This window comes from Armigeres subalbatus, unplaced genomic scaffold (genome assembly GCF_024139115.2).
Source record: "Armigeres subalbatus isolate Guangzhou_Male unplaced genomic scaffold, GZ_Asu_2 Contig722, whole genome shotgun sequence".
Classification (NCBI taxonomy): Eukaryota; Metazoa; Arthropoda; class Insecta; order Diptera; family Culicidae; genus Armigeres; species Armigeres subalbatus.
In genome coordinates, this window is record NW_026943504.1 from 16,533 (window position 1) to 88,621 (window position 72,089).

The 72,089-nt window shown below is 41.5% G+C and overlaps 2 protein-coding genes across 2 annotated transcripts; both read right to left on the reverse strand.

Annotated features, from left to right (window-relative positions):
• Nucleotides 1-10,340: 10,340 nt before the first annotated feature.
• On the reverse strand, nucleotides 10,341-49,500 carry LOC134204582 (uncharacterized). Its single transcript, XM_062679388.1, has 3 exons — nucleotides 49,338-49,500; nucleotides 48,583-49,195; nucleotides 10,341-10,404 (listed from the first exon to the last, which is right to left on the reverse strand). The coding sequence occupies exons 1-3, from the start codon at nucleotides 49,498-49,500 to the stop codon at nucleotides 10,341-10,343; spliced, it is 840 nt and encodes a 279-aa protein (XP_062535372.1).
• A 7,529-nt stretch (nucleotides 49,501-57,029) lies between these two features.
• Nucleotides 57,030-61,274, reverse strand: LOC134204581 (uncharacterized). The gene is made up of 2 exons (XM_062679387.1): nucleotides 61,073-61,274; nucleotides 57,030-57,682 (listed from the first exon to the last, which is right to left on the reverse strand). The coding sequence occupies exons 1-2, from the start codon at nucleotides 61,272-61,274 to the stop codon at nucleotides 57,030-57,032; spliced, it is 855 nt and encodes a 284-aa protein (XP_062535371.1).
• Between the last annotated feature and the right edge of the window lie 10,815 nt (nucleotides 61,275-72,089).

Here is a 72,089-nt window from a genome sequence, read left to right on the forward strand (position 1 = left end):
TAACCTGCCATGAATAGGGCACTGCATGGGAAAATCTCTTTCTCTTTTGTTCTTCATAATTGTTGACGTTTAGTGGCCTTGTTGTTTTCTAATTTTTTTTTGAAGCAGTGCCTTATAGGGAAAATTTGTTCAAAGCCCTACCCAACACCAGGACTAGGCTAGTGCGTTGTGAGCGGCACACGGTCGTTTTGAAAGGGCCTGAATACCCTCACAGGACGCACCCTCTCACTCTAGCTGATATCAGAAGGACAACAGTGAGCAGGCTACCAGCTAAGTACACAACCTTTAACGAGCAGTCAATTGTCATCGGAAGATCCGTGAAAGCGTGTGCATTGCAGCCAGAGCTATGTTAGGCGCTCTTTCCAGAATGTCAAATCACCATTGCGTAGCCCCATTGTGCATTGTATGTGGCTCATAAGTGCTTCGACTATGCGTCTGATTTGGGAATCTCAGGCTCATGTAGCAGCCGCTAAGGGGACGTACACATATAACGTAACAACCTTTTAGGGGGGGGGGATAAAAATAGATAAAATCATTTGTATGAAAATTATATTTCATGGGATGGTAAAAAACCCAGAAAAATAGCATATGTAATAAGGCCGACGGAGGTCCTTCGTAGCTTAGTTGGTTAAAAGCACCTGTTTAGCGTGCTAAGGGTCATGAGTTCGAGTCCCAAGTGGTAACCTCCAATACTTTTTTCGAATCAAAGTCATCCACATAATGTACATATCCACAAAGGAGTTTATCAGATCGTTTTTGAATTGATTGATGACGTGACACTTCTAGCCCAAAGGCGCTCTAATATGCGAAGTAAGCTCAATGACCTTTCCTAACGCTCTTCATTGGCAAATTTTCATCAACGTTAGCAACACTAAATCATTGGATAATAACATAGCGATCCCCAAACCAAAAGGTGTCAGACGGCGATACCAAGATCGACATGGGTGTACGAATCTAGAAGACAGGGGCTGCCTTTGCCAGTTTACGAAATATCTGGAACAGGCCTGGACTGCACACGCAAAACGAGCTTTTTTTAATTCGTCAGATATAATCACTGGACGACAAAATAAAAAAAAAAATTGTATTCCCTATGCTCATGTGTTGAATTTGTAGCTCTCGATCTTTAAAGTCGACTGCTTACTGGCGTTCGTTGTTTAATTGGGAAAATTCTGAGATTATTTGGTTAAAAGTAGGAAAGGGATCATCGTTTTAACGGCGTTGAAGTCACTTGCATGTACGCATGATTGCATGTTCAGATAAGTTAAAATACTAAGTTATTTTGATAATCTATTTAATTACGATATCTGAATGTTCCCATGAGTGTCTTTCAGGCAAAAATGGGCCCCCCAGGAGAACGATAGGTAGGGATTTTGAAATCTGTTCAGCAGCATATAACAATAAAAGCATATGGAGACGCATGGTACATTTGTGCGATGATTCGTCTTGTGACTAAACTTTTTAGGCAAATTTCATCACATCCGGTTTATTAAACAAATGAACAAGTGTGCATGCATTTGTATGAACTTGTATTATAAGAAGTAAACTCTGATTCGGTAAATGTTCTTTATTAACATGTAGGATACTGCGATCAAGGAATCATTAGCATCATGATTTCAAGCAGCAGGTTTCAGGGCGTCTTGTAAGCGATTTTCACAATTCTTGAACGGTTGTCTTATCCACCTTATCTAGTTTCATATGAATAAAATGAATGAATTTGAATTTGCTCCACCAAATTTTCCTTCTCGTCGCTTCTCCAGATAAATTTTACAAGCTTACTTACTTGATGGGCTACAGCTCTTCGATGAACCTTCGCCGAATGGAGTATCCTTCTCCATTGGACTCGATCCTGGGCCAATCGCTTCCAGTCGCCCTGAGCATTGAGCGACATCATGTCCTCTTCAACTGCAAAAAGCCATCGTGTACACGGCCTTCCACGAAGCCTGCGGCCTCTTCCGGGTTCTCTACTAAATATTATCTTCGCTTGACGTTCTTCCGGCATACGAACAACGTGACCAGCCCACCGTAGTCTGCCGTGTTGTATAAGCTTAATAATATCCAGCCCTTTATACACCTGGTACAATTCGTGATTCATGCGACACCGCCAGATACCGTTCTCCTGTTTACCGCCGAGTATTGTCCACAGCATCTTACGCTCAAACACTCCGAAAGCTCTCCGATCAGCCTCCTTTAACGTCCATATCTCATGGTCGTATAAAGCCACCGGAAGAATCAGAGTAGTATACAGCGCGAGTTCCATCCAGGAAAAATATTGCCCAGGTCAGGTTATGGTCACTAGGATGATCTAGAGCATCCAAACTATCCTTGAGTTCTAATTTTGATGTTCTAAGGAATCAACACAATTTTTTACCACATTCTGATTAAATAATTGAAATTGAAATGCTTTATGATAATATCCCGCACCTGTCCTGCAGTATAACAGATATTTTCAATACCTATGATACTCCAAACAGTTCTTGAACTCAGATCTTAATATTCAAATCGGTCAACAAAAAGATCTACGATGTCCCCACTATTTTTATGAGTTGAGACAGCTCCACGGTTCTTCATTACACCATTACAGACACACCACAGAATTCGTTCGGCATCTACGGCACTCCAAACTATCCTTGAGTACAGATCCTAATATTCAAGTCGATCAACATGCAGATCTTCGATGTCCCCACTAGTTTTATGAGTTGGAATAGCTCCAGGATACCTCGTAACATAATTACAGACACATCACAGAATTCGTTCGACATCTACGACACTCCAAACTATCCTTGAGTACAGATCCTAATGTTCAAATCGATCAACATGAAGATCTTCGATGTCCCCACTAGTTTTATGAGTTGGAATAGCTCCAGGATACATCGTAACACCATAACAGACACACCACAGAATTAGTTCGACACCTACGACACTCCAAACTATCCTTGAGTACAGATCCTAATATTCAAATCGATCGACATGCAGATCTTCGATGTCCCCACTAGTTTTATGAGTTGGAATAGCTTCAGGATACCTCGTAACATAGTTACAGACACACCGCATAATTCGTTCGATATCTACGACACTCCAAACTTTCCTTGAGTACAGATCTTAATATTCAAATCGATCAACATGCAGATCTTCGATGTCCCACTAGTTGTATGAGGTGGAATAGCTCCGCGATACCTCGTTACACCATTACAGACACACCACAGAATTCCTTTGACATCTACGACACGCTAAACTCTCCTTGAGTACAGATCCTAATATCGATCGATATGAAGATCTTCGATGTCCCACTAGTTTTATGAGTTGGAATAGCTCCGCGATACCTCGTAACACCATTACAGGCACACCAGAGTTCGTTCGACATCTACGGCACTCCAAACTTTCCTTGAGTACAGGTCCTAATATTCAAATCGATCAACATGCAGGTCTTCGATGTCCCCACTAGTTTTATGAGTTGGAATAGCTCCAGGATACCTCGTAACATCATTACAGACACACCACAGAATTCCTTCGACATCTACGACACTACAAACTATCCTTGAGTACAGATCCTAATGTTCAAATCGATCAACATCCAGCTCTTCGATGTCCCCACTAGTTTTATGAGTTGGAATAGCTCCGCGATACCTCGTAACACCATAACAGACACTCCACAGAATTCGTTCGACACCTACGACACTCCAAACTATCCTTGAGTACAGATCCTAATATTCAAATCGATCAACAAGCAGATCTTCGATGTCCTCACTAGTTTTATGAGGTGGAATAGCTCCAGGATACATCGTAACATCATTACAGACACACCACAGAATTCGTTAGATATCTACGACACTCCAAACTCTCCTTGAGATCAGATCTTAATATTCAAATCGATCAACATAGAGATCCTCGATGTCCCCACTAGTTTTATGAGGTGGAATAGCTCCGCGATACCTCGTAACACCATTACAGGCACACCAGAGTTCGTTCGACATCTATGGCACTCCAAACTATCCTTGAGTACAGGTCTTAATATTCAAATCGATCAACATGCAGGTCTTCGATGTCCCCACTAGTTTTATGAGTTGGAATAGCTCCGCGATACCTCGTAACACCATAACAGACACTCCACAGAATTCGTTCGACACCTACGACACTCCAAACTATCCTTGAGTACAGATCCTAATATTCAAATCGATCAACATGCAGATCTTCGATGTCCCCACTAGTTTTGTGAGTTGGAATAGCTCCAGGATACCTCGTAACACCATTACATACTCCACAGAATTCGTTCGACACTTACGACACTCCAAACTATCCTTGAGTACAGATCCTAATATTCAAATCGATCAACAAGCAGATCTTCGATGTCCTCACTAGTTTTATGAGTTGGAATAGCTCCAGGATACATCGTAACATCATTACAGACACACCACAGAATTAGTTCGACATCTACGACACTCCAAACTATCCTTGAGTACAGATCCTAATGTTCAAATCGATCAACATCCAGCTCTTCGATGTCCCCACTAGTTTTATGAGTTGGAATAGCTCCGCGATACCTCGTAACACCATAACAGACACTCCACAGAATTCGTTCGACACCTACGACACTCCAAACTATCCTTGAGTACAGATCCTAATATTCAAATCGATCAACATGCAGATCTTCGATGTCCCCACTAGTTTTGTGAGTTGGAATAGCTCCAGGATACCTCGTAACACCATTACATACTCCACAGAATTCGTTCGACACTTACGACACTCCAAACTATCCTTGAGTACAGATCCTAATATTCAAATCGATCAACAAGCAGATCTTCGATGTCCCCACTAGTTTTATGAGTTGAAATAGCTCCAGGATACATCGTAACATCATTACAGACATACCACAGAATTCGTTAGATATCTACGACACTCCAAACTTTCCTTGAGATCAGGTCTTAATATTCAAATCGATCAACATAGAGATCCTCGATGTCCCCACTAGTTTTATGAGGTGGAATAGCTCCGATCGGGTACCCGACACCAACATCCCGCTTCTGTTAACGTTCTTCTCGTCTGTCACTCTCTGACACTCCACATCGAACCAACCCGTCCTGGGTTGCCTCTGTGCAGTGCCTTCCACTTCTCGTGCTGTTGTGCTCACCGCTCCATGGATCGACTCCCATAGATCGTTGATGTTGTCGCTAACGTTGATTGCACTTATCCGTTCGAGCCATCGAGCTTCTGGCGGTACTCAGCCGATGCTCCTTCCGCCGACAATCGCTGGATATTAGGGTGGTTCAAAAAATCGATTTTGCTCCACAGTGCTCATCTGATTCTTTACCATGTTCTGAGTGTCCTCTGAAAATTTGAGCTCATTTGGATTAAAACTGATTTAGCACAAACCGTTTCAAGTTTGCATGCAAATTAGTATGGGGAAATTTGTTTTTCATCATACTGGTAATGACGTTTCCCCATTAAGCGCAGGTTAAAAAAAAAACCTACATAGCTAAAAGGAATACTCAACAGCTTTCAACCAACGAAAATCGCATGTTGATTTATCACCCCAATAATTAGTAATCGATTTTAAGACTGGTTGCGAATCTTTAGTCATGATCGTTAAACTTCTTTGAGGGCATCACTGAAATGTGCAGTGCAACATAGTAGCCAAGGTGAATACAAACAGGTGTAGCAATATGCCAATTTCATGATTCAGCCATCTTGGATTTTTGTATGCGGCAGCCACCGAGTTTGTTTATGTTTTGCACTGAAAATGAATTTTTCACCCCCGCGCTAGTCTCTCCCATCTACTGTCGAAGTAAGTGAACCCTGATATAAGAACCCTGATAGTAGCCTGAATTTGTGTGTGCTATCTTTCGCGCCACGAGCAGCAATGTTGCCTGTTGATGAGTTATGCAATTAGCTCCAGAAAACTACGGTATAGATTAAATTCTATTACTAATTATTGGGGCGATTAATCAACATGCGATTTTCGTTGGGTGAAAGCAGTTGAGTATTCCTTTTAGCTATGTAGGTTTTCTTTTAATATGCGCTTGATGGGGAAGCGTCATTAACAGTATAATGGAAAAATAAATTTCCCCATACTAAAAGATTGCATGCTTGAAACGGCTTGTGCTAAATCAGTTTTAATCCAAATGAGCTCAAATTTTCAGAGGACACTCAGAACATGGTAAAGAATCAGATGAGAACTGTGGAGCAAAATCGATTTTTTGAACCACCCTACTGGATATTGTAACGCATCGTTCGCTGTGATCTTTCGTTCGCTACAGTTGACAACCGTGATCGAATTTTACTGACAACGAGGTAGTGATCAGAGTCAATGTTCGGCCCTCTGAATGTCCGCACATCGATAACATCCGAGAAATGGCGCCCATCCACCAGAACATGGTCTATATGATTGCAAGTTTCACCATTTGGGTGTCTCCAGGTGTGCTTTCTTCCAGCTGTTCTTCCGTGCAAAGTAGGTACTACTGATGGCCATCCCTCTGGCAGCAGCAAAATTTACTAGCCGTAGGCCGTTGTCATTGGTAGCGGAGTGAAGGCTCTCCCTACCGATTATGGGACGGAAAAAGTCCTCTCTACCGACCTGAGCGTTAGCGTCTCCGATAACAATTTTCACGTCATGCTTTGGGCACTCTCCATAGGCTTTATCAATACATTCATAAAACGTGTCCTTCACGTCGTCGGATTTATCGTTTGTCGGTGCGTAAACGTTGATTAGGCTGTAATTGAAGAATTTGCCCCGTATCCTCATCACACAGATTCGTTCGCTAATGGATTTCCACCGCATCACTCGCTTCATCTGCTTGCCCATCACTGCGAAACCAACTCCATGCTCTGCTTTTTCACCGCCGATGTGATAGATGTTATACTTGAATGCAGTGCTGGTCGTGGGGTCCACGGCTCGGAACTCACGTTCTCCGGATCTGGGCCATCGGACTTCTTAAATAGCAGCCACGTTTACTCCAACCTTCTGCAGTTCGCGAGCCAGAAGGCTCACTCGTCCAGGCTCGTTTAGCGTCCTCACATTCCAGGTACCGAGTTTCCAATCATAGTCCTTATTTCGTTGCCGGGTCGGTTGCCAAAAATGAGGTTATCTTTTTCTTCTATCTCCATTTCTCGTGGTATTTGAGAGGCTTCAGTAAGCTACCTTACCGGGGTCGCGTTCCTACATCGCGATTATGGGGCTTCCACCTTAGGTATAGCTGACGCGATACAGCATTTCGTTAATCAGCCGCTGGGTACCAGGCAGACGCTCTTTGAGCCGCACCTCCTGGTGAACAAACGCTCGATGCGTACTTCTTCTCACTCTAGCTGATGTCAGAAAGACAACAGTGCCCAGGCTGCACTACCAGCTAAGTACACATTCCTTAGCTGGCGGTCTTATGTCATCGGACGACCCGTGGTAGCGTGAGATAGGGACTTGTGGGCGCTCCTTCCTTGATGTCAACCCACCATTTTACAGCACACAAATTTGACAAGCATATTCATAAAAATTTAAGTAAAGAGTCATTAATAAAATTTAAAAAAAAATTGAGCCTCGACGGGATTCGAACCCAAAACAATTTTTAAACGCTAAGAGCGCCCACTATTACCATGCCACCGCAAGAACTAATTGGAAGTAAAGAGAAAAATTGCTGTATTGAACCTTTTACTTGTCGGTGCGCATCGTCAGATTCAATCAGTTTGGAGAGGCAAAGTAAACAGCATTTGATTTTCGCGAAATATGGGAACAGGGATAACAATTTTTCGCACCTTGTAGACCAATTGATCTAAATTTTGAGAATAATTTGGGGAACCTAGAACATCTGCATCAAACTAATCTGGACTGCACATAATACGCAAGGGCTCTAGGGACTTGTGTGAACATGCTGGGTTGGTTCCGACTGGATACCAAGCGTAGTTGACCTTGTAGATTAATTGATGTAAAACACTAAATAATTTGTGGAACCTAGAACATTAGTATCAAACTGATTTGGACTGCACATAATACGTAAGGGCTTAAGGGCCTTCAGGGACATACTGGATTGATTTCTGTTATGAAGTTCTTCTGGATTGGTAAATTTTACTCAAACTGAATTTTGTAAATCGAAATTTTCTACATTTTAAATAACAACATCTGCACTGCAGCTGATCTGGCAAAAAAAATGAGGATCCCTAGACACATAACAAACTAACAAACTGCAGGAAACTAAATGAGGTGGATTAGACAACCGTGAAAGAATTGTGAAAATCGCTTAGAAAACGCCTAGGAAACCTGCTGTTTGAAATCATGAATCTAATGGTTTCGCAGTATTCTACATGTTAATCAAGAACATGTACAATATGCAGGTTTCTCATAATACAAGTTCCATATAAATGCAGGCACACTTGTTCATTTATTGATTTAAAATGAAAGTTTCCGCTAAAAATCGTGCACGTAAAAGGAACGTCATTTTCTTACTTGCTCGATGGCTACTGGAAACTATTACAAATCGCGCTTGTTTTGACCGGAGCAAAGCGCAATACTTGCGCATGAGCCACCGAACACAAAATGGATATTTTTGGCCGATCATCATTAAATTTTCAGAGAAAAAGAAATGAAAGTTAGTTTTCGCATCATTCATTTAATTTATATCGTCTTTATATCCAAGTCCACGAAGAGCATTAACCCCAGCCATATGGTTCAATGTGACCTCCAGACCAACAGTTTTTTTAGCATATGAACCCATGCTTTCTTCATTTCTTAGGCATTCTGGTAGATTTTGCAGGTGTTCCATATTTTTTCCTGCATTAAGTATCTTTCTATTGGGCTGTGGAGCTGCGGAGTGGTTGGGGTGTTAAGATGTTTCGACAAGAATTCCACATTATTCGCATTATACCACTTTAGCACGTACTTCGTAGTGTAGGCAGAGGTATAATGCCAAATCCGATCAGATGATCGTCGTTCCGTCGAAAATTTTCAAGAGAGGGGGAGGACGATTTTGGAGACACTCTTCCAATTACACCTGTCCATTCATGGTGCTTTCGGTAACGAAAGGTGTATCCTGCTTTCCGTAAGTACATATCGCTTGATAAAACTACAAAATTTAGAAAAACAAACAAATTTTTTGACAACAAATTTTGCCCAATTTTTGCTCATGGCAAAAACCATATGTACACATTTCGATATTGACTCTGATTATGGATGCTACCAAATTGAGACGAGCCAGCCTTTGGCTGAAAGTCTTGCTAATAAAGACTATTAAAAAAATGCTGCCAAACTACAAGTTTGACATTGCTCAGATTTGTCGTATTTATCAAGTGTCAACAATTATTCAAGGTGGCCCACAACCGAAGACATTACCCTACCATTAGACCTGCAGAGGCATTTGTCATATAAACGTATGTGTGTCAATTTGGATATGCGATAACTGTTGTTGGTGTTCCGTATCTGTATGTTCCAGAACATTTTAAGCTGGACTGTCTGTGGCAAGTGCTTTGAATATTCTATAATTTTAGCACTACCCTGGAATAAGGTGTTGTGTGGCGTCCTTCAGAATGACAAGAAGTTGAAAATACTGAAATCGTAAGCAATATTAAAGGGATTCAAGTTAGTCTTAATTGCAAATTAACGAGAGGCGTAAATCATAAAGTGGGGGTGATTTTTGTTCATAAGGTTTTCATCATGAATCGTTTAAAAATATAAAGGACAATGCCATTAATAAGCTTTAGATGAAACTGTGGAAAACTTGTATAATGTTTGCCATAAATAGAAAATTAATATTACAATATTAAAAAAGTTTAATACTATTCGAAAGTGTTTTTAGTCTCAGTTTGATGTAATCTAATCTTATTAGAAACAGTGGATCAAATTTGCACGAAATAAAAAAAAATCTAGCATGCCCCCAGTAATCATCACTGAGAATTATCCAAAGCAAATGAACAGCCATTGAATGAAGCCACACTTAAATTCACTTCATTCTACCCATAATTAACCCTCCGGCTGTCGCGTTGTTGGAATAATTTCATGATATTTGCCACTGTCTGAAAAGTTTCGTTCCTCCAATCTCTCCACGTCCGTCGACTTTCCTCATGGGACAGCCGAGTTAGCGCTTCCATACCGTAAAACATAGAAAACCTATCGGGGAAAACTGTGAAATGAATGCAAATTCAATTCTCAACCCACTTTCCCGCCCGGACTAACTGTGGCTCAAATTCCACCAACAGACCTGCGCTGCCTCCCATGTCCATTCTCAGCCACACCACAGGCACACATACGTTACGTACTTATGGCCACAAATTCAGAGCAAGAGAAAAAATATTTTCCACATTTACCCGTTAGCTAAGCACAACTCCGAAATTGAACCATTTATGCCAACTACCCCGGCCAAGCAGCGCTACTCTTCTAGAGAGGCACTCTGTTGCTCGCGAAAGTACGTCCCTGCGGGTCGAGTGGTGGTGCTGCAAAAAAAAACGAAATGAATCAAACATGAAAAACACTTAATTGCTGCTGTGCTTTTTCCACACGTGTGTTGTCTGTCTCGGACGAGGTGGCGCGATAGTGTAGCCTGAAACAGAAGAATGTTCATCCCTCCCGCACAACGAGCTATGGGATGGGTAGCCGAATTCGACCATCAGTATCCAGTGGACGCCAAATTTTGCCTTTCGGAAATATGTTTTCGAGAACTAGTTTTAATTTACATGTTTGAATATTCACGTGGCCGAATGGTGCTTCCCAGAGAGGCTTTAATTTATGTCACTCGAGTTGAATAAAATCGACACTTTATCAGCACTGGTATGTTTGGGGCTTGTGAAATATTCTTATTTTAATTATCACTGAAAGGCGATCAGATTTTTGTCTATATAGTTAAATCAATATAGAGCGCTCAAATGATTTGAAAATTAAACAATCCGATCTGTGTAAAAAATGCTTTTTTTATTTGCTTTTTAAGTCTACGGTATTATGGCTCAACTGTATTTTGCTATACTGCTGATACATATTTTATCTCACCTTATCATTTTTTATGACCAAGCGTGATGTAAAAATGAAAGACGATTCCTTTCCCGAATCGTGCTTTCCAGAACCACTTCTAGTTACATCTTTCCTGGCATCAGACTCATAATGTGGATCTGACAATCAAATTCCTCGTACAACGAAACGACAAATAACAAACTTCTGATTGGCTCAGCACAAACAAGTACTGGAAATGATTTTGACCGGTAACGTTTCCCAATGAACTTTTTATGGTGCAAAATTATGTATCCAACCTGAAGCTGTAGTGATATATGTTTACTCTCTCAGAATAATCAGGACTGTCAATATACCTCAATTGAATACAATGTTGTCGGATACAGTCGTTGAAATCATAAATTTAAAGTTACACGTTGATTGCATAACTCGTTAACAAGGATGTATCAATTTGGGCCACTAATGAGCACAAGGGATGCAACAGCTAGTCTCGAATATCTCCAATATATAGGTAACAACCCAAATAGAATTTGACCCCGGGGTAGCCGATGGAGAAAAAATAAAAGGCTCGAAATTGATTGAATAGCTAGAAATTGAAATTGCACATGTTTGGCTGACAAGCCGAATACTCATTTGGACTATCGAAAAAAAAAAAAAAATGGAAAAGAAAACCGGATATTTATTTCACTTATAGGGCCAGGATAGAGCACACACCCGGTGCGGGTTATCTCCGATCTGTTTGACCATCACAGTATGGGTTGGTGCAGAGGAAACTCATCAATCTTTAGAAGTCGATTTTGTGCTATTTTCATCACTTGGGTGGTGCTTCTCTCCGACGGTAGCAAAGTGTAAATGATGGTAGCTCCTTGGAGAGCCGAGCGGCGTATAGCTGCATATATGTCTTAAGTTTATTTTTGTGTTCACTACAAATACGATTTTTATCGAAGTCTATGATGTCAAAAAAATTTATGCTAGTCAACATAGAACGAATTTGCGTCTGTGCGTGTGTGCAATATTTGTTAAATTCAAATAACACAAATGTTTATATCGCGAGGAATGCTTTCAAGAAACTTTAAATACGACTAGGGAGAATAACTTTGTAGTCGAAGGTAACGATGAGGTAGTCCGTAGAGGTATTGAAGAGCCTGGAAGACATTTCACAAATAGGTGGATCAATCTGGGTTTCTAATCTTGAATATGTTTAACCGGAAAGTGTAACAGTTTTATGCTATCCATTGTCGTCATTTACTATTGGATTTTTACTTCATGGATAACGATATCCATTGCATACCGGTGGGAATCTAACGCACACCTTCCAGTACGCTAGACGGGTGTTCTACAACTACGACATTCTTGCCTATTGTCGTCAGTGAAGTTTATGGTCATCACATCATCTAGAGTATCAATTTGAGAGGCTCAAAGGAATACTTAAGTAGTATTTATATTGGTTTACTTAACATAGGCAACCACCCAAACTTTATGATATTTTATGTGCTGCTTATTGGAGATTTTAACACAATTCCCCTCGCGGGATGAGAGGACATCTAAACATCTGGAGTATGTTGGATAGCATTGTTTGTTACACTGGCGGTTCCCTCGATGAAAGTAGAGCAAATGCAGGCGTCTATTCACATGAGCTGAAATTGGAACAGTTTTACTCACTGGGTAGACACTGCACTTCCTTTTAAGCGGAAATATTTGCCATTATGTGTGGAGTGCAATTCGCATTGCAGCAGCATGGTATTGGCAAAGCAATATACTTCTGTTTAGATAACCAAGCAGCTATCAATGTTGAAATTAGTAATCGCATGGCGAACTCAAACTTAATTCGGTTAATACTTTACAGCTTATATTGGTACCTGGCCATTCTTCCATGGCTGTAAACGAATTGTCAGACGGCATTGGAGCATCACATGACTTTGTTAGATCTGAGCCTACTATTCAAGTATCACAGTGTTGGCTACCACTCAGCACAAACGGCTCTAAGATGGTTTGGATCCATGTCGTCAAACAAAATTGTATATCCGAGAGTCATTTCCGATAGTATCAAGCAGGTATCAAGCTATGTAACTAATCTGTGTAAACAAAATTGCATTGTCTAAGTCAAGGTTTTAGCAGGTCACTTCGATTCAACAATGAAATTGTGAAATTGACTTCAGAAACCTGAACCTTCAGAGTATTATGTTGTTTATAATTCGTTGTGGTAAGGATATTTAAGTTCTTGTGCGTTGTATGCCCTCTTCAAGGACCCCTTTCCTTAACTTCCCCTTTTCCTTAAATCTACATTCATTTCCTTTTTGTTCCCTTCCTTTTCGTTTAGGTGTTTGATGAAAAAGGCTATGAAAGCAATGACACAATTCTCCCAAATTGAGGTGAACGTGCTCTTTGAGCCGACGTTTTGATTCCTGAATTATGTTCAACGGTACTGTTCAAGCGCGAACTACCCGGTTATCGAAGGTCTTTCTATGCTGAGTTATAAACACATGCGGGAGTACTGATCAGGGGCTTGGATCGCCACAAGCCCTTTGTATCCAGGAGATTAGCATTTATTCTTAAAGATTAGACCACCTTGGCTCTTCGATCCTTTAACTAGGGTCCGAATGATGCACTGCACAAAAGCAACAGAGATCCCACTTCGAGGGAAGTAATGAATTAGCTCTAACCTTTGTTCTAAAACACCGAAAACGATAATGTGACCAGATATAGTTTGTGCCAGCGCGGGACAATTTTTTAATTCCTTATTTTTATTTATTTATATCCTTATATTTATTTTATTCAAAAATGTGCTTGAGTCAAAACATTAAAATTTGATAAACCCCTCTGGGATTTGCTTGCCCCTGGATCAATCACACTATCATACCTCTATTGTGAATTAATCTGTTCAACTTTTTACAACGGTGCGAGTTCCTGATAATTAAACTTATTTGTATTGGTTACATGATTCATTTAGCTAACATTCAAAGTGATCGTATTATTCGTTTTATGAAATTAGGCAGAGCACTCAAATTTGCTTAAAATGCCTACATCTTAATCAGGTTTTTTATTATTCCCCGCAAACTAACAGACGATTTATCATAATTTTTTCCATAAGCTTGAAACAAAACAGATGTCAAAACATCGGAAAAAGGAAGAGAAGTCCGAGGGAAACAGCAAAAAGCACGTGGCAGACTTGCCAGTTTTGACAGATTTTACTATGAAGATGGGTGTGAAGGTGAAAACGGCGATTTCAACGATCGTTCAAGGAGCGACTATTTCGAACGTTGGGTCCAATAGGGAAATCCACGTACAATAATTAAACTTCTCAGAAGGCATCGGTGAAACGTGTAATTCAACAAAGTAGCCCGAATTTGTCATGAATGATTGGTAATGTGAACATTCATCAATAATGTATCGTTTAGAGAAAAAGCGTGGTTGGGCTGAAGTTTGACGATCCATACAGAACTTCTAGATGTTTCATACAAAAAGAGTAACGCAGGGGAGAGAGCGGGGTATAAAATGCATTTTTTGGGTTGCGTAATTAATGGTTTTTCCTAAGGTGCGTTCAATGAAGACTCAGAAATGTGGATTTTAGCTATGTGGGTTCTCTTTCGCCGGCGCTAGGAGGGAGGCCGTTTAGTCAGTGTAATGAAAGGTTTAGTTTCATAGAAACTTGCAACTGCTTGTACTCTTCCAATTTTTGTTCAAATCTGCTCGGATTTTCGAAGAAGACACGCGGAGCACACGCGGAGGAATCAGGTGGGCGTGGTGAAACGGGGTCGTTTTTTGAAACACCCTTCTAATAATCTTTGTTTTCATGAATACGACACCAATACTACTGCAGTATATGGAGTTTTTATTTTACCAATACTTCCAGAGTTTTGTTTTGGGTACTCAATCCACCTTCACCTTAAAGTGAAGTTTTTACTGAAATAGTAACAACATACGAACACGATGTGAGTTGAAATTGTTGATTTGAGGGATCCTACATCCAGAGATCTTGAGCCAATCGAGCATTGAGAACTGTCAGAATCTGAGCCAAAGGAGCATTGATATTTTTTTTTTAATTATTTCTAGTTGTTGACTGTAGTGTTGATTTTCGAGATTTTTCGGCTATGCAGCCTGATTTATTAGAACATATTTTTAAATTTTGTCCAGTGTTTCGTCATCGGGTTCGATGTCTTCTTCCAAGTGAAAAAAATTAATCGCTTTTTGTTAAGTATGATAGGCGTTCCGTTACAAAGAGCAAACATTTTTTTCCCTGAAGAAGACATCGAACCCGATGCCGAAACGTTGGACAAAATTTAAAAATTTGTTCTAATAAATCAGACTGTATAGCCGAAAAATCTCGAAAATATATTATTTCTTTGAAATTTGAAATGATTTCAGTTCTTCACATTGAAAGCATTGTTATTGTTGCAGATTGAGTAAAATATTCCTTGATAGCACGTTCAAACCTTCCATTTCACTTATTACAGCTCTTTTAGTAGGTATCAAATTAAACATCTTTCCTCGTTCTCGTGTCCTTGAGGATTTGACTAGGATCCCTAGAATGTACCAAAGCAGGACGCGAAACGCAGGACGTCTGGTCACCTTAGAAAACGATAAAGTCTCTATCCAGCATCTTGGACTTGTGGTATTTCACACACGACGCTGCAAAGCGGGTAGAAATAAGGAAAGACCGAGATCGACCGTATCTCCTTCTTACTCAACACTTCACAGGCGGTGATAATTTTCAATATGCGCTCTTCTCAGCGCTCTCGCATGAAAATAATACCCATTGAAGTATAGTTCAACAAATGGGGTAGTGGAATGGAAAATATTTTATACATAATATTGTTTGGTCATTATCAGGTCCGGCTTCAACATTCCGGCCACCTTGGAACACGTAGGGGGTCCAATAAAACAGGTAGATCAAACGACTTGGCTTGAAAGGAATGGAGCTACAATTACTTGCGTTAAGCGCAAGTGCGCTTCGGGCAAGTTCTCCCATACTGCTTTAAATGCTTGGATCCGGTGACTGCAGTAGGGCGACCTTAGCTATGACACGAAAAATGTCCTTCCCTGGAGCAGTGCGTAGGGTCACGACTTGGACGAACCCGTCCTTGCACGGTTGCAGCTTCACAAAATGGGCCAAGCGGCCATCTAGTAGGAGGAACGTTGTCCTCCTACACGACGACGATGCGGCCTACATCAACGGTACTCCCGGCTGCAGCTGTTGACGGTAAACCGGGTACCAGCGTGCCCAGATATTCTGGAGATGCTAGCCCACATCGTAAGCTTCCAGACGGTTGTCAGGAATCCCACGAAAATCGACATCATGGCCCCGATAAGAAACGCCAACTTAAATTCCGATACCGATCGTTGTTGTTCACCTTCAGCATCCGGTAGATGAGGTTGAGTGCGTGAGACGCACCCTTGAAAGTTGTCGTATTGCCCGAGTGCAGCTCAGCGATTCTTCCTCTTCAAGCATCCACACGACGAAGGGCTGCCAGGCCAGGAAAGCAGCTATAGTGAAATCCCTAACAACATGTGCGTAGCCAGGATTTCGATTAGAGGGGGGCAACTTTTTGAGGTCGTAGTTTTATAGTAGTTTTATAAAAACACATGAAAATTATTGCTTGATACTTTTTCCTTCTAAGTTCCAAAAACTTTGAAACCAAATCTACAACCAGCAGTAAAGACTGGATCACAATACGGCGTTGCGCGTCGCGTCTCGCTGGGCGTTGAAATCAGCGTTTTTTACTAAAACGCAACGCCAATAAACGTGACGCATTCAAGTCCACAATAAAACTTTCGCGTTGTCTGCAAAGTCTTCAGGAATTCCACTATCAATTTCACCGGGAATTGATCCGAAAATTCCACCATTATTTACTTCAAGATATCCTCCACGAACTTCTTAATAAGTTCTGCAGGGAATTCTTCAGATAATTCTTTTGTGCTGTTCTTCATAAAAATGTCTGAAAAATTGGACCGTGGAATTCCTAAGAATATTCCGTGGAAATTCCGCAGAATTGCCAGTAAACATTCCTGAGAATTTCGCGAAAAATCTTCAAATTTCTTGTGTAAATTCCATTCAATTTTCCGTGAAAGTTTCGAATAATTTCTTGTAATAATTTCAAAGAATTTCTCCAGGAATTCCACTAAAAATTTAAACAGAAATTATACCAAAAATGGAATCAACAATGGAATTTTCGGAGGAATTCTTAGATAGATTCCCAAAGAAATCCTGAAAGAATTCCAGTGGAAACTTCAAGATTTTTTCCAAATTTCTTCTGGTAGTTTCACTGGCAGCTCCTCCAGAGGTTCCTTTGAAAATTCTCCCGGGAGTTTCTTCAGAAATTCCTCCTGAAGTTCCTTCGGGAATTCCTTCTAGAGTTTCTCCGGGAGTTCCACCAGCAGCTCTTTTTGTTTAAGAAATCATTTGAGCTTTCGTCAGAAATTTAGATGGAAATTCCTCCCGAAGTTCTTACGATAGTATTGCCGAGAGTTCCTTCGGGAGGTCCTCTAGGAATTCTTCTAGGAGTTCCTCCTAAAATTCCTCCGGGAGTTCTTACGGGAGCTTCTCCGGCAGCTCATACCGGAGCTCTTGCTGGAGATCTACAGGCAGTTTCTATGAGCATTCTTCCGGAAGTTTCACCGGCAGTTTCTCCGGTTGTATCTCTAAGAAGGAATTCCCGGAGTAATTTCCGGAAGAACTCCAGAGGAATTTCTGGAGGAATTCCCGAAGAAATTATCAGAGGAATTTTCTGAGGAACTGCAGGTGGAACTTCTGGAGCAATTTCTTGAAGAACTACAGGAAGAATTTCCGGAGGAACTCTCGTAAGAACTCCTGGATGAACTCTCAAATGAACTTCCGTAGAAATTCTAGGAGGAACTCCTGGGAGAATTCTTAAAGGACCTCCCGGAGGAACTCTCAGAAAAAATCTCCTTGGAACTTCTTGAGGAATTTGTAGATAAATTCCCAAAGAAAGCCTAAATAAAATCCTGAAAGAAAGCCTGAATGAATTGCCGGAGGAACAACTGGTGGAACTCCAAAGACAACTGCTCTCGAATGCATTCCTGAAAGAAATGCCGGAGATTTTTCTGGAAGAATAGCCGAAGAAATGTCTATATAATGATTAAAACAATAATGGATTTAAAAATGCATGATATATTGCTCATCAGATATTTAGTTAGGAGAACATTATTAACGAGCTTAGTTTTGAGGAAGAATATAAAATAGGCTATAACAATTATTATAAAAATCGTGCATTCATCCATAAGTTTTAGAAAACTAGAACCATACATCTAAATTTCGAAACAAACCCTTTCTGAAATTATATATTTATTATAAAATCGGCAGTAAAAACAATATGCAAGCTTTCTCCAGGAATTCCTTTAACAATTCCATCAGGAATTCTTTCAGGGATTCTTTAGGAATGCCTCCAGCAAAGTCTTCAGGAATTCCACTATCAATTTCACCGGAAATTGATTTGAAAATTCCACCATTATTTACTCCAAGAAATTCTCTACGAACTACAGTTCTGCAGGGAATTCTTCAGATAATTCTTTGGTGCTGTTCTTCATAAAAATGTCTGAAAAATTGGACCGTGGAATTCCTAAGAATATTCTGTGGAAATTCCGCAGAATTGCCAGTAAACATTCCTGAGAATTTCGCGAAAAATCTTCAAATTTCTTGTGTAAATTCCATTCAATTTTCCGTGAAAGTTTCGAATAATTTCTTGTAAAAATTTCAAAGAATTTCTCCAGGAATTCCACCGAAAATTTAAACAGAAATTATACCAAAAATGAAATCAACAAGCAATGGAATTTTCGGAGGAATTCCTAGATAGATTCCCAAAGAAAGCCTGAAAGAATTCCAGTGGAAACTTCAAGATTTTCCCTGGGAGATCCTCAAGGAGTTTCTTTGAAAATTCCTCCGGAAGCTCGTCCAGGAATTCTTCCAAGAGCTCCATCGGCAGTTCCTACAAGAATTCCTTCAGGATTTCTGCAGTTTATACTGGAGTTCCTCTGAAAATTCTTCCTGGAATTTCTTCAGAATTTCCTCCGGGAACTCAATTCATTTAGAGTTTTTGAGGAATTTATATATAAATTCTTCCAGAAGCTCCTCCGAGAATTTCTCTGGGAGCTACCCAAGGAATTCTCCGGGAGGTCCTCTGATGATGATGATGGTCCATCTACATACCCCTACAAAGCAAGACAAGATTTGTCTATAAGATTAGTTCTTCTAGATTTTTTTTTTCAAAGATTCTTCTGGTAGTTTCACTGGCAGCTCCTCCAGAGGTTCCTTCGAAAATTTTCCCGGGAGTTTCTTCAGAAATTCCTCCTGTAGTTCCGAGAATTCCTTCGAGAGATTTTTTTTTAAGAAATCATTTAGGCTTTCGTCAGATATTTAGATGGAAATTCCTCCCGAAGTTCTTACAACAGTTTTGCAGAGAGTTCCTTCGGGAGGTCCTCTAGTTCCTCCTAAAATTCCTCCGGGAGTTCTTACGGGAGCTTTTCCGGCAGCTCATACCGGAGCTCCTGCTGGAGAGATCTGGCAGTTTCTATGAGCATTCCTCCGGGAGTTTCACCGGCAGTTCCTCCGGTTCCTCCTGGAACTTCTGGAGCAATTTCTTGAAGAACTACAGGAAGAATTTCCGGAGGAACTCTCGTAAGAACTCCTGGATGAACTCCCAAATGAACTTCCGTAGAAATTCTAGGAGGAACTCCTGGAAGAATTCTTAAAGGACCTCCCGGAGGAACTCCCAGAGAAATTCTCTGGAAATTCTTGAGGATTTTTTAGATAAATTCCCAAAGAAAGCCTAAATGAATTCCTGAAAGAAAGTCTGAATGAATTCCCGGAGGAACAACTGGTGGAACTCCAAAAAACCTTCTCTCGAATGCATTCCTGAAGGAAATGCCGGAGATTTTTCTGGAAGAATAGCCGAAGAAATGTCTAGAAGTAAAGAAATCTTCAAGGAATTTCTTCATGAATTTCCTGAAAAAAAGTTAGTGGGGGGTTTCTAGATAAGGAGAAATTGTTTGTGTTGTTTTGTGTTGTTTTGAACTTTCATATATTATGGATCCTGGATACCCTAATAAGTTTTTGGGAATTTCAGCCCCCTATTTCTGAATATGATTGGATCGGAAAGTGCACATGTTTAAGGGAATTCATTTCAGTACCCGTTCAATCTTTCCACCATTTAAGGGGAGCGACGGCCCCGCTGCCCCCCTCTGGCCATGCCCTTGCCTAACAAACTAGATGTCGACGGCTATCGTGGCGAATCAAACGAAAATCACTACGTATGCCTTGGTTGGAGCACGATTGCGGACGGTTGCCTTCAGCAGAAACAGTCCACGGTAGTCGCGACTCCACAGACGGAGTAGGGGGGGCAGCAGGGACAGCAGGAACAGCATGATGTCCAAGGGCTTGACGACCCCTCCCCAGCTGTCTGCGAGTCAGGGAGAACTGCCTAGGGCGTGGTGGGATTTAGCAGTGGGCTCTGCTAAAATCCCTCCCAAAAACCACAAGTGCCCGTAAGCGGACTCTATCAAAGCGACTGTGTGCCGCTTCAAAAGCACAAGCCCAGGGAGGAGTGCCAACTGGCATGTGGAGTGTCCCTACTTCGGTAGGGTAGTGCGTGAGCTGCTTCGGCAGGGAGTGAGTGATCTGTTTGTGCTGAGGCAGGAGTGTCATAGCGAGTCGCCGCCGCTATGGCCACCTCGAAGCGCAGCAGAAGTCTGAGTATGGACTGCACATGCTAAGGTAAGAGTGTCGTAGCGTAGTATCGTTGATTAGTCCCCACATACCGCTATCGACACCTCGAGGCATGGCAGTGGAGTGTTAGAATAAGTTGTGGAGTGTACCTACTTCGGTAGGGTAGCGCGTGAGCTGCTTCGGCAGGGAGTGAGTGATCTGGTTGTGCTGAGGCAGGAGTGTCATAGCGTGTCTCCGCCGCTATTGTCACCTCAAAGCGCAGCAGAAGTCTGAGTATGGACTGCACATGCTGAGGCAGGAGTCGAGGTATCCCATCGACACCTCGAGGCATTGCAGTGGAGTGTTAGAGTGAGCACCCGAAAAGGGTCACATGGAGCGAATGGTCTTTGGAGAAGCTGCTTCGGCGGCAGGGTAGCAGTGGGTTGTACCCACACACCTACAGTTGTGCACATGTGGTGCATGGGGAGTGTCCTGCTTCGGCAGGGTAGCGTATGGTCTGCTTCGGCAGTGGTGTGATTGATCTGCTCGTGCTGAGGCAGAGTGTCGTAGCGCAATATCTGTAGGCCCAGGCAGTTACCGCTATTGATACCTCGAGGCATGGCAGCGGAGCGTCCGGGAGAGCATTCAAGTAAGACTCAAATGGAGTGAATGGTGTGCGAGCACCCAAGTCAGTCTCGCGTGGGACGAGTGCCTGTGTGAGCGATAATGAGTGAGTACGCTTAGTACTGCCGTCCCCCAGAAGTAGTACTGCGAGGTAGTTCCTGGGGAAACGATGGTGGAGGCCAAGGGTGTTTAGTCGGTATTACCGGTATGGTCGAGTTCGACACTCCAGTACACTTCCGTGTGGTAGTTTGGCAACTACAATGCACGTGTACTGGGTTAGTGTGTAAATGCATTCTCCCTTGTAAAAAAAAAAAAGACGGAGTAGGGGCGAGTTGGTGTGACTCGCGATGCTGGAAGATCTGCTGTGCTCTACTGGGCTAGTGTAGGCTTTCTACGAAAGCAAGTGTGGCAATGGTGGAAAACGGATTTAAACAAATTTCTGAATCCAAATTCTGAGAATCCAGGAGTTGCGGTCCTGCATGTAGTAGCTTCAAGTGAAAGAAACTAGCCAGCAGAATCGACAGTGGGTGTTTGGTTGAGAGTACAATAGTTCTTCTTCTTCTTCTTCTTATTGGCATTACATCCCCACACTGGGATAGAGCCGCCTCGCAGCTTAGTGTTCATTAAGCACTTCCACAGTTATTAACTGCGAGGTTTCGAAGCCAAGGTACCATTTTTGCATTCGTATATCATGAGGCTAACACGATGATACTTTTATGCCCAGGGAAGTCGAGACAATTTCCAATCCGAAAATTGTCTAGACCGGCACCGGGAATCGAACCCAGCCACCCTCAGCATGGTCTTGCTTTGTAGCCGCGCGTCTTACCGCACGGCTAAGGAGGGCCCCTTAGAGTACAATAGTATACTTAACTTAATCGGAGCGGACCGTAGCCTGCCACCGATGCGAATAAAGCGGTCATCGTTGATGAATGGCTTCTGCCACTTCATGGTAGATGATTTGGCGATTGGTTCATTATTTGACAGGTGAGATATCTCTTCAGTAAACGATTTTTGTTGGGCTAGCCGACATAGATGAAGTTCAGTACGTTGTAATTCTTCGGTGGAGACTGGAGAAACAGTATATCAATGCGAATACTGAGTTGGTGGTAGCTGTCCGGGTCCGTTCGGCGTAGTACTGCGCGTTCTCGTAGGGATTGCAGGTATCGTAAGCAGAACATAGTAACGCGGCGAAGCTTGGAGAAACTGGAGAAGCCAGCGAACAGATTGTGTGGCACTCATCGTAACGTGTGACACATTGCGTTTTTCTGTGATAGGCTCCGCTTTATCGTCGATGGGAATGAGATTCGGCCAGTGATCTGGATCCAGTGACAACTAGATTAGGCCTTTCCACCTGTGCTTGCATTGCATTGTAGTATGTCGACAGCGCTGAGTCCTCATGAAATATCGTCAGCGGGGTTGTCGAGACTGGATACGTGCTTCTAGTGATTGACATCGGTCGAGTGCTGGGTTGGTGACACTCGTTTCGTTACGAAAGCCTTCCAACGGCTTGGAGGGAATCTTAACCAATGAAGAACGGTAGTGGAGTCCGTCCAGAAATAAGCGGGTGGTGAAATCTTCAAGGCGAAAACCACCTACTCGAATAGTTGCGTTGATAGTCGTGCAGTACAGAGTTTCAACCAAGTGATGGAATGTCGACTGGATAACGGCGCGTCATTTGATATTGCCGTCAGTAGCTGAACATGAACTCTTCGCAGGTTTCAGTAACTTGGTTGGGAGTGCTGTATTCCACCCACGGGGCTCTCCATTCTGCTTCAGTGCTGCCTGAATAATTTGACTACCACAATTGTAGGACCACAAGACCGAGTGGGTCAAAGATTTGCGCAATATATTCCATCACGTTTCGCTTTGGCAGAACTATTGCCTGCGGGGGTAGCTGCACCTTGAACCGTAATGCGTCGGTTCTCGGCTCTCATACAAGCACCAGAGTTGAAACGGCCTGCTCGTCCTGGAATTCACGCAGCATTCAATATCTCGCCGCATTCAGTACTGGAGAACGTGAATTCCGGGCGGTGGATCCAATAGCGAACACTTCATTCAAGTACCACATCTACTACAGCGGCGGTGACAGAGCAGAACGAGGAGTTGGTTTCATGGTGATCGGGAAGCAGATGAAGCGTGTTATCCGGTGGAAGCCGATAAGCAGCCGCATTTGCGTGTTGAGAATGATGGGCAAATTCGTCAACTATAGCCTTATCAGCATATATGCCCCAACGAACGATAAGCATGATGACGTGAAGGATGAGTTCTATGAGAGCCTTGATAAGGCCTACGGAGAGTGCTCAACACACGATTGTCATCGGGTATGCAAAGGCGCAGATCGGAAGAGAAAGTTTATTTCGCCCTGCCATTGGTACGGAAAGTTTTCATTCCGCTACCAACGATAATGGTCTGCGACTTTGCCTGCTGCTAGAGGGATGGCAATTAGCAGTTCCTACTTCGCACGTAAGAATATCCGCAAACACACCTGGCTACATCCGAGTGAAGACACTTGCTTACAGATTGACCACGTGCTGGTCGACGGACGACATTTCTCGGATGTTATAGATGTAAGGTCCTTCAGAGGTCCGAGCATTGACTCGGATCACTACCTTGTAGTTGCAAAAATTTGGGCGCGACTTTCCAGCGTCACGAATTCACTTGTACAATACTCGGAGGAAAACTAGAAAATGGTGTGTGGCGACACTCATGAATTATGAGCTGTATCAAGTATACAAAGAAGAAAATATTGTGAATCGTATAAAATACGGCAGATTTCCGTGGGCGAAGGTCGGAAGAAAGAATAGCGAAAACAATATTCAACAGAGACCCCGATAGGGGCCGGCGACTTCGTGGAACGTCACGAACGGTGGAATCGGACCTGGGGCCCCTGAACGTTCGGGGAAACTGGAGGAACATCGCCCAAGACCGACGATTATGTAGCTCTACAATACGCCAGACATACAGGGGTTAGACAAAAAGGTTGAGATAGGTAAAATTATGTCGAAATTCAAATCATCATAACTTTCCGACGAATGATCCGATTCCGCTTGTCATTTTATGTGGTGCTTACTTTCATCATGTTTTATGCTTTCTTCAAAACTAGAACTAATATGCCGGTCAATGGTGGCTGTAGATCGAGAATCCATCAAAACTACCCAGAGATATGGCCATTTCCGTAAAAACGGTTACGGAAACATAATAAAATGATAACAGATCGGAATAATGCAAATATGGGTATCTATCTTCATGGCTTTGCGAGACGATGATTACAGAAACATTTCCAGAATGATAGTGTCCACTGCCACCCTTATAGCAGGTTCCAAGGGCCTTCCAGGAGGGGTCGGTTTTGGCACAGTCTGGAACTATGCGTATATGGGTGTTAAAATTCATGTTTTCCCAAGCCGATGAATATAGGATCTTTATTCAAGATACATTATAGTGACTGTAAGACTCTCTGGCCAATTTGTAACAGGTTCCGGGTGTACTGCGAAAGTGGTACCGTCGTTCGGGGTGACATTGGGCCTAGGTGGTAAGATTGGGCCAGAAACGAAAAATGTTTCAACTCCTTATATCTCAGAAACTGTTACGAATTTCGATAAAAACTTCTAACGGTTCGAAATTATATTAAAATTCACGTCTAGGAAATCACAAAACAAATTCCAAGAGCTAACTGTGCTCGTACCAAAATGCTTGGAATTTGAATGTAAAACTATTGATCGAATGAACCCGTATTAAAATAGTGTCAGTAATGCCCCACAAATCTATTACATAACTAAATTTTAGATCGATGGATACCTGGTGATCATGTAATGATAATCTGTTTGTTGTTTTATCGAATTTTATGAATATTTATATAGCGGTCTTGTTTTTTCGTAGCAACATGCAATGCATGCTAAAAAGGGATGAGATTGGTAAAAGCCGTAATGTAGGCAATTATTTTTAATGAACGATTTGTCGTTGCATCGTCACCGGTGAACTTTATTGTATGTGGCCCAATGTCACCCCCTGTGAGGGGTGGGAATGGGCCAATTTTAAGCAAAATATAACTTTAAAGAATTTCTCTCATTTATTATTTTTCCCCACACAGTGGTAGATTTATTGTTCGAGCTTGTACCTAACTAATTACAACTTGATTCCAATATTAACTACTATAGCTTTGTAACATTTACTTGAAGCATACCACATTTTGGCCCAATGACACCCCTGTAGACGGTATCAATATCTCGGTTCGGTATGGGCGGATTGCGCTGCAATTTTGACACAAATCGTAAAACTTTCTGAGGAATCGAGCAAAGGTAGTTAAGTTCGCTGCACGAAGCTGCAGCCTATGTTTTACCCTAATGCCCAATATTTGTTATGCTTTCCAGAAGACCTTGGAATTTTGGGTAATAATTAGAAAATAGTTAAACGTGGTTTAAAATGAGCAGAATTTTAGCTTCTTTAGTCGTGCGGTGGGAAAAAATTACTCCACTCGATTCCCTGGAAAATTCTAGATCAAACTAGTAATGTGAGGTTATTAGTAAGCGATTTGAGGAATGTGAGTATGTGGGGTAAACAAATGTGGGGAATTGGGGTAAAACGAGGTCTTGCGGATTTGTGCAGTGAGCTTAACCACCCTTACACGATTCTCCAGAAAGGTCTACGATTTGTTTTAAAATTTCAGCGCAATCCGCTTATACCGTACCGAGATGTTGAATTTATTCGCGTTATGGACAATGTTTCCCCATTGTGCAGTGGTTGAATGGCTGTATCTTCAGATGGATTTAGAGATGTAGAGCTTTCGGAACATTCGACGTCTATTTCTTGATTGGGAAGCCAGCAGTCTTCAGCATCGAAGTTACTTGTTGCCTCCCTTCAATTGCAGATCCGACGTCATCAGCGCCCGAAAGGAAATCTTCGACGTAGAAATCGTAAATGACTGGATCTACTGCAGCTGCAAACTGGTGCCCATTGTCGCCTGCAATCTGCTGCGGAGTCCTCGTTGCAAGATACGGAGCAGACGCGTTGCTATTTTAACCGAACTTAACTTTTAAATTAAATTTGTAAAATGAGATAGACCCCTAATGTGCATATTAGAACTGCTAACGTAAGGAAGTATCTGGATCACACACAATTGAATTAATAACTGAAGAACTGTAACTTCGAAGGGTTTTTTTTTCGGATACGAGTGCACTTCCTTGATGTAATGCGTCTATAATACACAAACTGTTTGTTTATTATCGTCTACATCATAGTCATCATCGTCATGTGAAGCATTCGTGGTAGATGAAATTGTAAATGAACAGCATAACAAATGTCGTATAAAACACTTCTTAGGATAAAAACAGTTTTTCAGAGCGATTAATAATAAGTCACTTTTGCGATAACTTCTACAATTTACTGCCTTCATTTGCTGTACACCAAAATAATACCACTACCCGCCGTTCTTCAGCATTTTCTCTCCCCTGCTTTTGGTTCGATTCTTCTTCTTCTTCTTGGCATTACATCCCCACACTGGGACAGAGCCGCCTCGCAGCTTAGTGTTCATTAAGCACTTCCACAGTTTTTAACTGCGAGGTTTCTTAGCCAGGTTACCATTTTTGCATTCGTATATCATGAGGCTAGCACGATGATACTTTTATGCCCAAGGAAGTCGAGACAATTTCCAATCCGAAAATTGCCTAGATCGGCACCGGGAATCGAACCCAGCCACCCTCAGCATGGTCTTGCTTTGTAGCCGCGCGTCTCACCGCACGGCTAAGGAGGTTCGATTCACTCAATAGGAAAAGTTCTACCTTGGCCAACCATGCTGCTCCATCTCAAACCCTTTCGGAATCAAAAAGCACACGAAAGAACAACTTCTCCAGCTCTGCGGGACAACATCAGAGTATCGCAGAAAAAAGATTCCAGTTTTACTTTTTCATTTGAAGTAGAGTTTCGACGACGACGACGACGACGTCGTAACGATTCATACAATGCAACTGAGAACTGAGTTGCACTCAATAGTTCCGGGAAAAGAAAAAGAGATTGGGATAAAAATGTAGCAACAATCACAAAATGCCAATCTCGACAAATACCGGCAAAAAGTCGGAGCGGAAAAGCAGCACCAGCAATCAGCATCCAGTTCCAGTGGCAACAAGAACAGAAATATCTTTAGGAACACCGATGAAAGGGTTCTTGTGCCCCTGTCACCATCTTCAAGAAACAGGATTGTATCTTTGAAGAAGGATAAAATTAGTTCAATTTTTACACTGAAATTCCTTTATTTAGTGTTTTGATTTTTAGTGAAAAATTGTAATTTCTACTAAAACATTCCGTCATCCTTTTTGAATTTTCTTTGTGGGCGAATAAATGTTTCATATTTCTGGTCAGTGCTCTGGCTTGAAAAACATAGAACCCAACCGATGTTGGCAACGTATGGTAAAGCATGACTAAATGGCTTGTTCTTCTCGCGTTGGGGACACGATTTTTTGCACGTGTGAAATAACTGATCCGTACCGATCATGGATAATAATAATTTGGTATCGGTATCCACTGATAAAAAGAAAGGGTTTTTTGTTTTCCGGTGGTAGTAAATTTTACTATTTAAGAAAAGGATTATCCATGTGGTTTTCAATAATTTATCCCTTCTAGTAAGCATCTTAAGAAAACGCCCAGACGTCCTATCTATACGCACTAGCGTAATTAGTACATGGCGCCAACTTTTTATTTGTTCAAAGACTGCCTTTACCCAGAACACTAAAACTGCCTATGCCATAACGGTAGTTATTCAGCCTGGACTAAGACTGATTACCTCTTCTGTAGAAGTGGGTACTTTATTTCTGGAAACCTGCCCTCTAACGTCCGATGTGAGCAGAAGTGGAGTTTCCAACCATGAGTTACTATGCACAGTAAATAGGAGAAAACTTGGTAATACGACCAACTCGGCCAATGCTGATAAACATAATTTAATGTATCTAACTATTTTATAACAGTGAAGCAGTCAAGGTGTTTTAAATCTCGGTATATAGCGATTGCTTCTCTTACGGTTTCTCATCCAACTTTGAACTATTTCAGTATTTTTTGTTAATTTTATCCAAATTCAAACAAAACATATCCTTCATCTTCTTCTTGAATGGCTTTTCAACTTAGTATTCTTTCTCAAAGCTTTTGGGAAGCATTGTGGGGCTGCTTCCCCCAAATTTTGGAAAGCTTCAGGAACAGAAGCCTAGGACGGATGAAGCAACACAAACATTGTAGGATGTAATTCACTGGATGGAAAATCGACGAATTGGTTTTGTTTTTCTTTGGTGTACTTTCTTTTTTTTGTATACTGCGGCAAAAGTCTCCCAATAGCAAGAACAGATGAAAACATTTTCATTTTCGGTGTGTTATTTTATTGCAAAAGTTTGAGCGATCGGTCGAGATAGGTAGTGCTTTGATCCGCCGGATTGCGCTCGTTGTTGAATCCGGCCCCGGCTCGCACTCTGCCATTCCAAATATTGGATTTACAGTCGGATTACACTTGTTTGGTTGGGTTGGTCGGCTCCTGGTCGTTCGGAGATTGGCTGCTGGTTGATGGTTTGCTGGAAGCAAAGTCATTTATATTTTTTAAACTGGGATGGGTCAGGTCGGAGGAAAATGCATGGATGAGTCGTTGAGTTTATTTAAGGATTTGCAATTCCATTACCACCTGTCCTATCAGTCATGGCGAATGGATAATGGAAGCTTTTTCGTTGTCGTCGGTCGGTGTTCCAGTGGTCAATTAAATGTAATCCTCCAGTTTGCATGAAGATTGTCATTTGCATTTGCTATTAAATTAGTTTTACAGAGGTGGTTTGAAAGGCTAACGTGTTGATGAGTTGTTGAAATGCTGGCTTAGAGGTACTTAGAGAGAACGAAATTAAAATTTTGTCAGGTGAGAAAAGACAGAGCAGAGAGTAGTTTGCTAATACTTCATCACAGAGCCTTTCATTCAATCTTTCATAATGATCAATGAAATGAAGAACAAATAGAATTATTTACTGTCTTTGCAACTTCCCTTCTACAAAAAGCACAAAGGGATACGGCTGATATTTTCGTCTGGTTATTAATAGGGTCTTCTTCTTCTTCTTCTTCTTCTTCTTCTTCTTCTTCTTCTATTTGAATGGCTCTTCATTCCAACTGGAACTTGGCCTGATTTGTGGCTTTGTTGTATAATCACCTTAAATGGTTGGTGCTGGCAATTATTTTTTCACTCAAGTACCAAACTACCAAAGTAAGGCCTTGACATGGTGTCAGGCCATTTGGCCGAATGCCATCTGACCGAATGCCGTTTGGCCGAACGCCATTTGGCCGAATGCCGTTTGGCCGAACGGGTCATTTGGCCGAATGCCGTTTGGCCGAATAGTTAAAAAAAATTGACCTCAAATTACGAGTTGCGAAGAGTGAGAAATAAAACGTGAGTAATGTGAAGTAAGAAGTGAGAAGTGAGACGTGAAAAGTGGGAAGAGAAAAGTGAACAGAGAACTTCTTCCTTCTTTTTTCTCCTTCTTCCCTCTCCCTCCTCCTTCTTCCTTCTTCTTTCTTACGTCTTTCTTTTTCCTTCTTCTTTTTTCCTTCCTTTTTCTTTCTTCATTCTTCGTTCGCTTCTCTTTCTTTTTTCTTCTTCTCTCTCTCTAATTCCTTCTTCCGTTTTTTCTTCTTCCTTCTTCCTTCTTCATTATTTCTTCTTCCTTCTTCCTTTTTTTCTTCTTCCTTTTTTCTTATTCCTTTTTCCTTCTTCATTATTTCTTCTTCCTTCTTTATTCTTCCTTCTTCCTTCTTCCTTCTTCCTTATTCCTTCTTCCTTCTTCCTTCTTCCTTCTTCCTTCTTCCTTCTTCCTTCTTCCTTCTTCCTTCTTCCTTCTTCTTCCTTCTTCTTCCTTCTTCCTTCTTTCTTCTTTCTTCTTTCTTCTTCCTTCTTCCTTCTTCCTTCTTCCTTCTTCCTTCTTCCTTCTTCCTTCTTCCTTCTTCCTTCTTCCTTCTTCCTTCTTCCTTCTTCCTTCTTCCTTCTTCCTTCTTCCTTCTTCCTTCTTCCTTCTTCCTTCTTCCTTCTTCCTTCTTCCTTCTTTCTTCTTACTTCTTCCTTCTTCCTTCTTCCTTCTTCCTTCTTCCTTCCTTCTTCCTTCTTCCTTCTTCCTTCTTCCTTCTTCCTTCTTCCTTCTTCCTTCTTCCTTCTTCCTTCTTCCTTCTTCCTTCTTCCTTCTTCCTTCTTCCTTCTTCCTTCTTCCTTCTTCCTTCTTCCTTCTTCCTCTTTCCTTCTTCCTTCTTCCTTCTTCCTTCTTCCTTCTTCCTTCTTCCTTCTTCCTTCTTCCTTCTTCCTTCTTCCTTCTTCCTTCTTCCTTCTTCCTTCTTCCTTCTTTCTTCTTACTTCTTCCTTCTTCCTTTTTTTTCTTCTTCCTGTTTTCTTATTCCTTCTTCCTTCTTCATCATTTCTTCTTCCTTCTTCCTTCTTCCTTTTTTTTTTCTTCTTCCTTTTTTCTTATTCCTTCTTCCTTCTTCATTATTTCTTCTTCCTTCTTTCTTCTTCCTTCTTCCTTCTTCCTTCTTCCTTTTTCCTTCTTCCTTCTTCCTTCTTCCTTCTTCCTTCTTCCTTCTTCCTTCTTCCTTCTTCCTTCTTCCTTCTTTATTCTTCCTTCTTCCTTCTTCCTTTTTCCTTCTTCCTTCTTCCTTCTTCCTTCTTCCTTCTTCCTTCTTCCTTATTTCTTCTTACTTCTTCTTTCTTCCTTTTTTTCTTCTTCCTGTTTTCTTATTCCTTCTTCCTTCTTCATCATTTCATCTTCCTTCTTCCTTCATCCTTTTTTTTCTTCTTCCTGTTTTCTTATTCTTTCTTCCTTCTTCATCATTTCTTCTTCCTTCTTTCTTTTCCTTCTTCCTTATTCTTTCTTTCTTCTTCCTTCTTCTTTCTTCCTTCTTCCTTTTTCCCTCTTCCTTCTTCCTTCTTCCTTCTTCCTTCTTTTTTCTTTCTTCTTCTTCCTTCTTCCTTCTTCCTTCTTCCTTCTTCCTTCTTCCTTCTTTCTTCTTCCTTCTTCCTTCTTCGTTCTTCCTTCTTCCTTCTTCCTTCTTCCTTCTTCCTTCTTCCTTCTTCCTTCCTCCTTCTTCCTTCTTTCTTCTTCCTTCTTCCTTCTTTCTACTTCTTTCTTTCTTCTTTCTTCTTCCTTTTTTTTTCTTCTTTCTTCCTTCTTCCTTCCTCCATCTTATTTCTTCCTTCTTTCATATTATTTCTTCCTTCTTCCGTCTTTTTTCTACATTCTTCCTTCTCCTTCTTCCTCCTTCATTCATCATTCTTTCTTCTTTCTTCTTTATTTTTCCTACTTCACTTGTTTTTCGTTTTTCTTCCTTGATTCTTTATTCTTTCTCTTTCCTTCTTCTGTTTTTATTTTTCATTCAGAGAATCAACTATTCGGCCAAACGGCATTCGGCCAGATGGCGTTCGGCCAAATGACCCTTTCGGCCAAATGGCATTCGGCCAAACGACATTCGGCCAAACGGCATTCGGCCAAATGACCCTAAACCCTTGACATCTACATGCGTAACCAAAAATCTATCAGTATGTTTAATATATGGTATATATGCTCTTATTGGTGTAGTATTAGCTTTATTACTAGCATTAGCATAAGTATTGAGCAATTCGGACAAATTCGTAGGTGGTACAAGCCTGGACTATTGTATAAGAGTAACACTTTCACATTCACCCGCCCAAGTAACACATGTTGTAGGGTAGTTACAGTAACTCATATGCAACCAAATTTGGTCACATTTGAGTTGCTGCAACCAAATCAGCGTAAGTTGTGCTACTAGGGCGTTATCACAGATATTGATTTGGGGCTAATCACTATCTCTTATATGGAAGCAATGCACCCTCCAATAGTCGAGATCTGTCTTTGCCACGTCCTTGCGAATGCTGAGGAAGGGGAAGGATGGTATGTTGAACACCTACTTAAGAAAGATGCAGCGACGACCTCCCATGTGTGTCACTTGAGGTTTTTGGAATTGTTAATGTGGAAGATTATAACAGTAGGAATCGTTTTGGTAAAACGTGAAACACAGAAACAGCTAAGATAGAAACACAGTCGGAAACGAAGGAACCTGGAAATGAACCCATGACGTTCTGCTTATAAGGCAGAAGTGGTTGCCACTAAGTGTGGTTCACAAAGTATTGTATGTACACAAATCCATCTACATTCAGTTCGGTCAGTAGATGCACGTCGCCAGCCCTACAGTTTACGGAGGGTCGTCAAATTATCTTCCACTGATCGATTTATCTTACTCGCTGCGTACCTCGCCTTCTTGACCCCATAGTGATGGGCGATATTCAAAGGCGTGATCTGGTGGTGACCGATTCATGGGAGAATGTGCAGGTTGAGGATCAAAGACCGGTTCTTCAGCTTTAGCATAATCAACGTTCACGCCGGAAGCACTGATGATGAAAAGGATCCATTCTGCCCCTACCCTGAGGGAAGTTAAGGATGCCATCAGACAACTAAATACCAATAAAGCAGCTGGTAAGGATAGTGTCGGAGCTGAGCTCATCAAAATGGATTCCAGAATCCAGAGATCCAAAGGCCTTACTTCGGAAATTTTTGGATTTAGCATAGCATTAGCATTGTTACGGTGTAATTCGTAGATTGGACACTAGTGATACTCATGTTTTACTTTTGAGATCCTTATCTAGATTGCTATCAGAAATCAAGAAGGGGAGTGGTCCTTGATTCCAGTCTTAAACAACAATAACAAAAGCATGAGGATTACTACTCCTGGCCACGCTTATCTTCACCGTAACTAGGGAGAGGAAGGAAGTGTTGATGTAGTACTTACTTAACGAGAGGCCACCGACTTAGCGAAACCCTCATAAGTACCTCGGAGTTGGATAATGAGGAAGGTAATCGTTGGGTCAGGATTTGCCTGTAGCTGGCAATGTAACCGTGGTAGATCTTACCCCGTAACACACTACGTAAAGGTGTCCACCCAGCATTACGGGTCTTACTTCGGAAATTTTTTAGATGACCAAGAACTTATGCTTTGAACACAATCTATTCTATGAGTCACACAGAGCATGTTCATATTTGAAACAGGCTCATAGATCTTGGGTTACGCGTATAGATCCAACCCTAGCAGCACAAATCGGACCAATTTGGTTGCTGCAACTCAAATGTAACCGAATTCAGTTGTATATAGGTTGCAGAAACATCTGTACCACATGTGTGCTACTCGGGAAACGCCTTACTTCGGAAATGTTTGTATGACCAAGAACTTATGCTTTGAATACAATCTATTCTATGAGTCACGTAGAGCATGCACCATATTTGAAATAGGCTGATAGATCTTTGGTTACGCGTATAGACCAAAAGACCTTACTTGGGTATTTTTTTGGATGACCATGAACTTATGCTTTGAACACAATCTATTCTATGAGTCACGTAGAGCATGTACCATATTTGAAATAGGCTGATAAATCTTTGGTTACGCGTATAGACCAAAAGGCCTTACTTCGGAAATTTGTTGGATAACCAAGAACTTATGCTTTGAACACAATCTATTCTATAAGTCACACAGAGCATGTACCACATTTGAAACAGGCGGACGGATCTTTGGTTACGCGTATAGATCCAAAGGCCTTACTTGGGTATTTTTTTTGGATGATCATGAACTTATGCTTTGAACACAATCTATTCTATGAGTCACGTAGAGCATGCACCATATTTGAAATAGGCTGATAAATCTTTGGTTACGCGTATAGACCAAAAGGCCTTACTTCGGAAATTTGTTGGATAACCAAGAACTTATGCTTTGAACACAATCTATTCTATGAGTCACACAGAGCATGTACCATATTTGAAACAGGCTGATAGATCTTTGGTTACGCGTATAGATCCAAAGGCCTTACTTCGGATTTTTTTGGATAACCATGAACTTATGCCTTGAACACAATCTATTCTGTGTCACGTAGAGCATGTACCATATTTGAAATACGCTGATAGATCTTTGGTTACGGGTATAGACCCAAAGGCCTTGCTTCGGGATTTTTTTGGATGACCAAGAACTTATACTTTGAACACAATCTATTCTATGAGTCACACAGAGCATGTACTATATTTGAAACAGGCGGACGGATCTTTGGTTACGCGTATAGATCCAAAGGCCTTACTTCGTATTTTTTTTGAATGACCATAAACTTATGCTTTGAACACAATCTATTCTATGAGTCACGTAGAGCATGCACCATATTTGAAATAGGCTGATAAATCTTTGGTTACGCGTATAGACCAAAAGGCCTTACTTCGGAAATTTGTTGGATAACCAAGAACTTATGCTTTGAACACAATCTATTCTATGAGTCACACAGAGCATGTACCACATTGGAAACAGGCTGACGGATCTTTGGTTACGCGTATAGATCCAAAGGCCTTACTTGGGTATTTTTTTTGGATGATCATGAACTTATGCTTTGAACACAATCTATTCTATGAGTCACGTAGAGCATGCACCATATTTGAAATACGCTGATAGATCTTTGGTTACGCGTATAGACCAAAAGGCCTTACTTCGGAAATTTGTTGGATGACCAAGAACTTATGCTTTGAATACAATCTATTCTATGAGTTACACAGAGCATGTACAACATTTGAAACAGGCGGACGGATCTTTGGTTACGCGTATAGATCCAAAGGCCTTACTTGGGTATTTTTTTTGAATGACCATAAACTTATGCTTTGAACACAATCTATTCTATGAGTCACGTAGAGCATGCACCATATTTGAAATAGGCTGATAAATCTTTGGTTACGCGTATGGACCCAAAGGCCTTACTTCAGAATTTTGTTGGATGACCAAGAACTTATGCTATGAACACAATCTATTCTATGAGTCAGACAGGTCATGTACCATATTTGAAACAGGCGGACGGATCTTTGGTTACGCGTATAGATCCAAAAGCCTTACATCGGATTTTTTTGGATGATCATGAACTTATGCTTTGAACACAATCTATTCTATGAGTCACGTAGAGCATGCACCATATTTGAAATGGGCTGATAGATCTTTTGTTACGCGTATAGATCCAAAGGCCTTACTTCGGAATATTTTTGGATGACGCAGAACTTATGCTCTGAACACAATCTATTCTATGAGTTACACAGAGCATGTACAACATTTGAAACAGGCGGACGGATCTTTGGTTACGCGTATAGATCCAAAGGCCTTACTTCGGGATTTTTTGTATGACCAAGAACTTATGCTTTAAACACAATCTATTCTATGAATCACGTAGAGCTTCCACCATATTTGAAATACGCTGATAGATCTTTGGTTACGCGTATAGATACAAAGGCCTTACTTCGGAAATTTTTGGATGACCAAGGACTTATGCTTTGAACACAATCTATTCTATGAGTCACACAGAGCATGTACCATATTTGAAATACGCTGATAGATCTTTGGTTACGCGTATAGATACAAAGGCCTTACTTGTGTATTTTTTTTAATGACCATGAACTTATGCTTTGAACACAATCTATTCTATGAGTCACGTAGAGCATGCACCATATATGAAATAGGCTGATAGATCTTTGGTTACGCGTATAGACCAAAAGGCCATACTTCGGATTTTTTTTTGATGACCAAGAACTTACGCTTTGAACACAATCTATTCTATGAGTCACACAGAGCATGTACCATATTTGAAACAGGCGGACAGATCTTTGGTTACGCGTGTAGATCTAAAGGCCTTACTTCGGAATTTTTTTGGATGACCAAGAACTTATGCTTTGAATACAATCTATTCTATGAGTCACGTAGAGCATGCACCATATTTGAAATAGGCTGATAGATCTTTGGTTACGCGTATAGATCAAAAGGCCTTACTTCGGAATTTTTTTGGATGACCAAGAACTTATGCTTTGAACACAATCTATTCTATGAGTCACACAGAGCATGTACCATATTTGAAACAGGCGGACAGATCTTTGGTTACGCGTGTAGATCTAAAGGCCTTACTTCGGAATTTTTTTGGATGACCAAGAACTTATGCTTTGAACACAATCTATTCTATGAGTCACGTAGAGCATATTTGAAACAGACGGACAGATATTTACTTACGCGTATAGATCTAAGAGCCTTACTTCGGATTTTTTTTGGATGACCAAGAACTTATGCTTTGAACACAATCTATTCTATGAGTCACACAGAGCTTGTACCATATTTGAAACAGACGGACAGATGTTTGGTTACGCGTGTAGATCTAAAGGCCTTACTTCGGACCTTTTTTGATGACCAAGAACTTATGCTTTGAACACAATCTATTCTATGAGTCACGTAGAGCATGTACCATATTTGAAACAGGCTGATAGATCTTTGGTTACGCGTATAGACCCAAAGGCCTTACTTCGGAATTTTGTTGGATGACCAAGAACTTATGCTTTGAACACAATCTATTCTATGAGTCACACAGAGCATGTACCATATTTGAAACAGGCGGACAGATCTTTGGTTACGCGTGTAGATCTAAAGGCCTTACTTCGGAATTTTTTTGGATGACCATGAACTTATGCTTTGAACACAATCTATTCTATGAGTCACGTAGAGCATGCACCATATTTGAAATAGGCTGATAGATCTTTGGTTACGCGTATAGACCAAAAGGCCTTACTTCGGAATTTTTTTGGATGACCAAGAACTTAGGCTTTGAACACAATCTATTCTATGAGTCACACAGAGCATGTACCATATTTGAAACAAGAGGACAGATCTTCATAGATCTCAAGGCCTTATTTCATAGATCTCAAGGCCTTATTTCAGGAGATTCTTGGATGAGCTTGATCATAGATCGGAACACATTCCTGGTTTCATATCACAATAACCATGTACCATACTAGCGTACTATGACCTATGAACAACACCTAGCAAACAAATAGGAAGAAGCCCCGTCCATTATAAGTCCCAATTTAGAATTGTCTAAGTCCCCAGTAGGTACCGGCATAAAAAATGATCTAAATCCCCAGTAGACACCAACATATAAAATCCCCCAATAGGTTTTTTTTTATTATTTCTTTCTTTATTTTTTAGGCACTCTGTGTTACTTAACCGCTACTGTGCCGAGACCTACTGTGGTATTCTGCTGAACAGAATCCACACATAATCTATTTTTAGATTTCCATTACCATTATTGTTGTCGTAGCCAGTCCATCTCATCGTGAGTCAATTGTGTCCGTTTGTCCATGTCGTGCATCCAATGTTCCTTGCATTGTTCAGTTACCATTAAACCGGGTCCGTTGGAGGGATGCCTCCGAGAAGAACAAGTTGTCAGTCGTCAATCAGGCAACCGTGACGGTGAGACGCGTTCCCCAATACGCTACCGCATGGGCTGCGCATCCGGCGACTGACGAACCCATGACCATTCGCTTGTAAGGCGAACGTGTAGCCAACTACGCTACGGGACCCCCAATTGGTTTTTTTACGTCGTTTTGCCTTTCTCGTATACTAAGTATACGGTAAAGGCTATATGATCGCTCCAAAACAAACTTTTATAGAAGGCCCAGAGACCCATAGTGTTATATACCAATCGAACAGTTCGACGAATTGAGGTGATGTCTGTGTGTGTGTGTATGTGTGTGTGTGTGTGCACACAACATTACGCAAAAATGTCACTCATTTTTAGGCACTTATCCTCAACCGATTTGCTCGCAAGAAATTGCATTCGACGCAAAAACCTTTCCCATTGCTTCCCATTGGAAATTCGCCAGATCGGACAATGGGATCGGAAGTTATGGCCAAAATACAAATTTATACGTAAAATCGCGTAAAAAATGTCACTCATTTTCGGGCACTTATCCTCAACCGATTTGCATTTGACGCAGAATCCTTTCCCATTGTTTCCGATTGAAAATTGTCCAGGTCGGACTATGGGATCGGAATTTATGGCCAAAATACAAATTTATACGTAAAAATCGCGTAAAAATGTCACTCATTTTTCGGGCACTTATCCTCGGCAGATCTGCTCGCAACAAATCACATTTGACGCAACATCTTTTCCCATTGTTTCCTATTGAAAATTGGCCAGGTCGAACTATGATATCGGAAGTTATGGCCAAAATACAAATTTATACGTAAAAATTGCGTAAAAAATGTCACTCATTTTTCGGGCACTTATCCTCAACCGATTTGCTCGCAACAAATTGCATTTGACACAGAATCCTTTCCCATTGTTTCCTATTGAAAATTGGCCAGGTCGGACTATGGGATCGGAAGTTATGGCCAAAATACAAATTTATACGTAAAAATCGCGTAAAAAATGTCACTCATTTTTCGGGCACTTATGCTCACCCGTTTTGCTCGAAACAAATTACATTTGACGCAGAATCCTTTCCCATTGTTTCCTATTGAAAATTGGCCAGGTCGGACTATGGGAGCGGAAGTTATGGCCAAAATACAAATAAATACGTAAAAATCGCGTAAAAAATAACACTCATTTTTCGGGCACTTATCCTCAACCGATTTGCTCGCAACAAATTGCATTTGACGCAGAATCCTTTCCCATTGTTTCCTATTGAAAATTGGCCAGGTCGGACTATGGGATCGGAAGTTATGGCCAAAATGCAAATTTATACGTAAAAATCGCGTAAAAATGTCACTCATTTTTCGGGCACTTATCCTCAACCGATTTGCTCGCAACATTGCATTCGACGCAGAATCCTATTCCATTGTTTCCTATTGAAAATTGGTCAGGTCGAACTATGGGATCGGAAGTTATGGCCAAAATGCAAATTTATACGTAAAATCGCGTAAAAATGTCACTCAGTGTACGGGCACTTATCCTCAACCGATTTGCTCGCAACAAATCGCATTCGACGCAGAATCCTTTCCCTTTGTTTACTATGGAAAATTGACCAGGTTGGACTAAGGGATCTGAAGTTATGGCCAACCCACCTTTTTTAATAGAAAAATCAGAAAAGAAAAATGTCACCTATTTTTCGGACACCTAACCTTGATCGATTTACACGCAACAAGTTGCATTCAACGCAGATTCCTGTCCCATTGTTTCCTATTGAAATTTGGCCAGATGGAAATATGGGATCGGAAGTTATGGCCGAAACACCATTTTTGCCTTTTGTTTACAAAGTATACAAAAAGGCTATATGTTCGCTCCAAAACCAAACTTTTACAGAAGACCTGGAGACCCAGAGATGATGTCTCTGTGTGTGTATGTATGTGTGTGCGCGCACCAAAAGTGCAAAAAGTTTAGCTCACTTTTTTGGTACTTATCCTCAATCGATTTACTTGCAACAAATTCCATTCGACGCGGGATCCTGTTTTCTATTGAAAATTTGGAAGATCGGACTATGGGCACAAAAATTATGGCCAAAATGCTTTATGTTATAAAAAGCGCGTAAAAAGTCTAGCTCATTTTTAATGCACTTACCCTCAATCGATTTACTCACAACAAATTGCATTGGACGCGGAATCCTATTCTATTATTTTCTATTGAAAATTGGCCAACTTGGACTATTACCTTACTATTACCTTGTGCTACAAAGTTGTACCGAAAGGCTATAATTTCTCTCCGAAAACGAACTATCGGATGCTTCCACACTGATACGATTAATCTTTGTAGACTTATGCAAAATGGCAAATCCCAAGTGGCTTTGGTGCAGGAACCCTATTTTCGCAAGGGTAGCTTTTACCTAGGTAACCTAGTGAACCCGGTTTTGCTGCTTTCAGTAATGAAATGGCAAACTCTCGATCAATGCCGCGTGCATGTGACTTGTTAACAACGCTATCGTTGCTACACTTATCTCTGAACTAACAACCAGAGATGTATGTGCTGTCGCAATTGATGCAACTGGCGGATCCCCGTCAGGAAAAACGTCTATTGTTCGGTTTATTTACCACATGATGAACCATCCCCTACGGATGCTTTCAAACAAGTGGTCAGTTATTGCACGTCAAAAGGCCTTCCGCTAATTGTCGGTAGTGATGCTAATGCTCATCACATCATCTGGGGTAGCTCGGATATCAATCTGAGAGGCTCCAGCTTGATGGAATACTTAAGTAGTACCGAACTTGGTTTACTTAACATAGGCAATCGCCCAACCTTTATGGTATCTAATAGAGCAGAAGTATTAGACATAACTCTCTGCTCCAATAGAATCAGTCACGAGTTGACGAATTGGCATGTGTCAGATGAGGAATCCATATCTGACCATCGCTACATCTATTTTGATCAGTTGAATGTTTCTTCGCAGACCTTGCGTTTTAGAAATCCCCGTTCAACCAACTGGGATCTCTATACAGAGTTGCTCTCGACAAAATTTCATGGATATCTACCATCCATTGAAACTCCTACCGACTTGGATGATGCCGTTGATACTACAACGTTGCATATCGTGGAAGCTTTTGAAGAAGCTTGCCCTTGCGTTATGAGAAAACCTCAAGAGGAACCCCGTGGTGGAATTCCGAATTGGCTAAGCTCAGGAAGCAGTGTAGAAGGAGTTGGAACAGACGCCATTCAGCAGGGACGGATTCTTTCAAGTTGGCTCGCAAAGCTTACAAGAAGGCTCTACGATCTGCTGAACGATTCGGCTGGAAAAACCTTTGTGCAAATGTTTCCAATTTGAGTGAAGCCACTCGATTGAACAAAATTCTTGCGAGATCCAAGGATTTCCAAGTTGGCGAAATTCGCAAGCCAAATGGCGACTACACTTCTTCTGACGAAGAAGCGTTAGAGCACTTATTTGATACACACTTCCCTGGATGTGTAGATATTGCATCTTCGGATGTTCCTGATGTCTTTTCATGTAGTTATGGGTCTTGGGCTCAGGCTCGTAGAATCATAACTACTGAATCGATTCAATGGGCTCTTAATAGTTTTGCTCCTTACAAATCTCCAGGGAAGATGGGATCTATCCTGTTCTTCTTCAGAAGGGTTTTGAGCATATCAAACATGTTTTGAAAAAACTTTTAGTATGCAGTTTTGCTACTGGGTATATTCCCATATCCTGGCGGGATGTCACTGTAAAGTTTATCCCAAAAGGAGGACGTGCTTCGTATGAAGAAGCAAAGAGTTTTAGACCCATCAGTCTGACCTCATTTCTTCTGAAATGCTTAGAACGCATTATCGATCATCACATTCGTGATGACTGTTTGGCAAACATGCCTCTTCATGTTAATCAACATGCTTACCAATCTGGAAAGTCCACCGTGACTCTTCTACACAAGGTTGTCTACGACATCGAAAGCATTTGCTCAAAAGCAATCATGCTTGGGTGCGTTCTTAGATATTGAGGGTGCTTTTGACAACGTGTCTTTCGATGCAATATTGGAAGCTGCACGTTGTCATGGGCTACCTAATATAATTACCAAATGGATTCACCATATGCTTAAAAACCGACATCTCTACTCAACATTACATCAAGCAGCGATTAGGAAATTAAGTGTCTGTGGCTGCCCTCAAGGGGAGTATTATCTCCACTTTTGTGGAACCTCGTTGCAGATACGCTATTGAGATTACTCAATAATGGCGGTTTTCCTACCTATGGATTTGCCGACGACTATCTAATATTAATAGCCGGTTTGTGTATTACTACTTTGTTCGACCTGATGCAAAATGCTCTTCAGGCAGTCGAAAGTTGGTGTCGCCAATATGGCCTTTCGGTTAATCCGAATAAAACATCTATTGTACTGTTCACGGAAAATCGTAACCGTAATGGTATCCGCGCATTACATCTTTTCGTCTCTGAAATCAATGTAACGGATCAGGTAAAGTATGTGGGACTAATTCTTGATTCCAAGCTCTCCTGGACTCCTAACATTGAGTTCAGAGTCAAAAAGGCGTGTATGGCTTTCGGCCAATGCCGACGAACTTTTGGTAAAACTTGGGGTCTTAAGCCCAAATATATCAAATGGATTTACACAACAGTTGTACGACCAATTTTGGCTTATGGATGTCTTGTGTGGTGGCAAAAGGGTGAAGTGAGGACAATTCAGTCTAAATTAGGCCATCTTCAAAGGATGTGCCTAATGGCAATGACTGGTGCGTTCTCTTCGACTCCCACGGCTGCTCTCGAGGTTCTTCTCGACGTTGTCCCACTACACATACATCTCAAACAAGAAGCACTTTCTTGTACTTACCGATTATGGGTTCTCGGTTTCATGGAAGAGAATCCTGTAAACCGCAGTTCTACACACACTTCGTTGTTACAACTCATGGTTGATTGGGACAGAACAGTCCTTGCTCCAAGTGATCTCACACTCGCTAGTAGTTTCCCTTATAGGACATTTTCAACACAATTCCCCTCGCGGGATGAGTGGACATCTGGCTATTTGGAGAGAAGTATGTCGGACAGCATTGTTTGTTATACTGACGGCTCCCTCTTCGAAGGTAGAGCGGGTGCAGGTGTCTACTCGCGTGAGCTAAGATTGGAACAGTCCCACTCACTGGGTAGACACTGCACTGTCTTTCAAGCGGAAATATTTGCCATTATGTGTGGAGTGCAATCCGCACTGCAGAAACACATAATGGGCAAAAGTAATATACTTCTGTTCAGATAGTCAAGCAGCTATCAATGCCCTCGCTTCGGCCAACTCAAGGTCGAAGTTAGTAATCGCATGTCGAACTCAAATAGAGGAACTGAATTCAGTTAATACATTGCACCTTATATGGGTACCTGGCCATTCTTCCATAGCTGGAAACGAATTGGCTGATGAGTTAGCTCGCACTGGAGCATCACAAGACTTTTTGGTCCTGAGCCAGCTATTCCAATATCTAAATGTTGGGTGAAGCGTTTGATTAGCTCTTGGGCTTCCACTCAGCACAAACGGTATTGGAGTAGTTTGGATTCATGTCGACAAACAAAATTGTATATCCGAGAGCCATCTCCGGTAGTAGCTAACTATTTAGCTAATCTGTCTAAACAGAATTGCAGTGTCTTAGTCAAGGCCTTGACAGGTCACTGCCGACTCAACTATCACATGGCAAATATTCAACGTGTTGAATCCTTTGTCTGTGATGGTTGTGAATCCGATTATGGAACTTCTTATCATCTGATATGTAACTGCCCAGTTTATGCGCAACTGCGTTTCCAAATATTTGGTAAACACTTACTAAGTGAAATTGACTACAGAAACCTGAACCTTCAAAGTATTCTGTTGTTCATAACCCGTTGTGGTAAGGAGCTATAAGCTCTTGTACGCTTATGCGTTGTATGCCCTCTTCAAGGGTACCTTTCCCAAACTTCCCATTTTTCTCCCATCCATATTCCTTTCCTTTTTGTTCACATCCTTTTCCGTCAGGTGCGTGATGAGAAAGGCTGTGAAGGCGATGGCACAAATCTCCCGAATTGAGGTGAACGTGCCCCTGGAGCCGACGTTCTGATACCACACTGATACACTTCCCTCCCTCTTCATACGGGAGTTTGGCAGACGGACGGTCATGAGATTTATATCATAACAAATATTGCCCTCCGCTCGCTTGATGGGAATGACATTTTCGTTTTCTTTTGTGTAGTCAGAGCTTCAGTTTAACAAACATCCAAATGTGATATCCTTAAAATATATAACTGGGGCAAATAAAACAGGGGTATGTACATCAAAAAGATTGGAAAAGGAAAAAAATGTCGAAATTCTTATTAGCATATTGTAGATCAAGTTGAAAACCGAACCGAGATCTCGCGTTTTCAACTGGATCTACAATATCTTTTCTTGAAGTAATCCGATTTTCAAGTTTTTCCGGCCAAGAAGTTTTTCTTTTTTACTCTTAGCTACTAGCTCATCTACTTTCAAGCAAACACATTTTACGAAGGTCGAGAAAGGCACCATCACCGCTAGGTGGATTAATCTGGGTTTTTTTTTTAAATAGCGCGGTTTTTTTACGTCGTTTTTTTGAAATAACGCGGTTTTTTACGCGGTTTTTTTACGCGGTACATGGAGCGACGTAAGAAAAAACCTTAGTGTACCCTGATTTATTTGATGACAATTTCCTAATTTGTTATGGAAAATTTGCAATTTCTTATGAAAATTTTAATTTGCTGCCTTCTTTTATCGTTGTTTGTTGCTTATTGAGAGCGGTTTCAGCAATGTGCAGTTTCAGTTTCACTTTATGTGCATAATTTTCAACATTAAATGGGATATGTACAGGCCGTCTAAGCTAAGAGATGCAAATAATTTTTTTAGAATTTTCTATATGTGTTTTTTTTTTAAATAAACTGACCAGATATAACTTTTGTCCGATAACCTACGTCGCCTATCTATCGTCGCATCCACGGTATTTTATTAGAAACCGGTAAAGCTTCAGGGAACATGATTTATTCAAAAGATTATGCGGCTCGATTGCTTGGAGGTGCGGAATGCTCAGGGGAGTTATTTATTTGACAACGTATTTTATGGCAGCATCTTGATCAGAGAGTTTTTGGTGGTTTCCCTTTTTTCGACCTTCACATTTGCCGATTGAAATTTCCACCATGACATTCGATTCCAGGTGTGAACAGCTACGCCACGCCGTCACCGACATTTTTGAATAGGCGTACCACTGTTCAAAACGTGATCAAAGGTGTAGCATTACCGATTCTCAATGTTTTCATACGACTTGGGGTGATCGCAAAGACTGTTACTTAATACGACAAATCACGACTAATGTGCGACTAATCGTAAAACGATAGCATACATCGAATGCTTTAACCAGCGAGTGGGTGGAATGACAGTGAATGATTATATTCCCGTATTTCTTCAAAAGATCCAAAGTAGAATGAAAAGTTTTTTTTGTTTAGGCGCTCTCTAAAAAATTTAATTCACAAGAACTGTAACGTAACTAACGTACAAGAAGCAAAAAAACATTTAACCTAGGCTCTTTAGCAAAACTAACGCAGATTCCTTGCATCACCTATTAACTCATGGTTAATGCGACGAGTGACGAAAACATCCTTTATTCGATAGCATGCCCTTCTCTGTTATGTTGTTGCTTCTTGCGCAGCAAAGTTCACCGAACATAAAGTGCAAAATAAATATGTTAAAATTGTAAATCGCTCTCCATACACACACGCACACGCTCCCGAATGTTCGCACGCTAAAGACATTTTCTCCGGTGGTGATGACATGCATGTTACCGTAACTCATGCAAATATGGTTCTCCGGCAGCAGATGGTAACGGTCGGTCGTCAGTACAGCTTAACACATGCAGCAGAGTTGGTTGGATTTTTCCGTGGCATATGCCGTGCTTCCCGTTTTTTATTCATCTCAAAGTTTCCGCGCTCAACACGGTATTGCTGCTTATCGTATATCAAATTAAAACCTGACTGCTACCAGCACTGTATCCCGTAACAGAAAGTGTCACGCACGAGGAATTGCTGAAAATACTGCGGCGGCTGCTGCTCATTCATAGCTACCGCAGGGGCACCTTAACCTTTGAACGGCTGATTCACAAATTGTTTTGATACGATTAGTTTCAATTAGATAGATGGTTGCAAAAGAAAGTTCTAGATCAACCATTTTATTTTCATATTGTGAATTAAACATTTTGTTAATTTTCAAAAAATAACCACATTTAATTGAACAAATATAATTTGTGGGCGTGAATTTAAAATACATCAGCGGTGCAAAGGTTAACTGTATGCTGTGGACTGTTACCATGCCGCTGCCTGCTGACTGGTTAAAGGTGGAAGTTGACTCTGCTTGGTTGCCACTGTTCAAGCACTTACGTATGGAAATTTATATGATGTTGCATCCGGATCCGGAAGCTCCCCACTAAGGCACGCTGGGTTGCGTTTTGTTATGTAGGGTAAAATGAAATGCTGAATGCAAATAATTGATTTTGCTTTTCCGAGCGTATCATAGCACTGCATTATCTGTGGAAAAAAAAGTAAATTCTCCCCAGTCTCCCCTTGTGCTGAACTGTTGTTGCAGCTCCCTTGGTACAAGCGGGGTGCTCACGAACGCCGGAAAATTACTTGCCACTTTGTCGTACGTTACATTTAGCGAGGAAATTGAAGTTTGAAATATTAAAACTTCTAGTGCACTCAGACGACTACGACTATGTTGACGACAGAATTGAGGTGGGTTTATAGCAAAATGGCAGAGTAGGAAATAGGTGAGCAGCTACTCGGGTAACAATGACATTAACCACCGACTCGATCCAGCCGAAATTGCAGCAATGCAGTTTTTTTTCACTGACGATCTCAAACCGGTTTTGTGACTTATGAGTGGGACTGCAGAAGCGTTGACTTTATAAAAATATTGGCTGTTAGTTTTTCCAGGATAATGTTTTTAGGCTGCCCTGGTGTTATTTTGCTCCTGGAAGGATCACAAAAAAATATAATTATCTATTTATGCCCGTAATTTTATTGGAAAAATGTCAATCCCTTCGGTGAGGAACTGTTGATACAATTTGATCTGCTACACGTGAACTACTTGCGCTTCAATGGGACATTTTTCATTTGCATTTCGTTTGTTTTCGCAGAACTATTATATCCATTAGAAAAAAAAATCTGAGAGGACAGCAAATTCGATACAAACTATTATAAATGTAATTACGACACATCGGAGACAAACCCAGAGGTCTAACAAACATCTTGAAGTTTTGCTTTTCATCAAAGAAATTCCGACACTCTTCTAAGATTTACCACCCTTGTTGAAGAGAATGGACCACATAGATTAACGTCGGTGTTGAGGAAGAAAAGAAAGCGTCACCCTTTCCGGAGGCAAACCTCCCATGAGTTGCTCCAGAACAGTGAGCTTACTGCGAAAACAATTGACGCATACATGAACCATGCTCCGTACCAAGTTACGGATGCGTAGAGGCCAGAACATTTCCCGGACACTAGCCAGAAGCAGTGTGGTCCGGCGTGTAGAAATTTGCGATGATAGTGCTCTATAATAGTTTCAGGTAGAGGGTGTCGAGCCGGAAGGATCATTGGATGCTTTCTGTCCTCCGACATCAACGCATTTTTAAGGCACCTACCAACTCGTAGAATGCCATTCTTCAGAACTTGTGCAAGATTTGTCGTAGATGAAGTTGACTTCACTTGTCCTTCAGAAGCTACTGATGGAATCTCGTTTGTGCTAAGCGCACCATTGACGAAATGACTTGATTTAGCTCAGTGGTTTGTAGTTTTTGTTAGTAGTTTGTAGCCACAAAAGTTTTCTACCTGGAGGGAATCGAATTGAGCCAGATGTTCAGAGCGATGGTGGAGTTGACCTTGTGGTATAAGTGACTCAGTACATAGTAGGGACGCAGTTTCTGCCTTTTCGAGTCTCCGAGTGGGGCCACTCGTGATTTAGCAGTCAGAAGACGCACGAAAATGCTACCTTCATTAGATACCGTTCTAATATATAGACATGCACCACCGGCTCGGATCGACGCATCACAGAAGCACATTTACTGGAGCGTTGGCAAAGGCTACACAACGTATTGATGGCAGAGCATCCAGACTGTTGTGGAAGGCGAGTCAATTCTGCTGTTGGTTGTCATTGAGTGCATCATCCCGCGAATTTGAGGTTCACCAGAGGGTTTGAACAAATATTTTGGCCAGCACTATCACCGGACCGACCAACCCTAGAGGATCAAACAGTGAATGAAGTAACGGAGTATATCGGTTGCCGGTTCCCATGTCAACCCCAAAGTTTTTATAGTAGACGGTGTGTACAAAGCAAGCATCGAGCGCTCGTAGCGTAGTTCGGATGGTATGGCTGACAGAATTGCATTGGAGTTGGATGCCCACTTACGTAGGCTAAACCCAGGTGTCTTCAATAGGCTTCGAAGTTGGTTACATAGTTGTGCTCCATCGTTCTCGTATTCGACATCGGGTGAGCATGTCGTCTATATAGAAGTCTTTGGCTAATACAGTCGCCTCTCCACATCTCGATATTGAAGGGACCATCGAGATAGGGAGAGATCGAGGTATGGAAGGAAAATTGAAATTGGTACTAGATTTAAAAAAGCTCGTTGCTATGAAAAACAACAACAAAACAAATGTCGTTTCCTGTTGTTGATGTGTTTGTTATTGTCCAACGATGATCTAGTAGCCCAAAAATCTGACCATATCGACATAAGGAGAGTGAAACTTGAACAAAATATGATCAGAACCCATCGAGATAGAGAGATATCGAGATAGGGAGGTTATCGAGATGTAGAAAGCCCAAATGAATATAGATTGGAGGGACTGAGGAAACCATCGACATAGGGAGAGATATCGAGATATAGAACATAGAGATGTGGAGAGTCGACTGTATTTCCGCCGCTTGAGGGAAATCGTTGGATCTATGTTTAGACAACTCTAGACGGCACCTGGTGGCCAAATACGGCGCCGAAGCCGTATCATAGGTAACTGTGGTAAGTTCGAATGTTTTCAGCTGCTCTCGACTAGAATTCCGCCGGAGGATACGTTGAAAAAGAAATATGGTTGGATATGCGCAGATTTGACGATACATTTTTTCAGCATCGACGACGACGGCGTACTGACGCATCCGAAAGTGAGGCGAGATTGCGTACAAGTCATCTACTAAAAGCGTCTGGTTTAGTGACACACCAGAGTCAGTACGGCATGAGGCGTAGAACACTATCCTCAATTTCTTTGTAGTACTATCCTCCTCCTTTTCGTCATGATGTGGAAGGTAGTATGATGGGAAGCAATCGTTGGCGTCGTCGATTTTTCGCATGTGATTGAGTTGCAAGTACTCCGACATGAATGCAGTATATGACTGCTTCAGATTTGGGTTGGCATCAAGTCGACGTTCCAGTGCATGGAATCTGTTGACCACAATATTTTTGGAGCGCCCGAGCTGGGACTGAACATCGGTGCGCTTGGATAGTGTTACGACGAATCGCCCCAACTCGTCACGAAAAGTGTTGGCTACGAAACGCATTTCGCAGAAAGTTTCGTCGGGAGATTGTGTACAGAGTGACCAGCAGGACTCCAGTTCCCAAAAGCGAGAGATTGAGTCTTCAGACTTCTCCATGCTGCAAACGTGGGCTACTTTCGGTTGACCTCCATGGTGCTGAAATCCCATCTTTCCAACTGCAACCCAACCGAAAACGCTTCCTGAAACCATCCAACAGGAATTCATAATGAAGCTCCATTCCCAACAGCAGATCTATCGGGCCTGGTTCATGGAACTTCGGATCAGCGAGGGTAATGCTGGGAGGAATTGTAATGCCGGGAGGAGCATTCGTTGGAAGCTCACGGGTGATCTTCTTTAGGATGTGGCAGAGTTCCACGGCACTATAATTCGAACAATGCGAACCCATTCGTACGTTTACGGCTTGGTTGGAAACGACCAGGCTGTTTCCTACTCCACCAATTTCTTGACGACAGGGATAGCGATTAAGTTTCAGCTTCTGAACCATGTTCTCGGTTATCAACAAAAGTCGCGATTCCGTCTGGACTGAAAATCTTGATGATGGGAGTTTGTAGCAGAACTGTAGTTGGAACTTTTCAGACCGCATCGTGCTTTCGTGCTGTGCGGTTCTTTCTCTCTTTGCGGTAGGAAGATTTAATTACTATCCGAAGCTATTTTAATTTCAACACTGCTTCTCAGCGCTATTTGTACCCACTGATCCCGTTACGATCTTTGCAAGGACCCGTGCCTTCGTTTTACGTTGGACCCGTTTGCGGAAGTAAAATTCCGACAAGCGGTGGTAATCCTGCAGGGACACCGTTCTGGGAAAAAACCTCTTAGAAGGTCACGTCTCCACGCTCAGCAATGAGTATTAACAAAAACAAGAGGAAGGGGGAGTCTCTGAATTCTCCACTTCCTTCAAAGAAACAAGGTTTCAAGACCGTCCTGCCTAAGCGCGGAAAAAATAGAAGGAAGCTGGAGACTTCAGATATCCCTCCTAAATCTAATGTTGACATTGTTTCTTCTCCAATCGAACTGAGCAATCAGTTCGATTTGATTAATGATGAAATTGAGCAAATCGAATCTACCTTTAGCCCAGGTGATTCGATTCATGCGAAGAAACAAAGGATTCCGCCAATTGTGGTATCTGTTGCCGAGTTTTCTGGCTTTCGGAATGAAATCTTGAGTAACCTTCAGGGGATCAAGGTTTCATTTCAGATTGCTAGGAAGGGTGACTGCCGCGTTTTGCCGGGATCCTTTGACGATCGCAAACGTCTTCTTCAGTATTTAACTGAGAAGCACCATCAATTCACACACGACGACAAAACTGAGCGATTGTTCAAAGTCGTCTTGAAAGGTCTCCCCAGTGATGACAAATCACTGGATGAGATTAAAATTGAAATTTCTCAATTACTTGGATTTTCACCAGTCCAAGTAATTAAGATGAAAAAGAAATCCCACTCTGGTACTTCCCAGAGGGGCATTTCTCAAGAATTTTATTTAGTTCATTTTAACAAAAGTGAACTAAATAATATGAAAAGTTTGGAAAAGGCCTGTATTATGTCTCATGTCCGTGTTACATGGGAACATTTCCGCAGGCCTGGGGGAAATTTCCAAAACCCCACCCAGTGCCGTAAGTGCCAAAAGTGGGGTCATGGAACCAAACATTGTCACATGGATGCTAAATGCATGATTTGTGGTGGAACCTCTCACGCCAAGGACGCATGTCCTGTGAGAGAAGATTCCAATAAATTTAAGATGACGGGAAATTCCAATCGGATCCCAGATTCGACGGGTAGAAATTTTTCAAACGCTCAAATTTCGAAACCGGTTACCGGTCGAGCAATTCATACCCACCACAATTCACAAACAAATTTTGCCGCTCGTCAACGGGTAGCAAGCACTTCAGTAAATTCCAATTTTTCCAATGTACCTACGTATGCAAACATCGCTGCTGGTAGACAAAATTTCTCTTCTCAAAATGAGGTTTATACCCATGTCCCAACGGAAAATAACGGTCATGTTGCCGTTTCAGGTAGCATGACTGCTTCCGATTTTGATTTTTTAACTGAACAATTGCATCACATGATTGATGCAATGTTCAAAGCAAATACCATTCCTGAAGCTGTTCAGGTTGGTATAAAGTACACACAAAAAATTGTTATCGGACTCCGTTTCAATGGATCCAAATAATTGTGTGAAAGTTCTAAATTGGAATGCCCGCTCTCTAAAGGGTAAGGAAGATGAATTATTCAACTTCCTAACAGTTCATAATGTGCATATTGCCATTACAACAGAAACTTATTTAAAACCAGGACTCTCCATTAAAAGAGATCAAAATTATTTTATCTACAGAAATGATCGTCTTGACAGCGCCTGTGGTGGGGTCGCCATTGTCATCAATAGACGTATCAAACATAAATTATTTTCTTCGTTCGAAACCAAAGTTTTTGAAACCTTGGGAGTTTCTGTTGAAACAAATTTTGGTCAATTTTCCTTCATTGCAGCCTATTTGCCTTTTCAATGCAATGAGCAGCAAAAGAATTTGTTGAAAGCTGATCTTCAAATTCTGACTCGCAACAAATCAAAATTCTTCGTAATTGGTGACTTCAATGCCAAACACCGTTCATGGAATAATGCTCAAAGCAATTCCAATGGTAAAATTTTATTTGAAGATTGTTCTGCGGGATATTATACTATTCAATATCCCAATGGTCCTACTTGTTTTTCTTCCAGTCGAAATCCTTCTACAATTGATTTAGTTTTAACGGATTCAAGTCAGCTGTGTGGCCAATTGGTAACTCATGCTGACTTTGACTCTGATCACCTTCCTGTGACGTTTGAAATCTCACAGGAAGCCATTTATAATCCAATCAGCTCTACTTTTAATTATCTTAGAGCTGATTGGGATTTATATAAACGTATGTCGATAGGAATTTTGATGTTGATATTCCTCTCGATACCAAAAGTGATATTGATAATGCTCTCGTATCTTTGATAAATTTAATTGTCGAAGCCAGAGGCATTGCAATTCCGAAATGTGAAGTTAAATTCAACTCCATTATTATTGACGACGATCTTCAGCTACTGATCCGTCTTAAACATGTGAGAAGAAGGCAATACCAAAGAACTCGCGATCCCGCATTGAAAGTTATTTGGCGAGATTTGCAAAATGAAATTAATAAACGTTTCGCTATTCTGAGAAATACCAACTTTGAGAATAATGTCTCGAAGTTGGATCCCAGTTCGAAACCCTTTTGGAAATTAACAAAAATTCTTAAAAAAACTCAAAACCCAATTCCAGCGCTTAAAGAGGGAAATAAAATTTTATTCGTACATTCAAAGTTAATTGCCTATATGCCGGGTATTAAGCCACCCGGAGTGGAAATTAATTACTATGTCTGAAACTTGATTATGCATATGTACAACATGTGATAGATTTAGTTCGGAAAAGGTATTGGAGGGTAAACCGCCCCTTCGGTGGGGTTTGATCCCACGACCCCACCGAAGGGGCGGTTACCCTCCAATACCTTTTCCGAACTAAATCTATCACATGTTGTACATATGCATAATCAAGTTTCAGACATAGTAAAAATTTTATTAACAAATGGCGAAAAGGCGAAACTTTCTCCGCAGTTCAAGAGTGCCCATAATTTTAGTCTAGGTCTCACTAGTCCAATTGAGGATCAGGTTACACGGAGCTTCGAAGACATTCTCAATCAAGATAATGTTATTGACCCTTCGTTAGGAACTAATTTGGATGAAGTGAGATCTATTACTAGAAAATTTAAAAATATGAAAGCCCCGGGTGATGATGGTATTTTCTACATACTTATCAAAAAACTTCCTGAGAGCTCTTTATCCTTTTTGGTTAATATATTTAACAAATGTTTTCAATTGGCATACTTCCCAGATAAATGGAAAAACGCCAAAGTTGTTCCTATTTTGAAGCCGGACAAAAATCCAGCTGAGGCTTCTAGTTATCGCCCAATCAGTTTGCTTTCTTCAATAAGCAAACTGTTTGAAAAGATTATTTTAAATAGAATGATGGTTCATATTAATGATAATTCTATTTTTGCTGATGAGCAATTTGGTTTTCGCCATGGGCATTCAACCACCCATCAGTTATTAAGAGTAACGAATTTAATTCGGCTCAACAAATCTGAAAGATATTCAACTGGGGTTGCTCTTCTTGATATAGAGAAAGCATTTGACAGTGTTTGGCATGAATACTTGATTGTAAAATTGATGAATTTTAATTTTAATTTAAGTACATCATTAAACTAATCCAAAATTATTCATAAGATCGCTCACTGCAGGTAAACTATCAGAATTCTAAATCTGATAGATTACCTGTAAGGGCTAGTGTCCCCAAGGCAGCATACTGGGGCCCATATTGTATAACATTTTACTTCTGACTTACCTGATTTACCACCAGGGTGTCAAAAATCTTTGTTTGCAGATGACACAGGTCTCTCAGCCAAAGGGCGAAGCCTTCGTGTCATTTGTAGTAGATTGCAAAAAAGTTTGGATATTTTCTCCACTTACTTGCAAAATGGAAAATTTCCTGAATGCTTCCAAAACTCAGCTTATAATTTTCCCACATAAGCCGACAGCTTCTTATTTGAAAACTTCTAGCAGACATATTGTCACTATGAATGGGATTCCAATTAATTGGTCTAGCGAAGCTCAATATTTAGGACTTCTGCTAGATCAAAAATTAACTTTAAAAATCACATTGAAGGCCTTCAAGCCAAATGTAACAAATATATTAAGTGTCTATATCCACTTATAAACAGAAAATCAAAACTTTGTCTTAAGAACAAACTTTTGATGATAGTATTAAGAAAACACGGAACATCTAGTCTAATAGATGAATGCATGTATTAGATAATTAGCAAATAAAATTAGTAAAAAAAATAAATAAATAAAAAAGTTGGAACTTTTCGACTGCGACCAACGAGCGAGATGGAAACGAGACTTTAGGTTTGGGTAGAGACAGAGGGTGGATGTGGTTGAGATTGATCGAGATGGCGAGGATTGATTGGTTCACCGAGTGCGAACCGGAACCATCAATAGACGGTGTGCTGTGAGGACGAGCGATCGCTAGGAGGTTTGTGTAGCATAGTATGATGCTTCTGGTTGCAGACACGACACCCGCTGGACGAACAGGTTTTAAATGGTGGGTAGAGGAAAAGCAATTGATGCAGAGATTCTTCCTATTCACTTGTTCGAAGCTTTGGGATACGGCCATCTTCAGGAATACTTCGCATTTGAATAGTGAGTGTGGGTTCTTCGAACAGACCAGACAGGAACCAGGATTTCAACGGCCGGTTTGATTCCGATTTGGGTGATTCAGTTGAACAAGACTTAGAAGATACCAACCAAGAAGATATGTAGAACCATGAGATGCGCGCGCAGGAATTCCATCCGATTATGGTATTGAGGGACTTCAGTAGACCTATGATGGGCTTCCCATTGCCTGAAAGTGAAGTGATCGAGGCGGCTGCAAACCATGAGAGTCAGAAGCACGCTCCAATCATCCGTTTGAATGCCCATTTTGTTAATTAGACGCATTAGGGACTCATAGCATTTCAATGAAGAATAGTGAATCAAGATAGCTTTTGAATACCAGTTTCTTGTTGTCGAAACTTTTCTCCAATAGCTGCTACGCAACAGCAAAATTTATTTCAGTGAGTTCAATTGACTTGACAAGTGATGCTACGAGCACGAGGTACGATAATTTATCTATAACCAATAACTGAGTGCTCGAATCAATCAGAGGTTTGGAAAGTGATCCATTCAGACATGTGTTCATCAAAAGTGGGAAATCTCACTTCGGGGAGTTTGATGCGAAGTTGAGGAATGTTGGACGTATTAACTACCGCCACGGTTTGATTGGAAGACTGGACAGAATAATTCAAATCACGCAATTTAGCGGTGAGGAATCTGTAGCTGCTAATATAATTATTTTCAAATTTTTGCCTTGTCGATTGCTTTTCACAGCTTCCATTTTGATATAAGCAGATTTGTCCCCATTTATTACGTCATTTAGTAGCTCGAGACTCAAACAGTTTGTCTGAAACTCCCTATAAACAATTTCGATCCGGTGCTTCCATCCTTCGAGTGGGTGTCCATTACGAACAGGGTTAAAACCATCCATAAAATGTTTCAGGATGGTCATTGTATCGAGATGAAACCGCTTTTGATGCGTCAGCTCCCTTAGTTTCGACATCTTTAATTGATAGTTGACCAACCTGAACAACCAGATCACACTGTGCACCTCAACTAGCACGGGATGAAAGTAGACGTGGTGAGATGAATCAAACCAGCATCCGACTTTAACTGCCACTGAACAATCTTTCGAGATCACTTTTAAATAGGGATCTTTCGCGTACTTTTAGTTAGTCTTTTACCCACTGTAGGTTTGACTCACAGGCCTTTATAAATGTGCAGCTCTGTAGTCGCTAACTTGCGCCACTTGTGCTGCACTTTCTTTCACTTTCCCTGAAACACGTTGATCCACAGGCTCTGTTGAATAGCAGCACTGTGATCGGAATCCCGCGCCGACAATTGTGGCGCACTTTGTTGGTACTATTACTACCGATAATGCTCGCGCTGAAGATCAATAATCGGTCGTAAAACAGAAAACGCAACTACGAGAGTGTAAATCGTGCGCCGGTGACAATGACATCTGTTAAATAAATGAGATTTGGTATTAGACGTTTTTCAAATGTTTGAAATCCCAATGTAAGTCACTTAGTAGTTGTTGAACGTTTCGATGTCTCTCCCTGTTACTTCCATTGCATCTTTTCCTATAAATATTTCTTCGTCTACCATCCGCGTCTTTGTTCCATCCTTATAAAAACGAAAGCTTTTCTTTCGTCGTCGAGTAAAAACATACATTTCTCATGAACTTGTCAACCCTTTCCGTAACTCTCGACCATACTTAAGATTTGGCTTTTAAAGGTCCCGAACGGCTCTCGAGCACTCATTAAATGTCCTTCTTTATAGCCCCCCCCCCTCAATAATGTAAAACAAAATATAAAAAGGGGGGTATTTCATTTAAGAAAAAATATTGAGCATGAGCATGATTGACCGCCCACGGTTGCTACTCCGTTATTGCCAGGTCAGCTGTAATTACACAGAGAACCAACAGATGAAGTTTGGGACTAACATCATCTTCAATGTGTAAGAACTGGTGACCCAAAAACAAGCAATACCAGCGCTGGCCGTGTCCGAATGCAGGTCAATTGAGGAATAGGTAAGAATTTGATACTCGCTTTGATAGAAGCCGACGAGTCATCTGCACTTCCACGAGAAAACACTGGGATGTTGGATATATGGGGTAGAGAGTGTGGCAGGGTTCGTTTTGGTAAATGGTCTGCCGTGTATAGCGTGTAGTTTGATTAAAAACAAAAACAATCAAACGAACGCTAATTATTATAATTATCGACCGCACTACACAACTGGATGCGGACTAAATTTTCACTCTCTGATTTATTTACTCACCCGCGTAAAGCGGAACAAAATTACGGCGACCGGTCAATCGTTCCACCTTCCGCACAAAGCAAAACACAATTTCGACGACCGACCGATGCTTACTGGAGAAACACGACTGGACAAAAAAAAAAATTTCACTTTCTCTATTTCATTTTAGAAAAATATTGTAACAAAATATGTTATAAATTTGGCTGGTTAGTTCTTGAAATATCAAAAATCCCACTAGCCCTAACACAATTATTACAGAAGTTGATACCTTCATATCAACATTATAACAAACGTTGATATAATTATTTGGTACAAAAATCTACATCAAAGGTAATTGCCTACATGACGTATAAGAATGCGTTACGATACAAATGACGGATTGTTATCCATAATGTAGGCAATTTCGTTCCATCTTTCCATATTGAACGTGGTTCAAGTAATAATGAAGGTGTACCTTCGATTTATTCCCCAATGCCTACGAACAAAAAAAATAGTGAAAATATACATAACTAATGTCGTTATAATTTTGATATGAGATTAAACTGGTCAAAGATTATATCCTATCGAATTGTCTAATAATTCACGAATCACGAAATCCGGGAACTGCTTGTATTCTTTGAGGAACAGACTGCAGGCTGTTTCGAAATGCAGCTGTGTTGGTGAAACTTGAATTTGCGCAACGCGTTTCAGAATAGTTTCCTTGCATTCTGCCGGTATTGTCTTATTTTTCGTAATGTGCTTTTTTATGTTTTGTACCACGTGGAAGTAACAATTGATCATTAATACGTGTTCACCAAACACCGATCGTGCCGCTTTTTTTAGAGCAATCTCTCCATCGCTAATGAAAGCTTTCACCGTGCAATCTATACCGAGCCTCGAGCACTGATCGAAAATCGCGGAAAAGACAAAATCATAGTCCGCTTTTTCCTGTTTTGTCACAGTAGCAAATGCTACAGGGTGCGCATGGCGCATTTTATCTACAAGACATACCACCATTAGTGGATACCCTTGCATGGTTGTCTTGAACGTGCAGTCTGCACTTAGCACATCCAATGTTCGAAATAGGGATAACAGCTTCACACTAGAGTAAACTATGCGGAAACGTCCGTTGTCTTGATCAATGTCGTAGCCGATAACGAAAGCCGTTTCGTTCTCGGTTGGCGTGGCAGACTTAGATTTGGTCCACGTTGCCAACTCACCTGTGTAGATATAGAGAATAAATATTTGGTGACTACAGCAAAACAGTCTACATAAAAATCAGAGTACCGTAATCCGGGGGAACATTGTTCTTTTTTTTATTGTTTTGGTTTTAAAAAATAAAAACTCGTGTTTTAACCTTTTTCTTTCCATCTTATCTTTTTATGAATAACAAAGATCTAGCATTCGAACTTTTCAGTTTTGACTTAAACTACGTCTAAGGGAAAGTCTCGGATACAGAGCATAAAACGAACAAGACCGTCACGAAATAAGGAGGGATTCCAAACCCCTGATTTTCTTATCAAGCGATTCGGAAACTCTCCGGCAATTTGTCAAATCCATCCACTATCGATTATTGACGCTGAACTATTGGAAAATTCAATTCTTCCATACCCAGTAAAAATTTCAGAGCCAATCAATCCCGTTCATAGCGCGTTTCAATCATTGGTAATTGCCTTCTTTTCGGCTATTATGTATTATTGAATAATGCATGATGTTTGAAAAGCAGTGCTTCCCTCATCAATGCTAATTTGATAACCTATATTGGAACTAGCACCCTAGTGGTTGCCTGATTCCCAGACCGACATGCCGTAATCGATCACAGGAGGTCCGCAAATCGTCCTCCACCTGATCGATCCACCTTGCCCGCTGTGCACCTCGCCTTCTTGTTCTCGTCGGATCATTGTCGAGAATCATTTTCACCGGATGACTGTCCGACATTCTGGTTACGTACCCTGCCCACCGCAGTCGTCCGATTTTCGCGGTGTGAACGATGGATGGTTATCCCAATAGCTTGTAACACACACCAAAAAAATCTCAATTTTATATGGGACGCAATCATTTAAGCTGGCGTAATCAACCGAGATACATTACCAATCATAACATAATATTGTGTCATATTTGCTTCAGATACCCAAAACAATATATTTTCAGTATCATTCTGTCACCAAGTACCGAATGCTAGCCATTAAATGCTTCTCATTACCAAATGTCTTAAATTTACAGTAAGAATGACTGAAATCCAAAGCGCTCCGAACCAAACAACGTAGCCCATGAATACACAGGATTTTGTTTTTACACGATTTTTTTCCGCTCGTATTTTTGATCGTGTGACTTTAATTTGCCACCAAACTCTTCGCAACATGTTTCAAAAAATCCAGAATAAATCAAAGGAAAATCACATGATAATCAATATACGTTTACCATTTAGGATGAGTGGAAAATTGAGAAAATGTAAATCGTGTAAAAACAGAATCCAGTGTACAAGATTCTTGACGCACCAGTTGAACACTGTTTTCGTTTCTCCTTTTTCATCTTCAGCGCAGTCGCAAGCAATAAGCAGTGGATGGGCTGATGCTTCCCCATATTCATCAAATTGCAGAACATGTTAAGCTTCGATCTTCTTTCTGCTAAGCAGCAGAAATGGCATAGTGGTATCGAAAGGGACTCCCACTAATGAGATCAGGTGTTAGATTGACATGCTGAGCCTTACCATTTTTGATACAAACACTAGTTTTTTTGGCCGTGTAAAATTCCGGACTCACATTTTTAATGTCTTGTAAAAATTAATTTGAACGCAATAATGCGTCTTTTGGTTCGCTTGAATATGTCGGTCTTAAATGACCTAATATTACAGGACTTTTTCGTAGTGTGTATGTAACTATGTGCAACTCGTGGTTCATTCGCCTCCTCCACGTACCGTCCGCCATCTGCACCCCAGACCAGAGGATGGAGGTGTCATCTGCGAACAGAAACAGAATGACATGGAGGATTTGGCATGTCTGAGGTGAATTGATTGAAAAGCATAGGCCCGAGTAGACTGCCCTGGGGAACGCCTGCGACAATGTTGTGCGCATTGGAACTCGCTCTGCTGCTGAGACCCGGAATGTCCTTGCCGACAGATAATTGTTGATGATTTTAACCAAGCTGGGAAGATTGTTGCGTTGTCATGCCATACATCGTCGAATGCCCACGACATCGAGTAAGGCCATGCCGGATGTTTTTGAGACAAACTTGTTCTGTCTGAGGACGTTAATAACTCGGGTCAGTTGATGTACGGTTGATCGACTGCGTAGAAAACCAAACTATTCCTCGAGCAAGATGTTGTGGTGTTCGATATACGCAAGTAACCGGCTGTGAATCGCCTTTTCATACAGCATGGATAACCCTGAGAAAAGGCTGATGGGGCGATAACTTTTTGAAGAGGAAGAATCCTTCGCAGGCTTTCGGATGGGGAGATCAGCGAAAGTTGCTCGAAGAACGGAGCACTCATATGTTTGAGCTCGACATTCAGGATGCTGTCGAAGCCTGGGCCTTCATGTTTTTCGATGATTTGATATAGGTCGTCAATTCACCAGCTGAGATCTTCAACTCCTATGAGAAGTCGTTAGGAATAATATTCATGTTGTTAACATGCTCGTTAATGGCTGCTTCGTGTCGACTGACGATGCTCTGCCCACGGTTGTGTGAGCTGACAAAATGACGACCTATTTCGTCGATCTTATCTGCAGGAGTTATTAGGCGATCCTTAGAGCTATTGTTGTCTAATGGGATCAAAGGTGGAATGGACCGAGGTTTGGATTTTGAAATTTTGATCAATTTCCTGAACGGCTATTTCCTTCTCCTTAAGGAAATGCTTCAGCTCAATGGTTTTGTTCTTGAGCGAACAAGTGTTCCAGGTCCGCCTAGCCGCTATTTTCAATGATGAACATGCCAAGAGTGAAGACCTGGTCGAAACGGGTCCGCGTTGCCGAGTGGCAAGCTTGACGAAGATAGGCATCAGTTGCTCCGGGGTGCAGAGCGGAGCAGATTCTACCGGTAAGACATTATCGTTCTGTTGGAGCTTGAACAGACGCATTGGACGGATCGGAATAGCTCGAGGGGGAGCCGCGATGGCCGGATAGTTCACCTCGTTGAGTACAGGAACACGGTTCTACTTCGGCAGGGTGGAAACCTTCTTCCGGATTTCCACTCTTCGGTCGTGGGGTTCGTCATACTTACTTGTTGCAATGCGGATTCATGCGGCAGTTCCTAGTGCCGAGCCTGAAGTTGAGGCAGTTAAAACACTGCGTGACGTCACGGTGCACTAACCGATATCGCTCCCTGTCAACGACGGTGTAATTTGAGACGTTGATCAGCTTAAGGTCCTTCCAGATGGATGAGCCGTGAACCAGATGAACCAGGTAAAACTGGTCTCAATACCTCTTGGCCTTGTCATAACGAGCGATCTTGTGCACGCAACTTTCAAGTTGTGCTTGGAGCTCCTCTTCCTTCATGGTGTGGAGTCCTCGCTGCAATGCCTTGAGCGGCTTCGTGCCACTCCTCGACGGGTTAGTGATGGTCCTTGTTTGCCGTCATCACTTTCACGCCCTCGCTGCAGAGCCGAAAAGTACTTTTCAGCCTCTGCGCGATCAGTAGGCGAATTTTCGGGCTCAAATCCGGCGGATCGCCCTCCACAAACACAGGTGGGCACTTCTCCTTCCGCTCTAGTTGTACCTGCGAGAACCCGTTGGCTGCAAGAATATTCTTGGAGGGGTTTCCCGTGCTTCCATTTGTGGTGCGTTTTGACACCTTGCCAGTGACCGAGTCTCCCATGACGGTCCGGGAGAAAATAACGTCAACGCGACGAAACGAAAACGTAAACACAACAAACGAACAAGAAAAAACGCGAGCAAAAAGCACGTCCGTACGCGCTGCTGTCACAAACCGGAATGAGAAGTGATACCGATTAGCTTCGCAGGCAGTCTTGCCGTTGAAGGGGTGAAGGGTCGTTTGGCCGAAACCCATTCGGCCGAAATCTATTTGGCCGAAATCAATTTGGCCGAAAGGGCCATTTGGCCGAAAGGGCCATTTGGCCGAAAAAGCCATTTGGCCGAAAAGGTCATTTGGCCTAAAGGATCGTTTGACCGAAAGGGTCATTTGGTCGAAAGTGTCATTCGGCCGAAAAGGTCATTTGGCCGAACGGATCATTTGGCTGAACGGGTAATTTGGCCAAAAGGGTCGATTGGCCGACAGGTTCGTTTGACTGAAAGGGTCATTTGGCCGAATAGGACATTTGGTCTAATGACCCTTTCGGCCTAATGTCCCTCGATTGACCTCGATTGGCCGTCGATTGACAAAAAGGTTCGTTTGGCCGAAATGTCCTATTCGGCCAAATGACCCTTTTTTTTCAAGTTCGTTTATTTGATAGGCTCAGACGTGTATGACACTTTACGGAGCCATGGTTCTTTTTGATATGTACAATCAATATCATTTTATTATACAGTTAATAAGAGAGGGGGCCAAATGACCCTTCTGGCCTAACGACCCTTCCGGCCTAACGACCCTTTCGGTCAAATGACGCTTTCGGCCAAAAAATTGTTTCGGCCAAATGACCCTTTCGTCCAAATGACCCTTCCTCCCAAATGACCCTTTCGGCCGAATGACCCGTTCGGCCAAATGACCCTTTCGGCCAAATAACCCTTTCGTTCAAATGACCATTTCGGCCAAATGGCATTCGGCCTAATGATTTGTTCGGCCCAGTGCCATACTGCCAAATGGATTTCGAATGGGTTTCGGCCAAACGACCCTTCCCCTAGGGACGTTTCGATACTTCAAAATATCGATATTTGATTCGAAATGATTATCGAATCAAAGTATCGATATCACTGATATATTGGAATGAAAATATCGATATATCGGAAAATCATATGATATTCCAAAAATGAACATAATTTAGAATACATCTGTTGTAGTTATTCAATTACTATCGTATTACCGTATTAACCCTTTACAATAATTATTAGAAAATGACTTTTTTCCATTACTTAATCCAATCTGTTCCTAGAGTGCGCCAGTCCAACAATCATCGGTGGCGGCGTTCGTCGTAGTTTTAGGGCCGATGCCCACGTAGCGTTTTTTCAACTTTCAACTTCCACGAGACATTTTATTTTTGTTTCACATGAAATTCCCTTATATTTCGGCGGGAAATTCCCATCGAATTTTACGGGCATTCTTCAAAATTTACGCAAAAGTTCCATCAGAAAAAAAAATCAAAATTTTTATCAGAAAACCCGTAGAAATATTTTAAGAAAATTCTCTTTAATTCAAACAAGGCATTATTTTGAAGGAAATTTTCATATGTTTTCCAATTCTTCTAAATTCCCATTGTCACAAATCTCTTACTAATTTCTAAAGTTAATTTATTCTAATTTATCATAGGAACACGTCAAACATATGATTGAATTCGCATAAGGATTCAAAGACCAGTGGCATGACAGATGTTGTACAATGGTGCGTCAATGCAAAGTGTTGAGCTGCCTATTTGTGATGGCAGCACACACCTAACACCATCCACACTACAGAGAAAAATACTCTAAACCATAACAAATACGGAATTTCCGATTCAATTTGAATTTCTTATTTTTTATAAAATACAATGCAATTGTTATTTTTGTGTTACTTTGTTCTGATTCAATATATCGATATCGAAAGCTAAAATATCGATATGGCCGATATATTGAAAGCAAAATATCGATTCAAAAATATCGGATATCGAAACAAAAATATCGATATTCCGATATATCGATATATCGGAAATATCGGAACGTCCCTACCTTCCCCAGCGTGGCTTCCAAATAACGAAACTAACTATTCTCTTGGAAGTATAAGCAGTGATGAATACTCACCCTTAACAGCAGATCATGTAGTTCTCAATTTGAAACAGTCAGCTTTGTGGAACAGTTACAAATTGTAGGGATACGACTGGTATTTCCGTCCATCGTCGTAGGGGCTAAAACCAACGAATGCAACGTCCATTTGCTAGAACTCCACTATAGCAGAACGTTTCTCCTGAGCTTACGATTTGGTACGGATGAGTTTTTTTTGCCCAACTCTTTTATTGGTTTTCGAGACTATGACAGAAAGACGGAATTACCTGCCTTAACCCTGCAGTTGATAATATATTCTGACAGAGATGGCTCCGAGCGAGAACGTCTTGTTGTTGGCTATTATTAAAAACCAAATTTTACATTCACTGAGTCTTATATAACAACTGAATAATGTTAATTATGAGGAACTTAACAATATTTCGTTTTTAGGTCATCTCGAATTCATAGATTGCACTATTTTGCACTCTAGCCTTCATGCTTTCAACAGGTTTTCACTATTAAACCTTCTCATAGAAACTTAAAAGCTTCAACTTTGTTACCTTCATATAACTCATAAATACAGAAACCCTTTTTTTTGTAGTCCAATGCAATCCTGACCAATTTGGTGTTTTTTTATTTTTCTTCAAAAATCTCACCCAAATTGTGAGGATTGCCGCACCATCGCCTCGGAAGGTAAAAACCCGTAGGAATCCGTACTGGTTCTGTCATAAAAAAATGTGTTCATCGCGAAGTCTTCCTTCGCATTTCCCGCTGAACGAAAGGCAGGTAACTTGAAATGGGAGGGGGTTTGGCAAGCCTAATTTGAATAATTTAACTTCATTAAATTTATGTTGGCGATAATAAAATGAATATTTCACACTCCAGTGGGCCGGGTGCGAAAGCGACACCTACCTTCCCCCACTAGAATTTCCGCCTGTCGCAATCGGTTTCAATAACCGAGGCCGTGCATCGCTCCACATCGCACAGTGGTCGGAATTCGGACATAATGAAGTGAGTTAATGAGCATGAATAATTAATCCCTTTTGGAGATTGTTCGACAATTTTATATTTCAAGTCTAGAAGGCGTATGACTTTACTATTGAGTTCGATTTAACTTTTTTATTTGTATGTAGAACTTCAGCTGTATGACGGTCGTTAGCACCTGGCTCTTTTCTATCATTCAAATCTATGTTCGAGGAAAGACAATTAAAATCATTATTCACTGAAAATAATTTCATCAAAAGATTGACATTTTTTCCAACTTTTGCTGTGGGGTGCTCTTCTGTACATCCACGCGCTTAGCGCGGATGGTTTCGAACGGAGATAAAAGGACTCGCTATGAAGAAGAAGTACATTCTAATGGAAAAAGCGGCGGCAAGGAGCTAAATTTAGAGGAAGTCGACGATTTTGTTTTCCCCCGATTAGTGGAAATGAGTTGCCAGTGAATCGATTAGTAAGAGCTCTAATGCTCAAGTTACATTCTGGCAACTCTGTGGAACACAGAACATGAAATATAGAAAGTTGACAATTCATAAAACAAATAAGTCATAAATTGATCGCCTGAGGGAGGTGGTGCAAGTGGTGTTTTGTTCCGATAGTAACCCACACGGAGCGCAACACTAACTTCTAACTTGTTCAGGTGAGCTGCTATGGCTTACCTATGTTGGATGAAACCTGAACCAAAAATGCTAGAAGTTTCCAGTTGTGTGCACAAAGACAATCGGGATGAAGACGTGTTTCCTGGCAAATGAAGGCAATTTCTTCATCGGTGTCGCACAGAACAGTGGTGCATTAAACTGTCGGATCTCATGATAAGTAGTGTAGGAAACTGTCGTTTTCAGCCTTTCTATAGTTTTGTATAATTATGAGGAATTTATTTCATGATTCAGATCACTTCAGTCTTTCCGTTACAGCTGCGTTGGGAATGATGTATATTCGTTTTTTAGGTGAGAAAACGATGTGCCCTCTAACTTTAGCCAATGAAGAAAATTACAATTGTTTTCGCTTCCTGAACTTGTTTTCCCCTTCATTATCCCATCAAGCATTCGTTTCTTGAACAACTTCCAGCATAGATTACGCCATTCCGTACCGAGAGTACTTAATCATAATCACAGGCACCATAAATCAGATGGTCTAAACGTTCCACCCGAGCACAAAACCTACCTACCATTGTTCTTATCCAATTCTTCCGGGTTGGTTGGCTTTCGTACGTGGAGGTTGAAATAAGAAATTTTGGACTTTTACCAGCAGACAAGTTTTCCTTCCGCTCATCCACTCTTGGAGGTCCTCCTGGCAATGGTGATTGTTTCGAATGTACGTAATGATGATGATGATGAAGCCACCCCAGTATAATGGGAGTGGTATGGTCGGCCAAACATTCTATTCTGAGCGTGTTGATATTGCTTTTCTGCAAATGAACAGTTTGTTCGAATATGAAGTATTGTGCTAAGCTAAAGATTTCTTATTTTGACATTTCGGTGTTGAGAAAATGCAAAATCTTCAGCATAATCATTTAGGAAAGAATAAAAGCGAGATTGGTGTTATGCATGAGCCCTATTTTCAGGTCTATTTTATCTATAAGAAACAAGCCACGGCACGTAAGATTGGTGATTCTCCATGAAAAATGTTATTGCCAATCTTATACAGCATGCTTTAACGAAAAGTCTGTATGCGGTATTTTATCAACAGAATCCTTCAGAACTTCTACGGAAAATCCTTCGGAATTTCCGCAGGAAATCCTTCGGAATTTCCGCAGGAAATCCTTCGGAAATCCCGCAGGAAATCCTTCGGAATTTCCGTGGGAAATCCTTCGGAATTTCCGTAGGAAATCCTTCGGAATTTCCGCAGGAAATCCTTCGGAATTTCCGCAGGAAATCCTTCGGAATTTCCGCAGGAAATCCTTCGGAATTTCCGCAGGAAATCCTTCGGAATTTCCGCAGGAAATCCTTCGGAATTTCCGCAGGAAATACTTCGGAATTTCCGCAGAAAATCCTTCGGAAATTTCGCAGGAAATCCTTTGGAAATTCCACAGGAAATCCTTCGGAATTTCCGGAAATTCCACAGAAAGTCTCCCGGAATTTCCGGAATTTCCACAGAAAGTCCTTCGCAATTTCCGCAGCAAATCCTTCGGAAATTCCAAAGCAAATCCTTCGGAATTTCCGCAGGAAATCCTTCGGAATTTCCGCACGAAATCCTTCGGAATTTCCGCACGAAATCCTTCGGAATTTCCGCACGAAATCCTTCGGAATTTCTGCACGAAATCCTTCGGAATTTCCGCAGGAAATCCTTCGGAATTTCCGCAGGAAATACTTCGGGGAATTCCTTCGGAATTTCCGAGGGGAAATCCTTCGGAATTTCCGAGGGGAAATCCTTCGGAATTTCCGAGGGGAAATCCTTCGGAATTTCCGAGGGGAAATCCTTCGGAATTTCCGAGGGGAAATCCTTCGGAATTTCCGAGGGGAAATCCTTCGGAATTTCCGAGGGGAAATCCTTCGGAATTTCCGAGGGGAAATCCTTCGGAATTTCCGAGGGAAAATCCTTCGGATTTGGAAATCCTTCGAGTGGAAATCCTTCGGATTTTCCGAGGGGAAATCCTTCGGAATTTCCGAGGGGAAATCCTTCGGAATTTCCGAGGAAATCCTTCGAATTTCCGAGAAATCCTTCGGAATTTCCGAGAAATCCTTCGAATTTCCGAGGAAATCCTTCGGAATTTCCGAGGAAATCCTTCGGAATTTCGAGAAATCCTTCGAATTTCGAGGGAAATCCTTCGAATTTCCGAGAAATCCTTCGGAATTTCCGAGAAATCCTTCGAATTTCCGAGAAATCCTTCGGAGTTTCCGAGGGAAATCCTTCGGAGTTTCCGAGGGAAATCCTTCGGAGTTTCCGAGGGAAATCCTTCGGAGTTTCCGAGGGAAATCCTTCGGAGTTTCCGAGGGAAATCCTTCGGAGTTTCCGAGGGAAATCCTTCGGAGTTTCCGAGGGAAATCCTTCGGAGTTTCCGAGGGAAATCCTTCGGAGTTTCCGAGGGAAATCCTTCGGAATTTCCGAGGGAAATCCTTCGGAATTTCCGAGGGGAAATCCTTCGGAATTTCCGAGGGGAAACCCTTCGGAATTTCCGAGGGCAAATCCTTCGGAATTTTTCAGAGGAAATCCTTCGGAATTTCCGAGGGGAAATCCTTCGGAATTTCCGAGGGGAAATCCTTCGGAATTTCCGAGGGGAAATCCTTCGGAATTTCCGAGGGGAAATCCTTCGGAATTTCCGAGGGGAAATCCTTCGGAATTTCCTTGGGAAATCCTTTGGCATTTCCGAGGGGAAATCCTTCGAATTTCCGAGGAAATCCTTCGGAATTTCCAAGGGAAATCCTTCGAGTTTCCGAGGAAATCCTTCGAATTTCCGAGGAAATCCTTCGAATTTCCGAGGAAATCCTTCGAATTTCCGAGGAAATCCTTCGAATTTCGAGGAAATCCTTCGAATTTCCGAGGAAAACTTTCGGAGTTTCCGAGGAAATCCTTCGGAATTTCCGAGGGCAAATCCTTCGAATTTCCGAGGAAATCCTTCGGAATTTCCGAGGAAATCCTTCGAATTTCCGAGGAAATCCTTCGGAATTTCCGAGGAAATCCTTCGAATTTCCGAGGAAATCCTTCGGAATTTCCGAGGAAATCCTTCGGAATTTCCGAGGAAATCCTTCGGAATTTCCGAGGAAATCCTTCGAATTTCGAGGAATCCTTCGGAATTTCCGAGGAAATCCTTCGGAATTTCCGAGGAAATCCTTCGGAATTTCCGAGGAAATCCTTCGAATTTCCGAGGAAATCCTTCGAATTTCCGAGGAAATCCTTCGAATTTCCGAGGAAATCCTTCGGAATTTCCGAGGAAATCCTTCGAATTTCCGAGGAAATCCTTCGAATTTCCGAGGAAATCCTTCGAATTTCCGAGGAAATCCTTCGAATTTCCGAGGAAATCCTTCGAATTTCCGAGGAATCCTTCGAATTTCCGAGGAAATCCTTCGAATTTCCGAGGAAATCCTTCGGAATTTCCGAGGAAATCCTTCGAATTTCCGAGGAAATCCTTCGAATTTCCGAGGAAATCCTTCGAATTTCCGAGGAAATCCTTCGAATTTCCGAGGAAATCCTTCGGAATTTCCGAGGAAATCCTTCGGAATTTCGAGGAAATCCTTCGAATTTCCGAGGAAATCCTTCGAATTTCCGAGGAAATCCTTCGAATTTCCGAGGAAATCCTTCGAATTTCCGAGGAAATCCTTCGAATTTCCGAGGAAATCGAATTTCCGAGGAAATCCTTCGAATTTCCGAGGAATCCTTCGAATTTCCGAGGAAATCCTTCGAATTTCCGAGGAAATCCTTCGAATTTCCGAGAAATCCTTCGAATTTCCGAGGAAATCCTTCGGAATTTCCGAGGAAATCCTTCGAATTTCCGAGGAAATCCTTCGAATTTCCGAGGAAATCCTTCGGAATTTCCGAGGAAATCCTTCGGAATTTCCGAGGAATCCTTCGAATTTCCGAGGAAATCCTTCGGAATTTCCGAGGAAATCCTTCGGAATTTCCGAGGAAATCCTTCGGAATTTCCGAGGAAATCCTTCGAATTTCCGAGGAAATCCTTCGAATTTCGAGAAATCCTTCGAATTTCCGAGGAAATCCTTCGGAATTTCCGAGGAAATCCTTCGGAATTTCCGAGGAAATCCTTCGAATTTCCGAGGAAATCCTTCGAATTTCCGAGGAAATCCTTCGGAATTTCGAGGAAATCCTTCGAATTTCCGAGGAAATCCTTCGAATTTCGAGGAAATCCTTCGGAATTTCCGAGGAAATCCTTCGAATTTCCGAGAAATCCTTCGAATTTCCGAGGAAATCCTTCGAATTTCCGAGGAAATCCTTCGAATTTCCGAGGAAATCCTTCGAATTTCCGAGGAAATCCTTCGGAATTTCCGAGGAAATCCTTCGGAATTTCCGAGGAAATCCTTCGGAATTTCCGAGGAAATCCTTCGAATTTCCGAGAAATCCTTCGAAATTTCCGAGGAAATCCTTCGAATTTCCGAGGAAATCCTTCGGAATTTCGAAGGAAATCCTTCGAATTTCCGAGGAAATCCTTCGGAATTTCCGAAATCCTTCGAATTTCGAAAGTCCGAAATCCTTCGAATTTCCGAGGAAATCCTTCGAATTTCCGAGGGAAATCCTTCGAATTTCCGAGAAATCCTTCGGAATTTCGAGGAAATCCTTCGAATTTCCGAGAAATCCTTCGGAATTTCCGAGGAAATCCTTCGGAATTTCCGAGGAAATCCTTCGGAATTTCCGAGGAAATCCTTCGGAATTTCCGAGGAAATCCTTCGAATTTCCGAGGAAATCCTTCGGAATTTCCGAGGAAATCCTTCGAATTTCCGAGGAAATCCTTCGAATTTCCGAGGAAATCCTTCGAATTTCCGAGGAAATCCTTCGAATTTCGAGGAAATCCTTCGAATTTCCGAGGAAATCCTTCGAATTTCCGAGGAAATCCTTCGAATTTCCGAGGAAATCCTTCGGAATTTCCGAGGAAATCCTTCGGAATTTCCGAGGAAATCCTTCGGAATTTCCGAGGAAATCCTTCGAATTTCCGAAGGAAATCCTTCGAATTTCCGAGGAAATCCTTCGGAATTTCCGAGTGAAATCCTTCGGAATTTCCGAGGAAATCCTTCGGAATTTCCGAGGAAATCCTTCGGAATTTCCGAGGAAATCCTTCGAATTTCCGAGGAAATCCTTCGAATTTCCGAGGAAATCCTTCGAATTTCGAGGAAATCCTTCGGAATTTCCGAGGAAATCCTTCGAATTTCCGAGGAAATCCTTCGAATTTCCGAGGAAATCCTTCGAATTTCCGAGGAAATCCTTCGAATTTCGAGGAAATCCTTCGGAATTTCGAGGAAATCCTTCGAATTTCCGAGGAAATCCTTCGGAATTTCCGAGGAAATCCTTCGAATTTCCGAGGAAATCCTTCGAATTTCCGAGGAAATCCTTCGAATTTCCGAGGAAATCCTTCGGAATTTCCGAGGAAATCCTTCGGAATTTCCGAGGAAATCCTTCGGAATTTCCGAGGAAATCCTTCGGAATTTCCGAGTGAAATCCTTCGAATTTCCGAGGAAATCCTTCGAATTTCCGAGGAAATCCTTCGAATTTCCGAGGAAATCCTTCGGAATTTCCGAGGAAATCCTTCGAATTTCCGAGGAAATCCTTCGGAATTTCCGAGGAAATCCTTCGAATTTCCGAGGAAATCCTTCGGAATTTCCGAGGAAATCCTTCGAATTTCCGAGGAAATCCTTCGGAATTTCCGAGGAAATCCTTCGAATTTCCGAGGAAATCCTTCGAATTTCCGAGGAAATCCTTCGAATTTCCGAGGAAATCCTTCGAATTTCCGAGGAAATCCTTCGAATTTCCGAGGAAATCCTTCGAATTTCCGAGGAAATCCTTCGAATTTCCGAGGAAATCCTTCGGAATTTCGAGAAATCCTTCGAATTTCCGAGGAAATCCTTCGGAATTTCGAGGAAATCCTTCGAATTTCCGAGGAAATCCTTCGAATTTCCGAGGAAATCCTTCGAATTTCCGAGGAAATCCTTCGAATTTCCGAGGAAATGGAATTTCGAGGAAATCCTTCGAATTTCCGAGGAAATCCTTCGAATTTCCGAGGGAAATCCTTCGGAATTTCCGAGGAAATCCTTCGAATTTCCGAGGAAATCCTTCGAATTTCCGAGGAAATCCTTCGGAATTTCCGAGGAAATCCTTCGGAATTTCCGAGGAAATCCTTCGGAATTTCCGAGGAAATCCTTCGAATTTCCGAGGAAATCCTTCGGAATTTCCGAGGAATCCTTCGGAATTTCCGAGGAAATCCTTCGAATTTCCGAGGAAATCCTTCGAATTTCCGAGGAAATCCTTCGAATTTCCGAGGAAATCCTTCGGAATTTCCGAGGAAATCCTTCGGAATTTCCGAGGAAATCCTTCGAATTTCCGAGGAAATCCTTCGAATTTCGAGGAAATCCTTCGAATTTCCGAGGAAATCCTTCGGAATTTCCGAGGAAATCCTTCGAATTTCCGAGAAATCCTTCGAATTTCCGAGGAAATCCTTCGGAATTTCCGAGGAAATCCTTCGAATTTCCGAGGAAATCCTTCGAATTTCCGAGGAAATCCTTCGAATTTCCGAGGAAATCCTTCGAATTTCGAGGAAATCCTTCGAATTTCCGAGGAAATCCTTCGAATTTCCGAGGAAATCCTTCGAATTTCCGAGGAAACTTCGAATTTCCGAGGAAATCCTTCGAATTTCCGAGGAATCCTTCGAATTTCCGAGGAAATCCTTCGAATTTCCGAGGAAATCCTTCGGAATTTCGAGGAAATCCTTCGAATTTCCGAGGAAATCCTTCGAATTTCCGAGAAATCCTTCGGAATTTCCGAGGAAATCCTTCGAATTTCCGAGAAATCCTTCGAATTTCCTAGGAAATCCTTCGAATTTCCGAGGAAATCCTTCGAATTTCCGAGGAAATCCTTCGGAGTTTCGAGGAAATCTTTCGGAATTTCCGTGGGAAATCCTTCGGAATTTCCGTGGGAAATCCTTCGGAATTTCCGAGGGAAATCCTTCAGAATTTCCGAGGGAAATCCTTCAGAATTTCCGAGGGAAATCCTTCGGAATTTCCAAGGGAAATCCTTCGGAATTTCCGAGGGAAATCCTTTGAAATTTCCGAGAGGAAATCCTTTGGAATTTTCGAGAGGAAATCCTTTGAAATTTCCGAGAGGAAATCCTTTGGAATTTCCGAGA

What these genes read in the sequence shown, in the direction of transcription:
- LOC134204581 (XM_062679387.1), bottom strand. Translation starts at nt 61,274, where the DNA reads ATGGGAGACTCGGTCACTGGCAAGGTGTCAAAACGCACCACAAATGGA. An exon ending in GATCGCGCAGAGGCTGAAAA is followed by an intron (nt 57,683 to 61,072) that starts GTACTTTTCGGC and finishes ATATCTACACAG; the next exon opens with GTGAGTTGGCAACGTGGACC.
- LOC134204582 (XM_062679388.1), bottom strand. Translation starts at nt 49,500, where the DNA reads ATGGTTCAGAAGCTGAAACTTAATCGCTATCCCTGTCGTCAAGAAATT. An exon ending in CATCCTAAAGAAGATCACCC is followed by an intron (nt 49,196 to 49,337) that starts GTGAGCTTCCAA and finishes GGATGGTTTCAG; the next exon opens with GAAGCGTTTTCGGTTGGGTT. An exon ending in GTCGTCGATGCTGAAAAAAT is followed by an intron (nt 10,405 to 48,582) that starts GTATCGTCAAAT and finishes TTTTTTTTGCAG; the next exon opens with CACCACCACTCGACCCGCAG.